The 60,948-nt window shown below is 43.6% G+C and overlaps 1 protein-coding gene and 1 non-coding gene across 2 annotated transcripts; both read left to right on the forward strand.

Moving 5' to 3' along the window:
- The first annotated feature begins 20,518 nt into the window (after positions 1 to 20,518).
- On the forward strand, positions 20,519 to 55,416 carry LOC130045773 (intracellular hyaluronan-binding protein 4-like). The gene is made up of 8 exons (XM_056138630.1): positions 20,519 to 20,999; positions 26,823 to 26,985; positions 37,818 to 37,979; positions 38,170 to 38,238; positions 42,154 to 42,234; positions 49,308 to 49,476; positions 53,505 to 53,687; positions 55,246 to 55,416. The coding sequence occupies exons 1-8, from the start codon at positions 20,630 to 20,632 to the stop codon at positions 55,300 to 55,302; spliced, it is 1,254 nt and encodes a 417-aa protein (XP_055994605.1). The 5' UTR covers positions 20,519 to 20,629; the 3' UTR covers positions 55,303 to 55,416.
- On the forward strand, positions 40,247 to 40,349 carry LOC130045861 (U6 spliceosomal RNA). Its single transcript, XR_008795630.1, has one exon. It is a non-coding gene; the product is annotated as a U6 spliceosomal RNA (small nuclear RNA).
- Positions 55,417 to 60,948: the final 5,532 nt, after the last annotated feature.

The following is a 60,948-nucleotide window of genomic DNA, read 5'->3' on the forward strand; positions in this document are numbered from 1 at the left end:
CCCCGCCTACTGGAATTTGGAGGATCTGGGTGGAAGATGCTCGACTCCAATTCGAGTAGGCTTGGAGGTCTCGGCCCCGGAACCCGCGTGGCTTTGTCCCTCTGCCAGTACCTTCAGGTGTGCGGAGAGTGGTCTCAGCATGGTGGTGGCTGGTCCTGGAGGTCTCCGGCTGCCGTAGGCCTGGCCGGGGCGGGGAGGAAAGCTCAACCCGCTCCCCTCCAAGGGACTCCGGGAAGGAACACCCAGGCGCGGGGGCAGAGACTGCACTGTTCTCGTCCGGGTTCTGGATTTTAAAGTCTCTGAGTCTTGGCCGCTGATGGGATTACACGGCGCCAGGGGGCCAGGTGGTGGGTGTTACCCCCGCCTACTGGAATTTGGAGGATCTGGGTGGAAGATGCTCGACTCCAATTCGAGTAGGCTTGGAGGTCTCGGCCCCGGAACCCGCGTGGCTTTGTCCCTCTGCCAGTACCTTCAGGTGTGCGGAGAGTGGTCTCAGCATGGTGGTGGCTGGTCCTGGAGGTCTCCGGCTGCCGTAGCCCTGGCCGGGGCGGGGAGGAAAGCTCAACCCGCTCCCCTCCAAGGGACTCCGGGAAGGAACACCCAGGCGCGGGGGCAGAGACTGCACTGTTCTCGTCCGGGTTCTGGATTTTAAAGTCTCTGAGTCTTGGCCGCTGATGGGATTACACGGCGCCAGGGGGCCAGGTGGTGGGTGTTACCCCCGCCTACTGGAATTTGGAGGATCTGGGTGGAAGATGCTCGACTCCAATTCGAGTAGGCTTGGAGGTCTCGGCCCCGGAACCCGCGTGGCTTTGTCCCTCTGCCAGTACCTTCAGGTGTGCGGAGAGTGGTCTCAGCATGGTGGTGGCTGGTCCTGGAGGTCTCCGGCTGCCGTAGCCCTGGCCGGGGCGGGGAGGAAAGCTCAACCCGCTCCCCTCCAAGGGACTCCGGGAAGGAACACCCAGGCACGGGGGCAGAGACTGCACTGTTCTCGTCCGGGTTCTGGATTTTAAAGTCTCTGAGTCTTGGCCGCTGATGGGATTACACGGCGCCAGGGGGCCAGGTGGTGGGTGTTACCCCCGCCTACTGGAATTTGGAGGATCTGGGTGGAAGATGCTCGACTCCAATTCGAGTAGGCTTGGAGGTCTCGGCCCCGGAACCCGCGTGGCTTTGTCCCTCTGCCAGTACCTTCAGGTGTGCGGAGAGTGGTCTCAGCATGGTGGTGGCTGGTCCTGGAGGTCTCCGGCTGCCGTAGGCCTGGCCGGGGCGGGGAGGAAAGCTCAACCCGCTCCCCTCCAAGGGACTCCGGGAAGGAACACCCAGGCGCGGGGGCAGAGACTGCACTGTTCTCGTCCGGGTTCTGGATTTTAAAGTCTCTGAGTCTTGGCCGCTGATGGGATTACACGGCGCCAGGGGGCCAGGTGGTGGGTGTTACCCCCGCCTACTGGAATTTGGAGGATCTGGGTGGAAGATGCTCGACTCCAATTCGAGTAGGCTTGGAGGTCTCGGCCCCGGAACCCGCGTGGCTTTGTCCCTCTGCCAGTACCTTCAGGTGTGCGGAGAGTGGTCTCAGCATGGTGGTGGCTGGTCCTGGAGGTCTCCGGCTGCCGTAGCCCTGGCCGGGGCGGGGAGGAAAGCTCAACCCGCTCCCCTCCAAGGGACTCCGGGAAGGAACACCCAGGCGCGGGGGCAGAGACTGGCAGAGACTAATCATCAGGGAGAAGCAAATCAAAACAACAATGAGACATCACCTCACACCAAAGAGACTGTCACACATCAAAAAGAACAAGAACAACCAGTGCAGGCATGAATGCTGAAAGAAAGAGACGCTCATTCATTAGAATGTGAACTGGTCCAGTCTTTTTGGAAAACAATATGGTCATTCCTCAAAAAACTAGAAATTGAGCTACCATTTGACCCAGCAATAACACTCTTGGTAATATACACTAGGGGCCCAAACACAATGTAGAGAATCCATCTGCACTTCTATGTACATTGCAAATTTATTCACAATAGTCAGAATCTGGAAACAACCTGGATGCCTGAGAACATGTGATGGGATAAAGAAATTATGGTACATCCTGAAATAAAGGCAGAGCCGCAGACTAATGAACATATTTGAATATCCTTACACACACCCTCAAATATATGATTATCTAATCTTTGATAAGGGAGCAAGAAATGTTAAGTGGAGCTAGGAAAGCCTCTTTAACAAATGGTGATGGCAAAAATAGACAGCTACATACAAAAAATGGGCTCAGACCTCTACCTAACACCATGCACAAAAGTCAGATCAAAATGTATTAAAGCCCTCAACAGGGGCTGGAGCTATAGCACAGTGAGTAGGGCATTTGCCTTGCACGCGGCCGAACCAGTTTTGGTTCCCAGCAGCCCACATGGTCCCCTTAGCACCGCCAGGGGTAATTCCTGAGTGCAGAGCCAGGAGTAACCCCTGAGCATCGCCGGGTGTGACCCAAAAAGGTAAAAAAAAAAAAGCCCTCAACATCATACCAGAATCTATCAGGTACCTTGAAGACAAGGTTAGCAAAACCCTCCACGACATTGAAGCTAAAGGTATCTTCAAAGATGACATGCCACTGACCAACCTAGTGGAAACAGAGATAAACAAATGGTACTATCTTAAACTAAGAAGCTCGTGTACCTCAAAAGAAAGTCACCAACATACAAAGACAACCTACAGAATGGGAAAGGATATTCACTCAATACCAATCTGCTAAGAGGTTGATATCAAGGATATACAAGGCACTGGTTGAACTCTATAAGAAGAAAACATCCAACCCATCAGAAAATGGGGTGATGAAATGAACAAAAACTTTCTCAAAGAAGAAATCTGAACGGCCAAAATACACATGAAGAAATGCTACATGAAGAAATGCTCTTCATCACTAATCATCAGGGAGATGCAGATCAAAACAACAATGAGATATCATCTCACACCACAGAGACTGGCCCAAATCCAGAAGAACAAAAGCAATTGGTGTTGGCACAGTTGTGGGGATAAAAGAGACTCTCCGTCACTGCTAGCGGGAATGCTGACTGGTTCAGCCCTTTTGGAAAACAGTATGGACGTTTCTCAAAAAATTAGAAATTGAGCTCCCATTTGGCCCAGCAATACCACTTCTGGGAATATATCCCAGAGATAAAAAAAAAAAAGTATAGTAGGAATGACATCTGCACTTGTATATTCATTGCAGGACTGTTTGCAGTAGCCAGAATCTGGAAAAAACCCGAGTGCCCGAGAACAGATGGTTGGTTAAAGAAACTTTGGTACATCTACACAATGGAATACTACGCAGCTGTTAGAAAGGATGAAGTCATGAAATTTGCATATAAGTGGCTCAACATGGAGAGTATCATGTTAAGTGAAATGAATCAGAAAGAGGGACAGACATAGAAGGACTGCACTCATTTGTGGAATATAAAGTAACAGAATGGGAGACTAACACCCAAGCATAGTAGAGAAAAGTAGCAGGAGGTTTGCTCCACAGCTTGGAAGCCACTCTCACTTGCTGGGGGGAAATAGAGCTCAGATAGAGAAGGGACTACCAAGTAAAGGGTGTTTAGAGGGCCCGCTCGGGATGGGAGATGCGTGCTGAAAGTGTACTATAGACCAAACATGATAGCCATTCAATACTTGCATTGCAGACAGAGAAGGGACCACCATGACAACGATAGCTAGAAATGATCGCTCTGGACAAGAACTGAGTGCTGGAAGGAGGTAAAGGGTACCTGAAAACCTTTCAGTGCCTGAACTGCAAACTTGGTGTGGCAAGAAGAAAACTGAGGACATTGATGTTGGTTAATGGACACTGGTTTAGGGTCTGGTATTGGAACATTTTATGACTGAAATCCAACCATGAACAACTTTATAACTGTGTCTCTCATGGCAATTCAATAACTTTTTAAAAATACTATGGCCAATAGAAGTTTTTAAAAAATTTAATTAAAGATATCAATAGAAATTGACATAACACAACATTACGCTCAAAATATATAAAAATACATACGACTATGGCATCTCACACCCCATTAATGGGCAGGTTGATCTGGCTGATCTACCTGCTAGGCTGTGTCACCTGTCTCCCTCACTGTTCCCCGTATATCCCTTCCAAAGCTGCACAGTGGGTCAAAAAGAATGATCTTCCCCAAATAGAGATGGACCATTCTTCAGTTGAGCATATATGAGTTGCTGGGCTCCATGGCTGGAACCTCCAAACAATCTCTCAAGGTTCTGCCTACCTTAATCATCAGAAAACTATAAATCATAAAGGTAGACAGAAAAAAAGGGAATGGCCATTATCTAAGTTTATCTAGCAAGACCGAGTTCAAACAAATAACAAAAGGTAATAAGATACAGAGATGGACATTATAGATTGATTGAAATATTTTAATATCAAGAGACTTGACTTTTAGATATATGTATATATGACCCAGGCCCCATGCCTGCATCCCAGGTGGGGAGCCGAACCCAAACTCGTCCCAGCATCCCGAGGGCCATGCATCCTGCCCCCACTGACCGCCCTCCGCCTCCACCTTCCTCTCCCAGAGATTGGGGAATACCAATAGTGAACTGGAAGGTCCCACCTCCATACTACCACCACAACATGAAGAAACAGCACAAATTCCCACCAGGTGGAGAGGATGGAAAAAAAAGAGTCCAGAAGCCTCACAGGGGTTACCCACAAATATAATCTCTCCGATAAAGAGTTCAGAGATGAAATGTTGAAGGTGTTCAATGAACTCAAAGAAACGGTGGAACAGGCATCCAGTAAATTAAAGGAGGACATGAAAGAAACAGTGGGACAGCCAGTCAATAAAATACAGGAAGAAATGAGAGCAGAAATCAGAAAGCTACACATAGAAGTGTCATGAATAAGGGACCCAGTAGATGAAATGAAAAAATCAGTAGGTGCCTTCAACAGTAGAATAACTACAGCCGAAGACAGACTCAGCAAGCTTGAAGATAAACTGCAGGAAGCTTACAGGCAAAAACAAACAATGGGGAAAGACCTCAAAATAGCTCTAAGGCTAACAGAGACCTAGGGGATGAATCTAAGAGGAATAACATAAGAAACCTCGAGTACCAGAAGGACAGGGAGGCAACCCCAATGAAAAAGCCACAGTTAAAGATATCATTGCTGAGAACATACAAAGGAGCACCCTTTAGATTTACAGCAGACCTATCAGAGAAAACCCTCCAAGCTCGAAGACAATGGTGGGATATAGTGAAAAAAAAATACTCAATGAAATGAATGCCTCACCAAGAATACTTTACCCGGCTAAACTCTCATTCAAACTTGAAGGAACAATACACTATTTTGTAGATAAATAACAGCTCGGGAACTTCATAGATTCAAAATCAAACTTAAAAGAAGGACTAAAGGGGCTACTGTAAGCCAAGAAAAATCCCTACAAACACAATAAACCCCTACAGGAAGATGGCACAAAACCCCATAACAATAATCTCTCTCAATGTCAATGGTCTAAATGCGCTGATTAAGAGACACAGAGTGACAAAATGGATTCAGAAACTGAACCCAACATTCTTGTGCCTACAAGAAACACATCTGAACAGTCAGAGCAAACACAGACTCAAAGTCAAAGGATGAAAAACAATCCTGGAAGCAAACAACTCCCTCAGAAAAGCCAGGGTAGCCTTACTAGTATCCAACAACATAGATTTCAGGTTCAAAAAGATTAGAAGGGACAGAGAAGGCCACTTTTTATTAATCAAGGGATATGTACAGCAGGAAGAAATCACATTCCTAAACATATACGCACCCATGAGGGACCAGCTAAATACTTAAAACAACTGTAAACAGATTTTAAGGAGGACAATGGTAGCAACACAGTAGTAGTTGGAAACTTCAACACCACCTAATAACCTCTGGATAGATCAACAAGAATAAAACTTGGCAAAGAAACATTGGCTTTGAAGGAAGAAATAGAAGAAAGAGGACTAATAGATCAATACAAGGCTCTACATCCCAAAAGAAAAGAATACACATTTTTCCCCAGTGCACATGGAACATTTTCCAAAGTAGATCACGTGCTGGGTCACAAAACATACCTCAATAGAATCAGGAAGTTAGAAATTGTATCAATTATCTTTTCAGAACATGATGCAAACTGAATATAGTAGTTAATCACGCACAGATGCAGGAAAAAAATCAAACACCTGGATATTAAACAATTCAATGTTAAACAACGAGTGAGTCAGGGAGGAAATCAAAGAAGAAATCAAAAGATACCTGGAAACAAATTAGAATGAAGAAACAAGCTACCAGAATGTATGAAACACAGCTAAAGCTGTGTTAAGGGGAAAATTTATAGCTCTGCAAGCATTTCTCAGGAAGGAAGAAAGGGCCCACATATATAACCTGACTTCACAGCTCAAGATCTTAGCAAAGGACAAACAATAGGAGACCAAACCAGGAAGAAGAAAAGAGAGAATGTTGAGAATGACACATCCATCCTGCGCAATTTGGTATGTGGGCAGGTGGACATAGCTATCGAAGAGATCCGAGTAGAAGTCATGGATAATCCTCACCATTGCCCTTCTGAAAGATGTGATAGATCTATCAGGACATCAGAGGCAGTCATCTTGGTCTTATAGTTGGCAAAGGACAGGCAGGCATTGCAAATAGTTTTCCTGGCTTCTGCCTCATTGCCCAGAACTGCTGCTCTTTTCTCTCTGAGGTCTTCCTTTATCACTTCTCTGCACTGCTTTGCGAACTCGGACATTAGCTTTTGGTTGCCTGAGACTCACACCAAGCCACGTTGGCGAATGAACTCAAGAGTTTCTGAAGACAGGCGACTTTTTGTGGCTTTCTCTCTCTCAGTGTTCCTTGCACAATCATGGAGGTGCTTGAACCAGTTGATCGTATTCTTCATCGATGTCGTCAATAATGGCATCTTCCCATGTTGCTGCTATTGTGGCAAAGAGCTCCCAGTTGTTGGTAATTCTGGGAGTTCTCTTCTTAAACTTTGCAGCCCTTTCTCCCCACTCCATGAAGTAGAATTTTGCACTAAAGAGACAGTGGTCTGAGCCCATTTGGAGTTTTGGAACAAGAGCAACATTGGTCAGGCAAAACCATCGATTGAATATTATGTGGCCAATTTCGTTGTGGAACTGTACATTGGGAGACTCCCACATCCAACGTTTCGATTCGGCCTTCTGGAACTGTGAGTTACCATGGATGGTCTTGGTCAACATGATGAAATCAGACAATCTCTCACCCTGTTCGTTCCATTCTAGGCCATGTGTCCTGATGTGGAGTTATTCGGCTGATCTTCGAGGTCCTATCTTGGCATTAAAATCACCAACAGTTGGGCCTCACGGGATGGGGGTGGAGCCTGGCCTGTCTTCCCCACCCCCGTGGCCGTCATCCTCCAGAGGCCATTGGACAGGCAAGTCTGGGCCCACAATGACGAGACATTTTGGGCCTCACGGGATGGGGGTGGAGCCGAGCCTGTCTTCCCCACCCCAACGAGACCCCAAGTCATCGCCCACGAACGGCCTCTCTGGCTTCTGATCAAGCTGCTTAATGGCCATGATCCCAGAGACTCAGAAACAAATCTCGAAACCCAGTGCCTTTTGGCAGAAATGTGCCCGGACCCCACAGTATGTTACTGTCGCCGGGTTACCCCAGGGGGGAAAGAGTGTTGTCCCTCTGCCTGCTCCCCCTTGGTGGTTCGGTGGCCATCATCCTCCAGAGGCCATTGGACAGTCAGGTCTGGGCCCGCAGTGATGAAACTTGTTGGGCCTCACAGGATGGGGATGGAGCTGGGTCTCCCCGTCCCAACAAGACCCCAAGTCATCGCCTACGAATGGCCTCTCTGATCAAGCTGCTCAATGGCCATGATCCCAGAGAGTCAGGAGCAAATCTCGAAACCCAGTGGCTTTTGGCAGAAATCCCTCCAGATTTAAGTGTTAAAATTTTGGTATTTCAAAATCACATGGCCCTACTGCAGTCATGTGACATCATATGTTATTCATAACCAGCAACAGAACACAAATTGTCTACTGTTGCCTTTTCAGGAGATCTGAGTGTTGGGATAAAATCTCAAATAATAATGGTGGGTCTGGTGTCGAAATATTGAATGTGATCAAAGTAGAGAGAGAGTAATGTGGAAATCATCTGCCCCACAGGTAGGGGGAGGGTGTGGGATGGGGTTATACTGGGGTTTTTGGTGGTGGAGAATGGGCGCTGGTGAAGGTACAGGGTTTCATTGTATGACTGAGACTTAGACTCGAAAGCTTTGTAACTGCTCTCATGGTGATTCAATACATAAAATTATAAAAATTGAAAACAGTAAGGTGGAGTTCATGCCCAATTCAATCAGCTAATCAGTGGCTGAATAAATAGCAGTACTCCTACATAAAAAAATATAAAAAAAAAAAATCAGCAACAGTGATCTTGTAGAAGGTGTGGTCTTCTTTAGAGAATTTTTTCAGCACCATGTAGAATTTCTCAATTTCTTCTTTATCATAGTTGGATGTTGGTACGTAGATGACAAAGATAGAAACTGCCAGCAGTGAGCCACATCTATTCAAGTGTAAGTGTCTGATTCAGAATGTTAGGCATTCGAGTGAATCAATGCTCTTGGCCATGTTCGTGTTGACAAGGACACCGACACCACTGATGCTTCTTTTGTCGCATGTTCCAAGAAACAGTTCTTCTCCAGTGTCAAAAGTGGCGTGATGTGATTGATGCCTTCTTGTCTTGGTCAGACCAATGATGTCATACTTGGTCTTCTGCACTTGCACCATCAGGTCCTCGATGGATGCTTCCGATGCCAGCGTATGTGCGTTGAAAGTACAGACAATCATTTTAGTCCTTCTTTGTTTTGGCAGCCTAGTTTGGCCCTGAGATTTTATCAGCCTCTCATTGTTCATCCTTAACGTTGCCATACTGGGGGCTCTTTCAGATCAGGGGAATGAGGTCCATTGTTTTTGCAGTCTTTGGCATATCGAATATATATATATATATATATATATATATATATATATATATATAGCACTGTAGCACTATCCTCCCGTTGTTCATTGATTTGTTCGAGTGGGCACTAGTAACGTCTCCATTGTGAGACTTGTTAATGTTTTTGGCATACTGAATATGCCATGGGGAGCTTGCCAGGTTCTGCTATGTAGGCAGGATACTCTCGGTAACTTGCTGGGCTCTCTCTCTCTCTCTCTCTCTCTCTCCCCCCCCCTCTGGAATTATTCTTGACTCTGTTCTCAGGGATAATTCCAATATGATCTGAGCTATCATGTTCCGAGGAACAGTTCTTCTCCAGTGTCAAAAGTGGCATGATGTGGTTGATTCCTTCTCATCTCAGCAGAGCTCATAGGACCAGATGAGGTACCAGAGATGGAACCTGGGTTGGCTGCATGCAAAGCAAGTGTCCTACACGTTGTAAAATCTCTCTGGCCTCCCCAGGACATTTTCAAAAGACACAGGACAAAAAATGCTGTTGGAATTTATATGGAATAATAAAAGCTCCTGAATAGCCAAAGCAATTTCAGGCAAAAAATAAAATATGAGACTTTCCATACCACATAACTTCCTCCCGTAACTGTTTGGTAATCTGTGTTTTGAAACTCAAGATAAAGGTCTTGTCATCATTTGATACTGTTTAGTTTCTTATTTTGTTTCTCTATATACCATGTATGAGTGATATCATCTGGTATTTATTCTTCTCCTTCGAACTTACTTTACTTACTGTGTTGCCCTTAAGTTCCATCAATCTTGCAAGCTGCAAGATTCTGTGTTTTCTTATAGCTGAGCAGCATTACAATTCTCTGACTAGCAGATTTTGGGCCACCAGACTACACTGGCAGTGCTGGGATGGGGGTAGGGAGCATGCAACGCTGGCAATCAAACTCAGAGCTTACTTCCTTCTGGCATGTGCTCTACACTTGAGCCAGCTACCCACCCCCGCCTATTTTTGCTTTGAAAAGCAAGTATGGGGGAGAGGAGCAGAGAAATAGTATAGTGAGTAAGGTGCTTGCCTTGTATGGGGCCAACCTGGGTTTGATCTCCAGCATCTCATATGGTTTCCTGAGCACTGCCAGGAGTAATTCCTGAGTGCAGAGGCAGGAGTAATCCCTGAACATCGCCCAGTGTGGCCCTTTGAGTTTGACCAATTGGTTTTGACCAATAATAAAAACAAAAAGCAGTATTTCTCACTGTTGAAACTAGATAACATCATGCTGGGTGAAGTCAGTCAGAAGAAAGGGGACAGATACAGAATGATCTCTCATATGTGGGACTTAAAGACACACAGCAAGGGAGTACAAAGGGCAAAAGTAACACAATGGGATAGAGTGGTGTTTGATTTGTGGTGGGGGCGGGAGATATGGCTACACTGTGATGGGTGTGGTGTGGGAATTATGTGCATGAGAAACGATGTTAATAGTATTATAAACCATAAAGTCTCGATTACAAAATAAAATTTGAAAAAAGCAACATAGGCAAAAGAGGAAGGACCTAAAAGAAGCATACACAGAGGTATTGGTGTCTAGTTTGGAATTTGGAATTTGCAGACCAGTTATCCTTGTTGATCTAAATTAACAAGTCAATATATTCAATTGGGCAGTCTGGCCAGAGGCGTAGTGGAAGCGCTTGTGGTGTGAATGTGGCTCTTGGTGCTTTGGTAGAACTGGTGCTGGCCTGCCCCCTTGAGATCACCCTGGAGGTCTTAGCTAAGGTACTTGAGAAATTTTTGTGGCTAATTTATCTCTTTAGAGATTTATTTATGAGTCTCTGGAACAGCCAATAGGTGAAGTTACATTGCTGTGGTGATGAGATGTGGTGTGACTGCCGGGCTTCCAGAAGTACAGGGAGGTAGGGAGGTTGCCCATGCCAACTCCAAGAAAGTCTGGAGTTTTCAGAAAACAAACAAACAAACAAACCACAGTGTACCTCACATTTTCAGCAGGTTAGCACATCTGTGGAGCTCAGTCATGAGCAGTGGAGTCCAGTTGGAGCATGGCAGCAGCTGTTGGGGTGCTTTATATAATTGTTGCTGTCTTCTGATTGGACTCAGACTGATAAACGGAAGGGTATAGGATACGTGGGAGCAACTAAAAATCATAGACATGCTTATGAACATAGAACTATGTCTCTGACATTGTTAAGTAAAAATGTGTGGACATTATATGAATGCTTATATGCATTCACATAAGAACAACAACACTGGGTGGATTCTATAAAATGTGTACCAATGTGAATCATCCCATTGAGGAAATTATGGGCTGGAGTGATAGCACAGTTGGTTGGGCATTTGCCTTGCACTTGGCCGACCCGGGTTTGATTCCTCTGCCCCTCTCAGAGAGCCCGGCAAGCTACCAAGAGTATCCCACCCTCACGGCAGAGCCTGGCAAGCTAGCTGTGATGTATTCAATATGCCAAAAACAGTAACAAGTCTCAAAATGGAGACGTTACTGGTGCCCACTTGAGCCAATCAATGAACAGCAGGAGGACAAAGCTACAGGACAGTGCTATCATTCTGGAATCTTTTCCCACCTACTGGTATTTGAAATCTTATTTTTTTTGAATAGCCACCCCTCTCTACCCAGTCCATATATGCAAGGTTCTAACTTTACTACGACTCCAGCTTGTCCTCAATATCCTACACCTAGATGATTAGAAAATTAAACATCCTATACTAAAGTGTACAAAAAGGTCTGAAGGTGTACACATAATCCAAGACAGGCCAGTGATTCAGTTCTAGGATTTGTGTGCCAGTAAAATCCTCTTTTTTTTCTAGTCTTACAAATTTAAGTCATTAAACATGCAACCTGGGGACCATGTCGAAAGAGAACTGATAAAAAGGAACTTGATTCAGAAGAAAACCAGGGTAGCAGGGCTGAGAAAAAGATCCAATACAACAGTGATTTATCCCTGATCTAGATATTCCTTATTCACGTTGTTGTTTGTCATTGTTTATGTGATCACAGAACAGTGCTACTATAGAATCTGGTTCTTTTAGATTCCTGGTAAAAAAATATGACACACTGTCAGCCACTCAATTTCTATTCCGAGATTTTGATAAAATCTATCAATACAATTTTCTAACTTGTCACTTATCTTTCTAAAAAAAAACTTTTAGGGACTGGAGAGATAGCACAGCGGGAAGGGTGTTTGCCTTGCACGCAGCTGACCCGGGTTCGGTTCCCAGCATCCCATATGGTCCCCTGAGCACCACCAGGAGAAACTCCTGAGTGCAGACCCAGGAATAACCCCTGTGCATCGCCAGGAGTGACCCAAAAAGCAAAAAAAAAAAAAAAAAAAAAAAAAAAAAAAAAAAAAAACCTTTCAGTCACCATGAAATTACAAAGTTATTCATGATTGGGTCTCAGAAATACAATGTTTCAATACCAATCCCTTTATCAGTGTACATTTTCTTTCATCAATGTCCCCATCCAGGGGTTTACTTCCATAAACCAGTCTGCTTCTATGAGAGATGCTTTTTAAAAAGTCTTCACTGTGGTTTACAGTAGCACCGTAGCATTGTCCTCCCATTGTTCATCGATTTGCTGGAGCAGGCACCAGTAATGTTTCCATTGTGAGACTTGTTATTACTATTTTGGTGTATCTAATATGACTTGGGGAACTTGCCAGGCTCTGCCCTGAGGGCAGGGTACTCTCATTAGCTTGCGGGGCTCTCCAAGAGGGACAGAGGAATCAAACCTGGGTTGGCTGCGTGCAAGGCAAATGCCATACCTGCTGTGCTATCGCTCCAGCTCCAGATATTAAATTGCTATAATATCAGAATAAAACCTAGCATATTTAAAGGATTTTTTCCTCAAAGTTAAGCAAAGAAAATGGCTCCTTGCAGTGATTCTACATATCTTATGCCTTCAAAAAATGCATGAATATTATTAAGTGGCAGTGGGATTTATAATATTACATAAATGTAGATAATAAAGCAGTGCAAGGCTTGAAAGAATTAACTTCAATTTATAAAAAAAAGTTCTGTGGGCAGGAGACTCACAAATGAATCTTGGAATTGAGCAGCTCACTGCAGGGACCATGTACCAGGTTGATATCCCAGGGGCACCTCAGAAGGGAACAGGTGGCAGCAGACGAACCCTGGAAGCTGCAAACTTCCAGAACCCAATCCTTTCCGCCCTCATTGCTGATCTTCACAGGCTTATCCTGGGCTCCCCATGCAACAGACTAAAACTGCTGAAAAACTCAGATATGCAGGACCAGTGACTGAAAACACTAGGTCTTAAGGGATTGGGACTGGGCCATCCCTTCCCATCTTCCACTCCTCCCAGTGTCCTGGCTGTCATGCTCATGAATTGCTTCCAGATGCCATTTTAAGAGCATTAATGGCCATGATCCAGAGACTCACAAATGAATCGTGGAACTGAGCAGCTTGCTGCAGGGATGGCTCCGGATCCCAATTATTTAAATTTTTAGAATCCTAAGAGTACACGGCCACAAAAGCGGCTGCGCTGTATCTCATACTGTATCACTGTATTGATTGCCTCGAGCAGGCCCCAATAATGTCTCCTTCATCCTATCCCTGAGATTTTAAAAAGTGCCATATTTGAGGCTCTTTCAGGGTCAGGAGAATGTGACCCATAATTGTTACTGGTTTTTGGCTTATTGAATATGCCAAGGGGAGTTTGCCATACTCGGCCATGTAGGCAGGATACTCTAGGTAGCCTGCCAGGTTCTCCAGACTAAGAACTAGATAAGATGTTGTGTGGCCGCAAATGCAGCTGCACACTTCCAGGAGCAGGGTTTTATAGTCTCTGGGTCTTGGCCGTTGATGGGATTACACAGCGCCAGGGGCAGTTGGTGGGTGTAACGCCTATATACTGGAGGATGGGGGATCTGGGTGGAGGAGGCCCCAGTCCCAATCTGAACAGGCTTGGAGATCTATGTCCCAAGGCCCACACACCTGGGTTCCTCGGCCAGTTCCTTCATGCGTGAGGCTCGTGTGGAGAGTGGCCTTAAAGCATGGCTGTGGCTGGAACCGGAGGTCTTCAGCTGCCGGGACTCTGCTTGGGGTGGGGAGGGAAACTCAACCCACCCTCCTCCAAGGGGCCCTGATGAGGACAGCCAGTCATGGAGGCAGGAGACTGCGCTGTTCTCTTCCAGGAGCTGGGTTTTATAGTCTCTGGGTCTTGGCTCTTGATGGGATTAGACTACTTTTTCTTTTTTTTCTGTTGAATCACTGTGAGATAAACCCTTATGGACATCTTATGCTATTCATAACAAGCAATACAAAATAAATTATCTAGCATCAGCCTGTGGGGCAGACTTGAGTGGTGGTGGGGAACTTTGAAACAATGGTGGTGGGAAGGTGTAATGGTTGTGGGATTGGCGTTGAAATATTGAACGTAATCAATTATTATAGACAACTTTATGAAAACAAAATTTAAAAATTAAAAAAAGAAGTTCTGTAGGCAAAATGATACCAAATAACATTATTACTACAGAGAAATATTTTGTGAAAATGCATTGATGCAGCAAACTTCATTATTCATATGTTAAGAAATTGCCACAGATGGCCCAGCCTTCAGCAATGAAATCCGGACCAGTTAGCAGACAATGTCAAGACAAGATCCTCCACGTGTTGATTAGAACTAGTCAAATGTGGTAGCATGGTTTAGCAAAAATTCATTTTTTAAAGAGCCAGAAGGATAGTTCAGTGGGTAGGGCATTTGCTTGCACACGCTGACCTGGGTACAATCCCTGGAACCCCCATATGGCCCCTGAGCCCATCAGGAATGATCCCTCAGCACAGGAGGAGTAAGCCCTGAGCACTGCCGGGTGTGCCCTTCCCCCAAAACACTTTAGACTCTGGGCCGAGTGATAGTATAGTGGATAGTGCATTTGCTTTGTGCACTGCTGACCCAGGTTGGATCTCTGGCATCTTAAATGGTCCCCCGAGCACTGCCAGGAGTGATCCCTGAGTGTAGAGCTAAGAGTAACCCCTGAGTATCATCAGGTGTGGTCAAAAATCAAATAATTTTTAATTAAAGTATATATTTTAAAAACAATACTAGTGCGCAGATTACTAGTATGGTACAAACAAATTTTATATACACCAGGAAATAAAAATATGCACCTGACTTTATAGGGATATTGGCTTTATTATAGTGGTCTAAAGCTGAACCCACACTATCTCTGAGGTTTGCCTATATTTTAGTTTATTATTCCTAGAGGTATTCGGATACTATGTAGCTCAAGAGATTTATATTTTATATGCAGCTAAATTTTCATTATGTTTACATAGATGGCAATAAATAATTGTTATGGAAGGATTTGTTCCTTCCATATTCAGCAACCACACATCATTGCTTTTATTTATAGCGGTGTGTTTTATTTTCAATAATATATAATATGCATTGTTGTTATTGGGGTTTCTTGTTGTTGCTTACAATTACTAAAGATTGTTTCATATATCTTGGACTACTAGATCAGTCTGTTAAACGGTGACATTAAACACAATGTTGTAAATAATCCTTGCAATTTAAAGATGCAATCTCCCAGCAAATAAAAGTTCAAAGGGGAAAATGAGATTTCTTAATTAGCTACCATCAGTAAATTCTACAAATATTCTATTCTACAAATCAACAGCCTTACAAGACAGCTTGTTAATGCCATATAGAGACTACACTTTGACATTTAATTTACACATAGAGATTTCAGAGGCTCTAAAGGTTTTCTTAAGCCTAAAATAATCAGGATAGATATGCAGCCATTTTAGGTAGCTTTTACTTGGAATTTAGGATGGCATGCTCTTGAGTATGCTTTGAGAATTGAGAATTGGTCATAGTCATCTGTTCCTATGTTCATTGCCGCATTGTTCACAATAGCCAAAATCTGGAAACAAGCTAAGTGCCCGAGAACAGATGATTGGTTAAAGAAACTTTGGTACATCTACACGATGGAATACTATGCAGCTGTTAGGAGAGATAAAGTCATGAAATGTGTTTTCAAGTGAATAGACATGGAGAGTATCATGCTAAATGAAATGAGTCAGAAAGAGAGGGACAGATATAGAAGGACTGCACTCATTTGTGGAGTAAAAAATAACATAACATAACATGAGACCAACACCCAAGGACAGTAGATACGAGGGCCAGGGAGATTGACCCATGGTTGAAAGCCTGCCTCATGAGCAGAGGGGAGAAGGCAGCTGGGATAGAGAAGGGATCGCTAAGAAAAAGATGGTTGAAGGAATCGGTCGGGATGGGAGATGTGTGCTGAAAGTAGATAAAGGACCAAACATGATAACCTCTCAGTATCTGTATTACAAACCATAATGTCATAAAGTAGAGAGTATGGGGAATATTCTCTGCCATGTAGGCAGTGGGAAGGTGGAAAAGGGGTAGGGGGTGTACTGGGGATACTGGTGGTGGGGAATGTGCACTGGTGGAGAAAGAGTGTTTGATCATTGTGTGATTGTAATTCAAACATGAAAGCTTGTAACTCTATCTCACAGTGATTCAATAAAATAAAAAAATATTTTTTAAAAAAAGAGAGAAAGAATTGGTCATAGTTTGTTCCATTGGAAGAAAAAAATAATGCACGTAGTGTTCAGCACTGGGTCTAACAATATCTCCGGATATTCAGTAGAAAAAAAAAAAGCATAGGCCTTTCTCACAAATGCTAATGATTTTTTGTGCCATGGCTTGGTGACAGCAAGTCTAAAAACCCAAGAGACAAGTTTGGCTTAAGGTAGTTCTTAAAGTATGATTTCTGGTGCATGAAGTGAATCTGGTGCATGAAGAATCTTTGATATTTCATTCATCTCATAGCGATGAGATCTGGTTATGACTTTACTCTTAAACCCGATTCAAAATGCTGGTGATAAAGAAACTATTAATGTTGATAATTACTTTTTAAATGTCTTTTGTTAGACCCAGTGCTGAACACTACATGTATTATTTTGCCTAATCCTCACAATAACTTTTGGATGAAGGAACCATTATTCTCTCTATTTTATATATGAGAAAATTGAGGCAAAGAAACCTGGTTAAAAATTAATGACCAGCAGACCAGGATTCAGCTGATCTGAATTAGATCATGGTCTAAGTTCAAAATCAATACTTTAAAAACAGAGTGGTGGTCAAAATACACCTGATATTTTCTATTTTAACTATTTAAAACTGTAAAAATTCAGTGATACTTAGTACACTTAAATTTTGTGAGCCACTACCTACTTACAGAAAGGCTTTATCTCTAAAAGACAGCCTCCTGTTCATGAGGCAGTCCTTTCTATCCTCTTTCCCCTGGCAGCCACTAATCTGCTTTCTGCCTCGACCTATTTCCTATTTTGCATATTTCATATACATGGAATAATACAATATGTGATTTTTTAAATGTCTAGCATCTTCCACTTAGTATAATTTTTTTTTTTTACTCTTGGGTCACACCTGGCAATGCCCAGGGGTTACTCCTGGCTCTGCACTTAGGAGTTACTCCTGGAGGTGCTCAGGGGACCATATGGGATGCTGGGAATCAAACCTGTGTTGGCCGCACGCAAGACAAATGCCCTACCCGCTGTGCTATCTCTCCAGCCCCAGTATAATGTTTTTGATTCCTTTTGTAGCAGGTATCTATCTTCATTTCTTTTTATAGTCACCGCATTACATTTTTGTTATCCATTTATCAACTAGTGTACATTTAGTTATTTCTATCTCTTGATAATGTATGTTATGAACTGTCACTGTCCTCCCGTTGTTCATTGATTTGCTTGAGCGGGCCCAGTAACGTCTCCATTACGACAATTGTTACTGTGTTTGGCATATCAAATATGACACAGGTGGCTTGCCAGGCTTTGCCGTGTGGGCGAGATACTCTCAGTAGCTTGCTGGACTCTCCAAGAGGGGCGGAGGAATTGAACTCGGGTCGGCCATGTTGGCTGCATGCAAGGCAAATGCCCTACCCGCTGTGCTATTGCTCCAGCCCATGTTATGAACATTCAGGTACAAGTTTGGTTCTCTCTCTCTCTCTCTCTCATGTTCACAGTGCCAAGAATGGGAGGCATACACTGAACCATGAAGTCAAATCCCTGGCCTTACAAGCTTCTCTTTAAATATCTGTCCTCAATTCAATCTCCTGAACACTGTGAGGCGTGACCCCTGAGCACAGAGCCAGGAGTGAGTCCTCAGAATATCCACCTCATCTTCCCCCCATATATATATCATGGAACATATATATATGTATATGTATACATACATATACATATATACATATACATATACATATATATACATATACATATATACTTCTGAGGCCTGGAATGGGCTTAACTGTAAGAGTGCATGCTCCACATGCCTGAGGTCCAAGATTCACACTCTAGGACCATTAAACAAAAATTTGGGTGCATCCCCCCCTTAAACACATACACATTTTTTTCTTTTGATTTTTGGCCCATAGTAGGTGCTGCTTCTAGCTTACTCCTGGTTCTGCATTAAGGGATCACTCCTGGAGGGGCTCAGGAAGTCATATGTGGTGTCAAGGATTGAACCCAAGTTGCACCCTATCTGCTGTCCTATTGCTCAAGACCCCTTTCCACATATATGTTTTATCATTACTCTCTACTAACCCCAAGGAAATAACTCCATATTTTAAAGATCTTCAGTTACTTAACAAATACTTATGGAGAACCTACTATATGGCTCCCCAAAAGCACAGGGAATGTCAACTGGAATAAGAAAACAAGACACAGCCAGCCCTATTCGACTCATGAATGACAATCAGACAAGTAAAACACAAAACAAAGGGTTTCTTTTGTATTTTAAGAGTTCTTCACAAGCCATTAAAGCTGGGAATAACCCACCCAAATAAGACTCTGACAATGCTTTTAAATGAAAGAAATAAATATGAGTAGTGCAGATAATAATGGATTTGCTATCTAACAATAAATCTGAGGTAGAGAGTTTTCTGAGTGGGTCGTCAGCAGTTCAGTCTTAAGGATCTGTGACCCCAGTCTCTGCCTGCCATCCTTGTCATAACAAAGTGTAGTAACTATGTCCTCCGAAAAACAAGGATGGAAAAACAGGAAAAGAAGATGGCAAGTGCCTTTCTAATTCTTTCTAAAGTATAAGCTAAAATTTCTTAGAAATCCTCCCAAAGATTTCCCTTTGATGTGTCCTGCCAGAGTGTGGAAGTACAATGATTTAACATCTGAGATCAAGGGTGATTAAAGATCAATCAGGGGGCTGGAGCAATAGCACAGCGGGTAGGGCATTTGCCTTGCATGCAGCTCATGCAGGTTCCATTCCCAGCATCCCATATGATCCCCAAGCACCACCAGGAGTAATTCATGAGTGCATGAGTCAGGAGTAACCCCTGTGCAACTCCGGGTGTGACCCAAAAAGAAAACAAAAAAAAAAACATCAATCAAATTTCAGGCAAAGAGACAACAGATGTGCCAATGAAGCATCGGTTCTGGGGAAACATAAGAGGGAAAAGAAAGTCTGGGGGGAATTCAGGATTAGCACTGATGCTAGGGATAAAAAGCACACAGTGCTCTGTGAACTCAAGGTCTCACCTGAATTCTCTCAAAAGGAAAACACATCTCAACATGTATGAGAAATCTCATGATAGGCGACATCATATTTTTCTTGCTTTCTTCATCGCCCCATGTAAAGTATCGTCAAAGCCTGTAGATTAAATCTTTAAATTGGCTATTGAATCGAGTGTGTGGTCCGTTGCTGTCCTCATTCAAGCCACTAGCATCTACTCAGCTTGAATTCGGCTCGGTTTCCCCGCATCCACTCGGACTCCCCCTCAGTCCCGCACTTCCTACCCCGGAGCGATCTAGCAGCCGTTTCAAAAACAAATTTCAGCTTGAAATCTGTTTCTTACTACTCCTGGCACGAAACCCCAAACTAGACCTTCCCTGCTCTCCGCAATGGAGTTACAGACGTTTGAGTTGGAATGGGCTGCGCATCACGCCACCTAAACCCTTCCTCTGTTGCTTCTGGTCCTCTCATCCCGAAGGTTTCCGTTTAACCGTCACTGACCAGGGCAGGCAGGCCTTTTCATGCCTCCTAATTATTCAACTGCCTTTGCTGTGGACGGGTAGAGTGCTCTACTTTCCTCCCTGCTACTTCCCTAGTCGCCAGCCTAAATACACGAAGATGCGGAGCTAGCATCCTCCACGACACACCGCCAGCGACCAGTGCGTGCTCAACACAGAGCTGCTGAATGGGTGAGGAATGGGGAAACTCCAAGAAGAGTGGAGGAAAACGAAGGCGAACTGCACACCTGCCAGCACCGCGACCACCCGGGTGCACGCCGGAGCAGCCTGGACCACTCGACCCAGCTCCTCCCGTAGCTCCGCCCCTCCGAGTCCGAGGGCGGGGCCGAGAGTCGCGTGACGTGACAGAAGCGAGGCGCTGATTGGGCTTCCCGTCCAGCTGGCGCGAGGAGAAGGCGGGCCGAGCCGCGCTGATTGGCTGTCGGGCGGCGGCCGGCGGGCGGCGGCGGGCGTTGGGCGGGCGCCGGGCGGGCCGGGCGGGGCGGGCGAGGGAGGGCTGCGGCCGCGGCGGGATGGGTCCTCGCCGCGGGCCCCGCTGAGTCGCTCGCGTGGCTGCCCGCGGCGGGCCCGCAGTGGCCGCGGCGACATGAAGGGCGCTCTGGCGAGCCCCGTGGCCGCGGCTGCGGCCGGCGCCGCGATGCAGGAGAGCTTCGGCTGCGTCGTGGCCAACCGCTTCCACCAGCTCCTGGACGACGAGTCGGACCCGTTCGACATCCTGCGCGAGGCCGAGCGCCAGCGCCAGCAGCAGCTGCAGCGCCGGAGACGCGACGAGGCGGCGGCGGCGGCGGCGGCGGCGGCGGCCGGGCCCGGGCCCCGCGGCGGCAAGAGCCCGGCCGGGGCGTCGGGCCCCAGGGCTGGGCCGGGCGGCGGCCGGCGCGAGTCCCAGAAGGAGCGCAAGAGTCTCCCGGCCCCCGCGCCGCAGCCCGACAGCCCCGGGAGCGGCGCGCAGCCGCCCGGTACGCGCTCGGGGAGCGGGTCACTGGGGTCACCCCGGCGGCCGGCCGGGCGCGGGGTCGGGGCCCCCTTCGGCCGTCGGAGCGCGGGATCGGGGCCCCCTTCGGCCGTCGGAGCGCGGGGTCGAGGTCCCCTGGGCCGTCGGAGCGCGGGGTCGGGGGCGCCCTCGGCCGTCGGAGTGCGGGGTCGAGTCCCCTGGGCCGTCGGAGCGCGGGGTCGGGGGTGTCCTCGGCCGTCGGAGCGCGGAGTCGGGGCCCCCTCGGACGTCCGGCGGGCCAGAGCGCGGAGCTCACGGGCAGGTCCTGGTGCCACGCCCTGCCCCGCGCTGCTCCTAGGGGTGCAGTCTCCTGGGAGGAGTCCTCGAGCCCGGACACCCTGCCAAGTTGAAGGGTCTTGCTTGACTGGCGGAGGGACGGCGGGGACTCGGGCGGCCGCGTCGTGCCTCCCAAGCCCAGTCTGGTTGGGGTATCTGTGCCCGCCCAGGCCCCCCAGAACTAAGTCTGCGGAAGGAAGGAGGAGCGAGTGGGAGAAAGGAAGGGCCTGCGCCGTGGGGGCTCGGCAGCCTCTGCAGCTTTTAGGCTGGGGTCTCTGGGGAGCGCGCCCTGGACACACCCCTTCCCCCCCCCCCCCGCCCGGTTCGGCCACACCCTCCCGCGGGTCCTCCGCCCCGTGCCGAGACCCTGATGCGCAGGGCCGAGGGGGCCGCGGACTCCGTGGGTGATGCGGTTCACTGTGCCTGTGCACTGCGTGATGCGACTAGCCCCGCCCTGGCCGCGAGCGCACCACGCACCAGCGTTGGACTTAGATCCTTGCAAGTGGTTTCCCGCTGCCTGAGAAAGTCTCGGGCGAGAGTTGCACTCGAGAATTGGTAGATTAAGTCTTTCTAATAGCAATAGACGTTGAAAACGAAAATGCGGTTGACTATCTCCGGATTCCCTCGTTAGGCCAATAAGAATTGAGGAAAGCTAAGCGTTCCCTTTGCTTTCCTAATACACGAAAATACTTATTCTCGTGCGTTAGAACAGATTTTCTCAGCCTTTTTTCTTGTGATGTTGCTTTCTTCTTGTGACCCTCTCGGGCTATCCCGGAGCTGCACGTGGGACAACATGGGCACCTATTGAGAAACATTGCCTTAGAATATTATTGTACTTCATTTAGATCTATGTTCGATGTATTGTTTTTTAACCATTTGATTATTTAAAATGGAATAAATTTTCAGATTTAGAAATTAAAACATTTTGAGGTGGAGTGATAGTACAGAGGGTACATGGCCCACCCAGATTCGATTCCATATGGTCCCTTGAGCCCGTGTAGAGCCAGGCGTAACCCCTGAACACCGGAAGGTGTGGCCAGAAGTTTTTTTAAATTTCACAAAAATGAAAACGGAAATCTTAAAGTTGCCATTAACATGTTATATTTATATACATAAATGTGCAAAACTCTCTTCTCCCCCAAATTTAGATGCAAACCAGGTTACACCTTTTTGGTTTCACTTAACATTGTAACCCAATTAAAGGTTTAGCGTTTATCTCAATTGTTTACCATCGGCAATCTGCCTTTTAATGTTATCATTTTAGTTCTTTTTTCATGTATTTCAGGAACAAACCACTCATTGATTTTTACTTATGTCCTTTTTGAACTAAATTTATCTGTAATAGGTGTGAGAGTTCCTCTTTGAAGCTTTTTACAACTTGACAATTAAAATGTTTGCGTTTAAGGACAAGGACTCCTTAAACTCAAACATTTTAATTAGAATTAAAAATAAAGGCTTAGCATAGAGAAGTCAAAGGCATGTTTTTGATCATAGAAACAACTCAAAGTATATAGAAGTCATAGTATTTCCCATGGAAATGTAAGCTTTTAAAAAATATTTGTGTCCATTTTTAATTACCTTGAGTGAGCCTTTTTCTGGAACTTAATCCTGAAATCCTCAGAGGCTGTTTCACTTTTGCTTTTTCTATCTCTTCAGAGCTATATTTTTCAAGTACCCTCTGCCTGTTCTGTTGATGCTGCTGTAACCTGGACTGTGTATGTACTTGTTTGTGATGCTTTTGGATTGAACTCTAAGTTGTTCACACATGTGCCAACGCTGGCCACATTGTTTCAACATCTTTGTGTTGTGATGCTCACTGAAGTTATGCCCTTTAGTTTCAGTGCTTGCACAGAGCAGTCTTCAGTACAGACAGAAATCTCTTCCAGTCTCGGCTCACAGGTGCGATCAGATAGTTGCTGATAGTGCTTGGTACCATCATGCAGCAGCACGGGGGATTGAACTTGCTGCCTCAAGGTTGCAAAACTGCCTCCATGTCTCACTGGAGTTGCATTCTTTTATTAATGTTATTTTGGTTTGGGGGCCACACCAAGTGGTGTTCCAGGCTTCTCCTGACTGTTCAGAGTCCCTGGAAGGACTTGGGACCATCTGGGATGCCATGCGGGATCAAAACTAAATTGACCTCATACAAGGCAAGCTCCCTACCCATCCTATCTTTCCAGCCCCTGTGCTTGCATTCTTGAGCTCAGTAGTTAATTGTGGGAGAAAACTGGTACCCTTGTTTTGGGGTTTTGGTGGGGAAATAAATTGCAGCATATTAATATCTTGATAAGGAATTGGTTATATTTAATGGTTTTCCATTTTTACAGGGGAACTTTTAAAGAGGCTTTTTAAGATAAAGTATAATTTTAAGCATGCAGCAAATTTTATTTAAGTTTTGAATGGTGAATCCTAATTGATAACATTTAAGAAATAACCTTGAGGAAGCAGAAGGTGTGGTAAGTTCCTAAAATTTTATATAGTTAAGTGTAGATCCTAGGGTTTTTTATTTTTGTTTTTAAATTATAGGGTTGGATCAGAGAGATAATAACAGCAGGTAAGGCACTTGCCTTACACATGGCCGACTAGTTTTGATCCCTAGCACCATATATGATCCCTTCAGCATGACCAGGAGGAGTAAAGCCTGAGCACTGCTAGGGGTGGCAAAAAAAAAAAATTTTGAAAGTCATAGTAATTAAAATTATATGATGTAAATAGGCAATTTGAAATTGTAATTTAACATCTTACATTGAGGGAAAAGTATTGAAAATATTTTGACTGTTGGTAACTTTAACAATGACAGTTCTAGTTTTCAGCATGTGAGATAATTAACTTTTATACTAGCATTTTCTACCTTATACTTTAAATGCTGCTTTGATATTTGATCTCCATTAGTAATATATGTGCCCTTGAATCTGACATTGCATACTGAATAGGGCATGAGTATTAGTTTTGTTTCTCAATAAAAGCAAAGCACTCTAGGGGCTGGAGCAGTAATAGCACAGTGGGTAGGGCGTTTGCCTTGCACGCGGCCAACCCGGGTTCGATTCCCAGCATCCCATATGGCCCCCAGAGCACCGCCACCGGTAATTCTGGAGTGCAGAACCAGGATTAACCCCTGCGCATCGCTGGATGTGACCCCCCCAAAAAAGCAAAGCACTCTAATACTCTATGATAAAAAAATTTTTCTAGAGAGAGTTGCCCCCCACGAGTGGCTCTCTGTCACGGCCATGGCCCCAGAGGCACACAAACCAATCTCATAACTATACAGCTTTTGGCAGAAATCCCTCCAGACTTAATTAGTAAAATATCAGAAATCCAAAATCGCGTGGCCGCAATAGCAACCAAGACATCATATGGTCTTCATAACCAGCAATAGAAAACAAATTATTTCACAGTCCCTTTTCAGCAGGTCTGATTGTTGGGGGGGAAATTCCAAGTAATAATGGTGCATCTTTTGTCGAAATAATGTAATCAAAGTAGAGAGAGAGTTAAGTGGAAATCATCTGCCTCAGGCATCGGGAGAGGTGGGATGGGGGGTATATTGGGGTTCTTGGTGGTGGAAAATATGCACTGGTGAAAGGATGGGTGTTTGATCATTGTGTGACGGATACTTAAACCTGAAAACTTTGTAACTTTTCTCACAGTGATTCAATAAATAAATTAATTTTAAAAAAATAAAAGAAATAAAAAATAAAAATTCTCCTATATCCTTAACATGTCATGGGCTCAGATTGTGACCAGTACAAGATGCAGATTGTACATAAACAGTTCTAGGTTATAGGATATTAAGATAGTTCTTTTATATAAAGGTAAATGTAAAGGCCCTCCCGTTGATCATCGATTTGCTCGAGCGGGCCCAGTAACATCTCCATTGGAGACTTTGTTGTTACTGTGTTTGGCATATCGAATACGTCACGGGGAGCTTGCCAGTCATATTTAAAAATCACATTTTTGTGGGTTACATGAGAACCATGTTAATACTTATGGGTGAGCAGTTTATAAAGTTTATTTTAGAAAGTAAGAAGTAGGAAAATTAAAAAAAAACATATAAAAATATACTCAAGTCTTGTATCTAATGAGAGATTCAATAATTTTAAAAGATATATTTATTAATATTCACTTAATAATTTATAATCTTACAACCAACCAATGTAAAGGTTTATACCCAGAATTATTACAACCACTAAAATAGAAATTTTAAGATTATTTGAGATGAAATTCTTAAATATATGCTGAGAAATGATAAGACATTTTTGGAACATGTAAAAAAGAGACATTTTTTCACCTGATATTCACGAGATATTTCTGATATTTCTAGATGTGCCTGATATGCCTTCAGACGTTGACTTTGCTTAAATTTTAAAGCATTAAAACAAAGAAATTAATATAAGGTGACGAGAGAAAGAAAAGACTGAAGTGACCTGTATTTGTATACACCCCGTGCATGTGTCTGCTGAGTGCTCGCCCACTGCTGGGCAGGAGATGCCTCCTTCAAGCATTCATTGACTGACCCTAATACTAGTGCCAGTATCCCTTTAGCCTCATATGAAGCATGACCACAAATATATACATTTCATCAAAGAGCAGGAAGCCTTTTCCACTTGAAAAAGATACATCAATGCAAGCTTTTTAATGATAAAAACTCTAGTAGTCAAAAATATACCTCAGTCATTTTCATTTCATCATCCTGTTAATCGTCGATTGCCTCGAGCAGGCCCCAGTAACGTCTCTTTCATCCTAGCCCTGAGATTATATTCACGGCTCTTTAGGAGAATGAGACCCATCATTGTTACTGGTATTTGGCATATTTGGTACGCCATGGGGAGTTTGCCAGACTCTGCCCTGTGGGCAGGCTACATTCGATAGCCTGCAAGTTTGTCCTCAGTAGGTTTTCTAAAAAATACGATCTGAATAGAAAATGTATCCTCCTCTGGATGGAGTTTAGCTGCCATTTTTGATAAAGCTATTGTGAAATGTTGTTTAGCAAAAATATGTATATCCATATTTGCACAGTAATTTCGAGATCCTGTAATTAAAAGTCACTTATTCTTTTTAGGACATGAGGGAAAATGTGATTTTATAGTACTTAAAGGTTTATTAAAAAGTAATTGAGGGTCCTGAGAGATAGCATAGCAAGTAGGGCACTTGCTTTGCGTGCAGCTTTCCTGGGTTTGATCCCTGGCTCCACATATAGCTGCAGGAGATACTTGTGCTCAGGTACCACATGCAGCAACATAATGGGCTCAGGTAGCATGCACACACTTCCTTTCTTCAACCTGCCCCACAGGTCAGGACTGATCCCTGAATGCAAACCCAGGAGTAAGCCCAGGGCACAGCCAAGTGTGGCCTAAAAAGAAAGTAATTGACTGTGAGCAGTAGATGTATCAACTTTTTTCCCCTCTGAAACTGTCCCAGACTATGCATTTTTTATGACATTGGTGCTTAGAAAAATGAAATTTTAAAAGTAATGGACCCTGTGTTCTAACTTTCCCTTTTGACTTTTCCCTGACAGGCCAGAAGCGAACTCCTAGAAGAGGAGAGTCACAGGGATGGAATGACAGCCGGGGGACAGAGGTAGCTCTTGACAGAGCAGAGCGGAGATCATACAGAGAATATCGACCCTATGAAACTGAGAGGCAGGCAGACTTCACACCAGAGAAGTTTACAAATGAAAAGTATGTATGTATGGAAAGTTTCTGCTAGAAAGCATGGGAATCAGAGGCTTTTCAGTAATCTACTAGCCTTTTCAACTTTTTCATGGTACCATTCATAAGAACATGTCATCAATTTAAGTAGTAAATCAACCCTGGGTAAAGTGAGTGATCTGCCAGTTATCTTAGCAATAACCTTAAGTCTTCACTCAGGAAATGATTGACCAGTGAAAATGGAAGTATTTATTAATAACTATTGAAGACCATTCATAAAATAATTATATGTTTGACTGATTGTTTTTAAATTAGGGCTAGGAATATAATTTATGTTTTTTTTGGTTTGTTTTTCTGTTTTTTGGGTCACACCTGGCAATGCACAGGTGTTACTCCTGGCTCTGCACTCAGGAATTACTCCTGGCGGTGCTCAAGGGACCATATAGAATGCTGGGAATCGAACCCAGGTCGGCCGCATGCAAGGCAAATGCCCCATCCCCTGTGCTATTGCTCCAGCCCCATAATTTATGTTTTTTGATTTAGCACAACTTAGAGCATCAATACATTTGACTGCATTCCTAGTCTTATGGTAAATAGGCTGCCATAATGAGCTTTGAGTAAAAGATAATGTAGATTGTAACCAGTTTCTAGCTCCTGTACTTTCTCTAGAAAGTGCTGTCGCCTGGTAGATGTTCTCTAGTTGGTGCAGCCTGACATCACTTTCATGTGACAGCAGATTATGAGATGACCTTTCCATGTCCACCTACACATAGGAACAATTCTGTGTGGATTGTGTTTGGCAATAACAGGAATGATTTTACTGCCTAAAGTCATTGCCCAGTATATTGAACCTCCATGAACATCATACTGAATTTAAAAAATTTGTGATTCACATGTCAAGAAAAAAGTAAACATTTCTAAGGAAGACTAGAATAGTGTAGTAGTGTCAAGGGGCTCATTATTCCCCAAAGCTAAACTTCTTTGTTACTAATTCCATTTAGATCCTTGCTACAAGATTTTTATTTGTTTTTGTTTCACCAGTGCTGGGAATTGAACCTGGGGCCTCAGAACATGCAGGGTCAAGTGATCTACCACTGAGTCACATCCCTGGGCCCCTTGGCTACAAATTATTTTTGTTTTTGGAGTGTGCGGACAATAGACTGCCAAGCAGGGGCTACTATTATTAGTAGCTGTTATTAGGCCCAGCTCAGTTATCTGGAGTACTCAATCCCTGGGCGTGCAGATCTGGGGCTGTTACAGCAGGTAGGGCATTTGCCTTGCACACGGTCAACCTGGGTTTGATTCCCAGCATCCCATATGGTCCCCTGAGCACCACCCGGAGTAGTAATACCTGAGTGCATGAACCAGGAGCAACCCCTGTGTATCGCCGGGTATGACCCAAAAAGAAAAAAAAAAAAGATCTGGTGCTGTTAGGAATGGCAGTACTTGGGGGAAGGGATGTGGTACCAGAGAAATCAGAACTTGCAAGTCAGCACTTTGAACTAGCTCTCCAGCTCCAGGCTACAAGTCTTAACCAAAAAACATGGCTTTGCTTTAGCTATTCGTGGGAGCTTATTGTTCCATACAAATTTTAGGAGTGTTTGCTCCATTTCTTTGAAGAATGTCATGGGTATCCTAATAGGGATCGCATTGAATTTGTACAGTGCTTTGGGAACTATTGCCATTTTGACAATGTTATTTCTCCCGATCCATGAACAGGGGATATTTTTCCATTTCCTCGAGTCCTCTTTTATTTCCTGAAGTAGCGTTTTGTAGTTTTCTTTGTACAGGTCCTTTACTTCCTTAGTTAAGCTGATTCCTAGGTACTTGATTTTCTGGGGCACAATTGTGAATGGGATTGTTTTCTTCATGACACTTTCTTTTCTTTCACTATTTGCATATAGGAAAGCCATGGACTTTTGGGTATTGATTTTATAGCCTGCAACTTTACTATACAAGTCTATTGTTTCTAGGAGTTTCTTGGTAGAGTTTTTAGGGTTCTTTAAGTATAGTATCATATCATCTGCCAATAGTGAGAACTTGATTTCTTCCTTTTCTACCTGGATGCCCTTAATAAATTTTTCTTCCCTAATCGCTATTACAAGCACTTCCAGTACTACATTAAACAGCAGTGGAGAGAGTGGACATCCTTGTCTCGTCCCTGATCTTAGGGGGAAGGCTCTCGTTTTTTCCCCATTGAGGATGATGCTTGCTGTAGGCTTGTGGTAGATGGCTTTAACTATATTGAGGAAAGTCCCCTCTATCCCCATTTTGGTGAGGGTTTTCATCATAAACGGGTGCTGGATCTTGTCAAATGCTTTCTCTGCATCTATTGATATGATCATATGATTTTTATCTTTTCTTTTGTTGATATGATGGATTATGTTGATTGATTTCCGAACGTTAAACCATCCTTGCATCCCCGGGATGAATCCCACTTGGTCATGGTGTATGATCTTTTTGATGAGTTGTTAAATTCTGTTTGCTAGTATTTTGTTGAGAATCTTCGCATCCGTGTTCATCAGGGATATAGGCCTGTAGTTTTCTTTTCTTGTGGTGTCTTCGTTTCCTTTTGGTATTAGAGAGATATGAGCTTCATAGAAACTGTTTGGGAGAGTTTCTGTTTTTTCAATTTCCTGGAAAAGCTTGAGAAGGACTGGCAGTAGGTCCTCTTTAAATGTTTGGAAAAATTCGCTAGTGAATCCATTTGGACCTGGGCTTTTGTTTTTGGGAAGACTTTTGATGGGAAAAAGAAAATGGGAGGAATCAACCTCCCTAACTTCAAACTCTACTATAAAGCAGTAATAATTAAAACAGCAAGGTACTGGAACAAAGGCAGAGCTGCAGACCAATGAAACATGGTCGAATATACTGACATCTCCCCCCAAACATATGATCATCTAATCTTCAATAAGGGGGCAAGAAATGTGAAGTGGAGCAAGGAAAGCCTCTTTAACAAATTGTGCTGGCAAAACCGGACAGCTACATGCAAAAAAGTGGGCTCAGATCTGTCCCTAACACCAAGTACAAAAGTAAGATCAAAATGGATTAAAGACCTCAACATCAGACCGGATGCCATAAGGTACATTGAAAGCAAAGTTGGCAACACCCTCTATGACATTGAAGCTAATGGTATCTTCAAAGATGTCACGCCACTGGCCAAGCAAGTGAAAACAGAGATAGACAAAGGGGACTATCTTAAACTAAGAAGCTTCTGCACCTCAAAAGAAACAGTGACCAAAATACAAAGAAAGTCTACAGAATGGGAAAGGATATTCTCTGAATACACATCCAACAAGGGGTTGATATCAAGGATATACAAAATACTGGTTGAACTCCACAAGAAGAAAACAACCAACCCCATCAAAAAACGGGGTGACAAAATGAACAGAAACTTTCTCAAAGAAGAAATTCGAATGGCTAAAAGGCACATGAGAAAATTCTCTACATAATTAATCATCAGGCAGATGCAAATCAAAACCATAATGAGATATCATTTCACACCACACAGACTGGCCCACATCCAAAAGACCAAAAGCAACCAGTGTTGGCGCGGATGTCGCGAGAAAGGGACTCTCCTTCACTGCTGGTAGGAATGCCAACTGATTCAGCCCTTTTGGAAAACAGTATGGACGATCCTCAAAAAATTAGGAATTGATCTCTCATTTGACCCAGCAATACCACTCCTGGGAATATATCCCAGAGAGGCAAAAATGTATAGTCGAAGTGATATCTGCACTTGTTTGTTCATTGTAGCACTCTTTACAATAGCTAGAATCTGGAAAAAAACCTGAGTGCCCGAGAACAGATGACTGGTTAAAGAAACTTTGGTACATCTACACAATGGAGTACTATGCAGCTGTTAGAAAAGATGAAGTCCTGAAATTCATATACAAGTGGTACTACAAGGAAAATATCATGCTAAGCGAAATGAGTCAGAAAGAAAGGGACATACATAGAAATATTGCATTCATCTGGAGAACATAAAAGTAACAAAATAAGAGACTAACACCCCCAAGAATAGCCAAGATAAGTACCAGGAGGATTACTCCATGGCTTTAAGGACAGCCGCACATGCTAGGGGGAAAGGGCAGCTCAGATAGAGAAGGGAGCACCAAATAAAGGGTGTTGGGAGGTTCCTCTCAGGATGGGAAATGCGTGATGTGAGTAGACTATAGACCCAACAAGATTGCTACTCAATGTCTCTTTTACAAACCACAGCACTCAAAAGGAGAGAGATAACAAAAGGGAATGCCCTGCCACAGAGGTAGGATGGGATGGGGGGATTGGGGGTGGGAGGGATACTGGAACTGGTGGTAGTGGAGAATGGGCACTGGTGGAGGGATGGGTATTCGATCATTGTATAACTGAAACCCAAGCACAAAAATTTGTAAGTGTACAACTACCTCATGGTGTTTCACTAATAAAATTTAGAAAAAAAAAAAAACAAAATCATGGCTTTGTAAATCAGTAATTCTAGAGTCTATTAAAATACCCTCCTCCCACCCCACACCCCCAAAATCATCTGAGAGAGTGGAGCAGGTGATGAGTGTGGCATTCTCATCCTAGAATGCATACATCCAAAACACTGAGATAGCATATCTGCCATATTGGAGGACAGAGATTTTAGAAAAGCTCCATTCTGCTTTATGTGTGCGATTGCTTCAACTTTTTTATAGCTGTCATTCTGCTTGCTTTACAGAAAGCCCTTCTGTCACAGAATTGCTTGTATCTTTAAGCATTTCTGTGAATATATTCAAGGATATATTCAATGGAAATTAGGGAATTTTATCTCAAAAGCAGATTTGTTACTTATTTTTAATATTGTCAGTCTTATAAAATAATAAAATAGGTCATTATATGTTCACTTGAAAAGAGGCTCATTAAAGATGCTAAAGTCTCATAAGTATGTATAGCTGGATACAGAATATGAGAGGATTTCCCTCCTCTATTTGTAGATTTTCAGAAAAGTTGGAAAATACAGAGAATTTCCATATACCCTAAATGTTAACATTTTTGAGCACATTTACTTTTTCAAACTCTTCCTTTCTCCCCCCATTCCTCCCTTTTCTTCTCTCTCCTACCACTTCTTTTCTCATCCTTTTTCATTCATTTGAGAGAAGAGTGCAGGAATGTCTTTTTTTTTTTTAATTGAGTCACTGAAATACCACCAATTTTCCCAATTTCCCTCCCTCCACTCCCCTCCATCCCAGTAGGCATTTTTGTCTGTCTGTCTCTTTCTAGAAATGTCTTTTTATTCCTAAAATTTTTAAAAACATCCCTAAAATTTTGGGCCCATTACCAGACTCATTAATATTGGTAAATGGTCTACAGACTACTCAATTAATTTTGTGCAAAAGGAAAATATTCTGGTTCTGTATGTAGTCTTTTGTGACATTTGTCACTTTTAATTTGGTTTAAGTTCCTTAGTCTTTGTCTTGTATGAAGTTTACATTCTTTTGAAAAGTATGGAACAGTCATTTTATAGCACAGCTTATGATTTTAGTTTGGTGTTTCCTCGTGGAAAGAGGTTTTGCGCTTTGCCCAGAATACTACAGAAGTAGTCTTGTGTCCTCATCAGTGTGTCATGTTAGAGATTTTCACGTTCACGTACATGAATTTTTTAAATAAATGTTGTGCTATTAAGAAAATATTTTTCTTGATTTCTTAAAAAATACTCTTCTGTTGATATTAAAATATCTTAAGTAAAAATAAGTTATAGGGGCTGGAAAGATAGTATGGTTCTTGTCAACCTGGGTTCAATCTCCAGCACCAAATATGTCTCCCCATGCCCCATCGGGCTTTCCTGAGGGTGGAGTCCAGAGTAAGCCCTGAGCACTAGTGGGTATGGACCCAAAACAAGCAAAAACAAAACAGTATACACATAAGTTATAATCACTTTAGACAATTTAGAAAATGCATAAAATTATAGAGAAAATTAGTACTAGCTGATTTTCTTTCATTATGCAGATATTCTTATATGCTAAGATGATAGTTTATATGCACCAAGTGCTTTATATTTCTTATTTTCTACTCAACAAGTTTTTCTCATCATTAAGAATGTTTCATAAGTATTTGTAATAGTTCTATCCTGATATTTTGTTTTGGATATATTATAACTATTGCCATGAGTGTTGGGCCTTTGTTCAGCTTTCAGTGGTTTTTTTTGTTTGTTGTGGCTAACAAATAAATAATACCCAGTGATAAGCCTTTTATATATGTTGTGACTTTCCTAGATGGAGTTTTAGAAATGGGAATCCCAATTAGTCAAAAGCAGTGGATTCTTAGCTAAATGTCTCGTATTCAAATTGAGATCCAGTCTGTGCTTGGGTGCAAGGTTGAGGATACATGTAGTATGAAAACCAAGTAAGGCCTCGAGGAGTGGCAGTGGGGCTGTGGGCCTAGATACATCATTATCCTTGTAACCTGTCAGTTTGCTCTATCTCTAGTAATCTCTGAAAGCATTTCTCGTAACACTTGTGCAGACTTGAATATAATAAAATTTGATATTAACAATGAAAAATGGTATCACTCTCCTGTTCTTTGATACCTAGACGTACTTTTTGGAGAGCACTATAGAATATTGTTTATCTTAAAAGATAATCTATTCCCTATCTTTCCAGCAAAGACCTTGTGTTTTAACCCTAAGTACTCTGGTCACAGCAGAGTACTTAGTTTGTTAAGGCAGAGTACACACATATTTTCATGTGGGATAAGGCCTGTTTTTCTGTGAAGGCTGATGTAGCTGTCAATATAAGTGCCACAGATCAGCTGGATCACCTGTTGCTTCTACTCTGGAAGCAAAGCCATGACTTTTAACTTAGAGTAGTTTTGTGGCCTCCAAATGATAAACTGAAGTGAACTCTTATAGCATGAACCAAGAGGAAATTAGTCACCTTCTGAATGGATTCATTATGGCTCTTAAAGTATAGTTTACTGCCCATCATATAAATTCAGTTCTAAAAATATCATTTACTTAGTTTAAATTTTTACTCTCATATAGAAGCATTTTTTATGTTTTTATTTGGGGCCACAACTGACTTGCTCAAGAGGTTATTCCTGGCTCTCTGCATAGGGATCATTTCCTGCATGTCACCTTTTTAAACATTAAATTAGGTATACCTCTCTGACCTTAAAACACTAAAGCCAATGGATTTAATAAGTATTTTATTGTTACTTTAAGTGGTTGTTTGAGAGAGTGTGTGTGTGTTTGTGTGAGTGTGTGAAGCAAGATAGTTTTTATCAAAAATTACTTAGATGTGAAAGGAGAGAAAGAGGAGAGAACTTAGCTTCTCCAAAGTGGAAAAGGCACAGAGATACAGACATAGACAGACGAGCAAGATATGAAAAAGTGGCTTGCATTTAAAGAGCAAGCTACTTTAAATGTTATCAAAAGTCTTCATAATTTAAATATATAACTTATTAAATGAGTGTTTAATCATAAAAATATATAATTCCACTGGAGTTTGATTCTAGTAGATGTGATGATAGTGATGATGATGAGAGAAATGGTTGTCAGGCCTAAAATTGTAGAGTATGTCCCCACAAATAGTAAAGCAATCATGGGAAAAATAAGATGGGACACATCACCTGCCCCAACTTCAAACTCTACGACAAAGCCGTAGTAATTGAAACAGCTTGGTATTGGGATAAAGATAGACCCTCAGATCTATGAAACAGAGTTGAATATCCTGACACCAATCCCCAAATATATGATCACCTAATCTTTGATAAAGGAGCATGAAATATGAAGTGGAACAAGGAACGCCTCTTTAACAAGTGGTGCTGGGAAAACTCCATGCAAAAAATGAACTCAGACCTCTTTCTAATGCCATGCACAAAAGTCATCAAAATGGATTAAAGACCTCAGTGTCAGACCTGAATCCATAAGGTACATGGAGGAAAATATGAGAAGAATTTCTCATGACATTGATGCTAAAGACATCTTCAAAGATGAAACACCACTGACCAAGCAAGTGGAAGCAAAGGTAAACAAAGGGGACTGCATTAAACTAAGAAGCTCCTGCACCTCAAAAGAAATGATGTGCCAAAATTCAAATATATCCCAGAAGCTTTCTCAAGGAAGAAATACAAATGGCCAAAAGGCACATAAAGAAATACTCCATATCACTAATTATCAGGGAGATGCAAATCAAAACAATAATGAGATATCATTTCATACCACAGAGACTGGCACACATCCGAAAGAACAAGGACAACCAGTGCTGGCATGGATTCAGGAAGAAAGACTCTCCTTCATTGTTGGTGGGAATGCTAACTAGTCCGCCTTTTTGGAAAACAATATTGTTATTCCTCAAAGACCTAGAAATTGAGCTTCCATGTGACTCAGCAATACCACTTCTGGGAATACACCCCAGGAGCCAAAAAACACACTGCAGAAAAGCCACCTGCTTTTCTCTGTTTATTGCAGCACTGTTCATAATAGCCAGAGTCTGGAAAAAAACTGAGTGCCTGAGAACAGGTGACTGGATAAAGAAACTATGGTATATCTACAAATGGAATAATAGTGCACAGCCACCAGGAAAAATGAAGTTATAAAATTCATGTATAAATGGATGGACATGAAGAGTATCATGCTGAGTGAAATGAGTCAGAGGAAGAAGGACAGACATACAATGATTGGACTCATTTGTGGAATATAAAAACACATAGTATGAGACTAATACTGAAGGATAGTAGAAATAAGAGCCAAGAGGAATGTTCCACAGTTGGAAGCTTGCCACAAGTGGTGGCTGGGGGAGGGCAGCTAAGATAGAGAAGGAACCGCTGTGACAAGGACAGTCGGAAATGATCACGCTGGGCAAGAACTGAGTGCTAAAGTAAAGGGGAAGCAATAACTTTTCCATACCTGTATTGCAAACCATAATGCCAAGAAGAAAGGGAAGGAGAGAGAGAGACAGACAGAGAAGTGCCTGACAGAGGCAAGTTGTGGGAAGGGGAGGGCGGGAGGGAAATGGGGGACATTAGTGGTGAGAAATGTACACTGGTGAAGGCACGGGTAATGGAACATTGTATGACCCAATCATGAACAACTTTGTTACTGTGTTTCTCAGCGTGATTCAGTAAGGAAATAAAACAGTGTAAGAATGGGGCTGGGCCATAGTTGGGAGCGTGTCTTGTGAGCCGGGGGAGAAGGCAGCTGGAATAGAGAAGGGATCACTTAAGAAAGTGATAGTTGGAGGGATTGGTTGGGTTGGAAGATGTGTGCTGAAAGTAGATAAAGGACCAAATATGGAAACCTCTCAGTATCTGTATTGCAAACCATAATGCCCAAAAGTAGAGAGAGAGTATGGGGGAAATTGTCTGCCATGGAGGCAGGGGGAGGGTGGGAAAAAGTGGGTATACTGGTGACATTGGTGGTGGAGAATGTGCACTGGTGGAGGGATGGGTGTTTGATCATTGTTTGATTGAAACTCAAACATGAAAGCTTTGTAACTATCTCACGGTGATTCAATAAAAAAAAAGAAGAGAAGAAAAAAATACTGACATGCTAAGTTGTGATTAATAGAAATGCTATTGTGAGATCTCTGAAAAAATAACAATGTGATACAAAATATCTGTGATTTCTGTCAGTAATAAAGAGTGGGTACTGATAAAAAAAAAAACAATGGAGCTGGAGTGATAGTATAGCGGGTAGGGTGCTTCCCTTGTACACGGCCGACCTGGGTTTGATTCTCAGCATCCCGTATGGTCCCCCGAGCACTGCCAGGAGTAACCCCTATGCATTGCCGGGTGTGACCCAAAAAGAAGAAAAAAAAACAGTATAGGAAGCACAATGCAGATTTAAAAAAAAAATGTATCATGTTTGACTGGGAAAATCCACATCTTGACTAATGCACGTGGTTATGTATCTGCAAGACAGGATAAATGAAGATATCCACAAAAAGAAATAAGCCGGTCTTTTGACTTGGAATAAGAAAAATGAGAGAGGCAAGGTTTCTAATAGTATTAGTGTAGAGATGAGCTAGGACTGGGAAGTTGTACAGAGCCTCACAGTTCAGCTCAAATGGGTCTCTGGAACATTGGAGTCACTGTGTAAGTGCAGTGAAAATGTTCTGTGGAAAGGGCAAGGTGCTGTCTTTGCCCCTCTGTGTGATCTGGATGTGGTGACCAATTTTTTGACTGAGGGACAAGGAGAATACCTTATGGATTTTATATATGTTTGGGTGTTTTCTATTCAAAGATAACTTTTTCAGAACAGGCAGTGAAGAGAAACCAAAAAAGGTCTGAGGAAAATTAGCGGTGGGCAGTGTCAAATGACTAATCCAGATCAAATGACTGAGATGTAAAACGTACAAACAAAAATTTGACAGCCAAGAGGCTTTCTTCATCTGTCCCTGGAAGTTTATGTGGAGTAGTGGTGGTAGAAGTTGGAGTGACTTAGGTTAGTGTTTTCAGCCCTAAATGTGACTCTTTGTTGTTTGTTTGTAGACCGGGGTCATGGTTTGAAATGTAACCACTATGCCTATAGAAACATTGCACATTTAAATTCTAGTCTTTTTCTAATCTCATTTTGTAAAGTGCCACACATCACAGAGAAAGGGATAAATTAGCATAAGCCACTTAAGACCTGCTACTTAAGTCTATGAACTTAAGCAAGTTGTCTGCTTCTTTTATCCCTCACTGTCCTTGTCTTAGGCACAGACTTGTTCATGAGAATTAAATTACACTTTGTAAAGTAGTCATTGCTATGGGGAGGATGTGATAAAATTGACAGCTTGTTACTCAAGCTACTATTTTTCCAGTATACTATAGCCACAATATTCTCGAATTTTTTTTTCCTGAAAAAAATCTCAGCCCTTCAATCCCACTTACCACTTATTACATCCATCTATTCCTAGACCATTAGACAGGTTTGATCGAGAGAGACCACTGAGAGCACGTGGTGGCCTGAGAGGAGGCATTCGAAGCAGAGGAAGAGGGGGTCCTGGAAACAGAGCTTTTGATGCCTTCGACCAGAGAGGGAAACGAGAGTTCGAAAGATATGGTGGGAGTGATAAGACGTAAGTTTCTTTGCAAATACTGTTTTTACTTAATATCTTATAGTATGTTTATGAATCTTTTTATGTTCCAGTTGACTTTAGGTTAGTGGCTATTATTCCTGAGAAAGATGAGGCCAGGGCAGCTTTTATCATCAACTTTTCTTACTGGAGAGCAACTTCCAGTTCAAGGGTATATTCTTTCTTTCTCTAGAGTCAGCAGAACCGAAGACAACATGGGGGGATGTGGAGTTCGCACTTGGGGATTGGGTAAAGAAACCAGGTATTGTATAAACATGTGCTCTCTTATAAATTACAGTTATATTTGTGCTGCTTTTAAAATTCTACAGTTTCTACCATAAAGAGTTGTGACAAATGATTGTATATTTTTAATGCCTGCGTATTTTCATGTGCCTCAGAATGCTTTTTAAATTCCTAGATGTTGCATATTTTCTGTGACTTTTCAAAGTGTTTGTATACATTATATCTTGGTTTTATGAAATCAAAATTATAGCTCAGTGAAAAATTTCACCTGAGGCTTATCTGAGATACCATAAAGCCTTTATGCGGTCCAAACTAGTTGTTTATTTCTTTTTCCCGCTTTTTGGGTCACACCCAGCGATGTACAGAGGTTACTCCTGGCTCTGCACTCAGGAATCACCCCTGGAAGTGCTCAGGGGACCATATAGGATGCTGGGAATCAAACCCGGGTTGACCACGTGCAAGGCAAATGCCCTACCCGCCGTGCTATTGCTCCAACCCTGGTCCAAACTAGTTTTAATACTTAGAAGAGATACTTGGTTCTGCTGAATGTCATTGTATGGCTGCAGAGGCAATATCTTCTTGGTGTCTGCAAAGAAATAAGTAGAAATAAGCAGGGAATGCAGGCAAGAAGTGGATCCCCCTCAATGAAGTGTCATAGGGCAAGTATTTCACAAGTTGGAAAACCCGAAAGGGATGCAGACTTCTGACTTTACTTTGAAGAATAAACTTTGTTTTTGTTTTTAAGATATATGTTCAAAAAATAAATTAAATATACTAATATTGCACAGCTGTGCTGTTATTGAAAGGAAATGTGTTGAAATTTCCTAAATCCTAGGACACACAACACACACTTCCCCTTCTGAATAATCTAATTTACTCTATTATCTAGACCACTCCATTGTCTTTCGATTTTTAACCTAAAATCAATTTGGATCTAGTTTACTACATACCCTAAGGGGAGGTCAGTTTACTGTACTATCTCTCCAGCCTCAATAATTGAAATTTCTAAATTAAATCTTTTCAGTTTTAATTGAACTTTTTTTTTTCTTTTTGGATGACACCAAGCAATGCTCAGGGGTTACTCCTCCTGGTGGTGCTTGGGGGACCATATGGGATGCCGGGGATTGAACTCAGGTTGGCTGCATGAAAGGCAAACGCCCTATCCACTTTGCTATCATTCTGGCCCCTAATTGAACTTTCAGTAGCATGAAAACTGTATAGTGCAGTGGAATTATGTGCCAGCCTGGATAAATGAGAGTAGAGGTGAGTCAAACACAGGGTGTTGTGCATCTGTCCGCTGAGGCTCAGTGCCCCACACTATGTTGAAGGTGCAAAGAATTTGCTGCAGTTTAGTTTTCCTTCTTGAAGATGTTGATAGTAAAGCCAACAATGAACCAAACAATGAAAGTGGTGTGACTGAACTATTTCACACACTGTTAGAGTTTTTTTCAGTTTGACGGTGTCTGCTGAAAATAGAATTTCTCCCTCTGCAATAATGAAAAAGTATATCAGATAAATCTGTTACCATTTTGAATACTCACAAAAGGAATTTTCAATACCATCTCCTTCCAATATTCATTGTGAAGAGGAAGATATTTGATGTAGAAATCAGGTAATATTTGGTTAAAATATGTTCATTATCAGAAATTTGGTTAAGTATGAAATCTTATCGAATTTGAACTAAAAATCCTTGAGATATTTAGTGTTATTTTGTGGGACATGATATGTTCAAAAAGATATTTTATACATTTAGTATAATTGAAGTCAGGAAATAGAAGCCATCAAATGATGTCTTTCTCCTAATCAATCCAATATTGATGATTTACTTTCTACAGAATTACAAAATTTGCCGAAATAAGTTGTTGATTTTGAAAATTATTTGGCATTTTGGTTATGTTGTTCTACATCAATTTAGAACATCAATTTTAGGTTTAATCTATAAGCATAAAATTCTGTACAGGCAGGATATCTGTGATATTTTCTTTAAAAATTGGTTGTACTGAAAAGTAAATGCTAGATGATCTTGTGTTTGCTTTGACAACACAGACTAAAATTGGAACATTACATAGAAGGTTAGTATGGACTCTGTGCAAGGATGATGTACATTTTTGAAGCATTCAGTATATTTTTTTAAGGTGCTAGATGATAGTGCTAATAAACCTGGTTTTTGTTTTGTTTTGTTTTGTTTTTTTGGTTACACCCAGTGATGCTCAGGCTATATCTGGCTCTGCACTCAGGAAAGACCCCCTGGCGGTGCTTGGGACCATTTGGGATTTTGGGGATCGAACCCAGACAGCCACATGTAAGGCAAATGCCTTCCCTGCTGAACTGTCACTCCAGCCCCAAGTAAACCTGTTTTTCCATCCCCTTGGTTTATTTTGTAGCTAACAGAATACAGTGAAGGTTGGACCAATTCAGTGCTGTTTTAGATGCTAGACTTGGGGTTCCTTGTTGCTAAAAATTGTTGTGACCCCCTCCATAGGGGCCTGTGTGCTCTGCCCACAGTGGTCTCTCAATCACAGCATGTGGTCACTTGATTTAGGATCTCTTATAAAAGCAAAATATCCAGATTTTATGCTGAAAACTGCATTTAAACAATTGGTTATAGACCTGAGAAATAGTACCACAGATCGTGCACTTATCTTGCATGCAGTTGACCCAGATTTAATCCCTGCCACTATATACAGTTCTGCAAGCCAGCTGTGACCCCCCAAACCCATAAAATTAAAATTAATAATTGGTTACAGTAAGTTTTAGTTGAAAATTTAAAAACTTATTGTAAATAATCTGTTTCATAGTTCAACTTACATTTGCTTTTTATTAAAATGGTGAGGGCCAAAGCAATAATACAGCAGGTAGGGCATTTGCTTTGCATGCAGCTAGCCGGGTATGCATGGTTTGATCTCTGATATCGCATATGGTTCACCAAGCACCACCCCAGGAGTAATTCCTGATAGCAGAGCCAGAAGTAACCCCTGAGCATTACCAGGTGTTACCCAAAAAGCAGAAAAGAAAAAAAAACAGTTGATATTTTTTGAGTAGCTATATTTATACTAATTTTAGCATTTTTTGCACTTATTTCATTTTTTGTATTATCTTCTTTTTAACACCATTTCCTAAGTTTGATATGATGTCTATTCTATAGTAAATATAATATATATCAGGTACTATACTATATATACTATGTTAAATATGTAACATGTAATGTTACACATACTATTTATATACTGTATAACAAACTATGTTATATCTGCTATGCTATAATTTAACATAGAGATGGCAAATTTGTATGGCCCTATTTATATTTGGATTTCCCTAGAATATTAAGAGTTTTGAATATTATCTGGTCCTTTACCCAGAGCGGGCCCAGTAACGTCTCCATTGGAGACTTTGTTGTTACTGTGTCTGGCATATCGAATACTCTTGGTAGCTTGCCGGGCTCTCCGAGAGGGGCGGAGGAATCGAACTCGGGTCGGCCATGTTGGCCGCTTGTAAGGCGAATGCCCTACCCAAGCAGGTAGGGCGTCTGCCTTGCACGCAGTCAACATGGCCGACCCGAGTTCGATTCCTCCGCCCCTCTCGGAGAGCCCGGCAAGCTACCGAGAGTATTCGATATGCCAGACACAGTAACAACAAAGTCTCCAATGGAGACGTTACTGGGCCCGCTCGAGCAAATCGACGATCAACGGGAGGGCCTTTACTTACTTTACCTTTACCCAGAGAACTTTGTATAATTTTTGGAAATAATTTACATAGGTTGACAGCTAAGAGCATATTTCTCTTTTTCATTTGGATGTGGTTACCTGTATATGTATATAATTCCTTGAGGATGTTGAAAGAAAAAGGGTGTTGAAAGTATTTGCTTTTATTCTGAACGAGTGAAGGCGCTGGTATGAATACACTTGCATGACTCAGATTGTTCTCTGCCTTTCAGCGATGCAGAGCCCCTGGTGCCAATGGAAGAGGCTACAGTGACAGAGACCGCAGGCTCTCCAGAGCAGGAGTCTCCAGCCAAGTGCGTGTTTCTTCTTTTTCCCCCTGAACTTTATTTACACTGTGGTTTACAAAGTCATTCCTGATGATTCGTTACAGGCATTCAGTGTTCCAGCACCAGTCCCAGCACCACCACGTCACTGCCCCACCACCATCGCTTCCTTTTTGCCTAGCACCTCTCAAGCCTGCCCCTCATGGCAGGCCCACAGTAATTTATTTTATATTTCTTGTTACCCATAAATGGCTAACAATGATCAAAAAGTATCTCCTTAGACTTGGGGCTGGAGCGATAGCACGGCGGGGAGGGTGTTTGCCTTGCATGCGGCCGACCGGGTTGATTCCCAGCATCTCATATGGTCCCCCGAGCACCGCCAGGAGTAATTCCTGAGTGCAGAGCCAGGGGTAACCCCTGTGTATCACTGGACATGACCCAAAAAGCAAAAACAAACAAACAAAAAAACAAAATTTTCTTAGAAGAAAATTTGTGAAAATTGTTGTAGCTCACTATGTGGATATTAAGTTGGTTCATGGGCCTGAGTGTTTCATTTTTTTCTATTGGGTTGTTACTTGTTTTCTTCAGGATTTCTCAGATCAGGAAGTCCAATCTTTGCCATAGCACAGAACGTGAATTTTCTTAATTTACTAATGAGTAATAAACTAATAGTTCAAGTAATCTATAAATGATAATAGTTATTGAGCCCAACCATGTATTCAGTTCTATGCCCACACATTTTCCTGTCACCAGCCTGTCCTGTAACTTGGATCTCCTCAGGATCTAGTCTCTGCTCCATTTAGTCCGTCCTCCCTCCTTTATTCAGGGAGCACTTGAAGCATCAAGCACGTCTATCAAGGCTTAAGTACCCTCCCTTTTGACCTCGTGTTGTATTCTGCTAGCACCACCCACATGTAAGACCCACAGGCCGAGCATTGCAATAAATTCTTAATAACCAGCATTCTGGAATGAACCCTTAGCACCTCCCATCAACCCTGATTTTTCAGACTCCATTTTTCCCACCCTCTGCATTAACTGGTTCAGTATTTTATTTTCTTTTTGGGTCACACCCAACTATGCACAGGGGTTACTCCTGACTCTGCACTCAGGAATTACTCCTGGCGGTGCTGGGGGACCATATGGGATGCTGGAAGTCGAACCCGGGTCAGCCGCATGTAAGGAAAACACCCTACCCGCTGTGCCATTGCTCCAGCCCTGACTGGTTCAGTCTTGCTTCTCACCTAAACGTGGTCGCTGCCTGCCACTTCACCCTTTTCTAGCCTTTATCCACTCCTGCATCCCACTTGGCGTTTTGGGTTTTTGTCCTCTACGTCAGAGAGGAGAGAGGAGCCGTCATATTTGACTCTGTGCAGCAGAGTTGGATGCAGAAACCAAGACAGGTGCAGTAGCTGGCCTCGACAGCCCCATGTAGTAGGTGGCCTTGCCTTTTATTAATAACAGCCTTCATTTCCCTTCTCCCTCCCATAACGTGCACCATTCCCCATGAGTTCATAACGAGAACAAAGGATGAACTGTCGGTGCAGCTGTGGGCATTGGGAGGGGGACAGTGAATAAGCAGTGGTCTTGAGACTTGGGAAGGCCATGTGCTCTTCTGTTTTTTTGTTTTGGTGGGCTGGGGGCACACCCAATGGTACTCAGGGCTTACTTCTGGCTCTGCACTCAAGGATAATTCCTAGTGAGGCTTACCGGACCATATGGAGTGCCAGGAATTGAATTCAGGTCTCCCGTGTGCAAGGCAAAAGTTCTACCTGCTACACTATCACTTCAGCCCCAGCACTGCTCTTGGCAAGACTCTCCCTGCCAGGCTGTGCTGCAACCCCCATGAGTAAGTCTGTACTTTCCTTAGCAGGATGTTTCCTGCTTAAGTCTGAGCTCTCCCTGGCAGGACATAAATTTGCGTAAACCTCAACTTTTCTTAGCAGAACATTTCTTGCTAGGCTACACATTTGCAGCTCTTTTGTCCTTGACCTATGTTTGGCTTACCCAGGATATTTCCCAAATCTTAGGGCCTGCATGTACAGGGCAATTTCCCACACATCATCATCTTCTACTACCAAAGGTGACCCTACTGTGCCCACCTCTTACCTCTTGTAGGAAATTGGAGGCACTGTTTTCCCTTCACTGCTACAGAGTTTGCTAATTTCACAGGAGCCTGATGCGTGGTGCTTTCCCTTTAGGTATGTTCACCTCCTTCCCCCCAACTCATGTTTTCCAATCAGTACTAAACATCTTATGCCTGTGTGAACCACTGTGGCTTAAATAACACAAAAGAATAAGCCAGCATCTCTCACTGCTTTCCCTCATACCTCCCTCCTCCCACCCACCATTCCCAGAGCCCTTTTCAGACTTGTGCACACTCCCCCCTTCCTCCCCTTTCTTCAGCGTCACTCCACATCTGCCTCTGCCCTTTGTGTCCTTCTGAAGTGTCCACCCTATGGCTGCAGGTGTTTCTGTCTGTGTCTTTGTTGACCTCTTGGAGTCTATGCCTCGGCACTCAGGTGCCCCTGGGGCCGTTCCTGCAGACACTCAGCCAGCAGAGTCAGATGGGCTCTGACTCCCAACTGGACCACTGATCCCTGAGCTCTTTCTCCAGCCTCACATTTGACTTAGTTGATTATTTTTCTATTGTATAGAGAAGGAAGGTGGGGGAGAGAGGGAGAAGATGAAGAGAGAGAGAAGAATTCACATTCTCTTGGACATTCTGAAAACTCCCCATGCTCAGGAGGTTAAGGACTAGGGTTCACAAGCCCTCAGGTCTCATTCAGTTTCCGTCTTGTGGGATAGCTTTACTTCCATCTTGTTGCCAAGTCAGAAACCGAGGTGTCAGCCTTGAGACTTTATTCTTTATCCCCTCTCTTTCCGGTCCCTTTTCTGACCCTTTTTTGGGCCTACGTGGCCCTGAGGATCTCGCCCCTGCTCCCAGTCCTTCTCGGGATCCAGCATGTTTGAATTTACAAACATACTTTCCTCTTACTTGCCACAGAGCTTTTACAAGTGCTATTTCCTTGCATCTCTATCCCTCTCCTTCAACTCCCCTCACCTTGGGTCTACTTACTCATCCAATTCTGCCAATAAGCAGGGTATTGTTAAGAGCACAATCTTTGGAGTGCGTTGTAGTGGGTTCAAATCTCAGCTCCCACTTACTAGCTTGGGTGGGTTAACTGACATCTGTGGCTCACTTTTTTAATCTGTAAAATGGGAGCATCAGAAGTTGGCGTATATAATAAGATTTATTGTGTCTGTCTCATACAATGGCTTATGTGGTTAGTGCTCTATGATTGTTGCTGTTACTTTACTTTGCGCATTAATGCTATAAAGATTGTAAAAGCTGTTAATTACTACTCAAAATTAAGAAATGTATTTAACAGTTAATATGAATATTTAGGTAGTGAATTAACTGATAAAATAGATTAGTAGTATATGTGAATGTTGAGAAAGTGAATTAACTAGAAAACTTCAGGGAGAACTTTGTGAGCTAATGAATATATAATTCAGGTTGAATAATAGGAAATTACAGCAAAATTCCAAGGAATAAAATTGACTTTGGTATAGTCGAGTATCCATCCTATTTGACAAATTAATCTGTTACTGTGAACAACAAAATAGTGATTTATGGTGATCTCACAATTCCCAGCACCCCAGCTGAGCTGGCCAGCCCACCCTCGCGTCTGCAGACAGTGGGCAGGACAGCAGGGAGCTGCCCAGGGGATGGCCACAGGGGAGGGCTCATGGTCAGCCATACTGAGTTGTTGTTCCCACACTGCTTTACCAAACTTTAAATTTACTAAACTAGTAGTAGGATAGTTATTTTGTATCATTTCAAAATCAGTTTTGTATCTGAGTGCTGCACTTGAGGATGGTGTCAGATACTCACACACTTGGCACTGCACCTGTTGGTGTGGAACACTGTGGTGAGTCACATTGGTCTGTCCCTACGGAGCTCCACAGCACATACACCTTCAGCCGGGACATGCAGTCTGTGCTTTCTTTTTTCCATCCTTCATCTATCCTCCTGCCCTCTCTCCTCCTTTTCACCGTCATTAGGCAGGCAGTCACTCTCATTCCCTTTTCTCCCAGTAGTCTGCTTTGTTTCTCTGAATTTCCCCTTTCTGTATATGGGAACATAGTTAGATTCATATGTAAACTTCATATGCCGTTTATTTTGCTTAACATATATTTAACTCATTTTTTAAGTAAAAAATGTTTTAGTTGTGATTCCCTCATGTCCTCCGTATTTCAGTGATCGGGTGGGTGTGGGGGTTTCGTGTGCCTGGACTTGGTGCTTGCGCATTTCTAACTGTTGTTTTCACTCTGGCTTGCACAGTGGTTGTGGTCAGATACCCATGACCACACTGCTCACCACAGCGGCCATTCCTTTGTGATGCTTACCCTGACGCTTGTTTGGGACCTCATTCTGCCTGAGGCGTAGTTATGGCTGTCATTCTCCTCCCAGCTTGCAACAGGGCTCACACGTGTGCTTCTGGACTCTGCGCTTTTAGCAGCTGCATCCACATGCCCTGAGTGTAGAGCATCCTGCAGATTCAGAAGCATAGATGGTAACTTTACTTGGGCATGTGCCAAGAGTGAAGTGACTAGATCAGACGGTAACAGTTTGCTTTTATTCCCTCTCTGCTTCTGGAGCTCAAACCCAGGGCCTCACATGTAACAGGTTTCTGTGCTGTCCAAAATGTTTGAATTCCTGAGGGCCTCTGCCAAACTTTTTGCATTCTCTTCAACAGTGTATTTTTTTATTCTTTTTTAAAAGGATATTACATTAAATTTTATTTTATACTTGGATCTCATGGTAATAGTCATCTTACCTGTCAATAAAACTTTAAAACAATTCTTTATTAATGCTTGAGCGGGCACGAGGAATGTCTCCATTGTGAGACTTGTTACTGTTTTTGGCATATCGAATACGTCATGGGGAGCTTTCCAGGCTTTGCCATGTGATCGAGATACTCGGTAGCTCCCAGAGGGGTGAAGGAATTGAACCCGGGTTGGCCCAGGTCGGCTGCGTGCAAGGCAAACGCCCTACCCGCTTGGAATTTGCGTGGAATAGGTAAGGCTTATAAATGTAAATTTCCCCCCTACACTTTATATAAACTCTGTATGTACCTTATGGTGTTTCACTAATTAAAATTTAAAAAAAAACCCTCTGTGGTTTGCAAGTTGTTGATGTTTGCAAGTTGTTGATGATGATTTGTTACAAGCATTCAGTATTTCAACACCAATTCCATTACCGTAACATCTTCCCTCCACCATTGTCTCCAATTTCCCCAACCATCCCTTAAGCCTGCCCCATAGCAGACCCTCAATAATTTATATTGTTTATCAATAATTTTGCTAGCAGAATGATCAAAAAATGTTTCCTTAGACGAAAACTAGTGTAAATTGTTGCGTCTCATCATGGAGACACGAAGTGAGATTATTAACATGTTGTAGTAACATTAAGGCTCTGTATTCATGTTTTGTTAATCGAGATTGATTGCCTTCTGCGTTACATCCTATCCAATCTGGTGTGCTACTACTGATTTATCAGTGTTGTAGAGATTGAAATGTTGCCTGGTTGCATTTGCATCCATGTGCTCCAAGAAGTCCAAAACTTTTAAGGGGGTGGTACAAGTGGAGTTAAATTTTTAACTGGGGGATGGATTTGGAGTATGGCCAAGACTTCCTGGGCTTCTGGAACTACTGAGAGTTGTGGGATGATAGCCAATCCTGACTCTGAGAAAAGCCTGAAGATCTCAGTCACAAAACCCACATACATGAATTTTTCAGCAGATTAATTTTCTGGGTGAAGCCCAGTCTGGAGACCGTGGAGTCTGGCCAGGGGCATGGTGGTGATTTTGTGGAGTGTGGGAGCAAGTGGCTGCAAGACTCTGTTTGGGTGGACACTGGACTGATCTGCCCTGATGCCCTGGATGTCTCAGCCATACACAAGTGTCTGGAGAAATTTTTCTGGCTTGTTTATCAATTTCAAGATTTGTCTTTTATTCTAACTATCCTAGTGAGTGTTGTAACTCATTGTAATGTTAATTTGCATTTTCCTCAAGGCTGATGATATTGACCATTTTATTGCATGTTTCCTTGCTTTGGCAGAGTGTTTATTCAGAGCCTTTCCTATTTTTTTTTTTTTTTTTGCTTTTTGGGTCACACCCGGCGATGCTCAGGGGTTACTCCTGGCTCATGCACTCAGGAATTGCCCCTGGCGGTGCTCAGGGGACCATATGGGGTGCTGGGAATTGAACCTGTGTCGGTCATGTTGGCTGCGTGCAAGGCAAACGCCCTACCCGCTGTGCTATTGCTCCAGCCCCGCCTTTCCTATTTTTTATTTGGGTCATTTATTTATGGTTATAATGGAACTGTCATTCTAGATATAAATTCCTTATCATACATCTGATTTATAAATATTTTCAGCCCTTTTATGGGGTATCTTTTTTGCAGCACAAAATTCTCCAATTTAAAGGATGTTCATAAAAGTACGTATTTGTGAACCAGGGTCATGTAACCTCTGTTCATGCTTTTCTAGATTTGGTTTGTCTCAGGAGCTCCTCCAGTTTCCTCTATGACCATCTCATTTTGTGCCTGAGACCGTCTGGAATGGGTGCCTGGAAATGTCATGGGAGGATGATGGTCCCATTTTTAGAAACTGCTTTGAGCATAGGAACTATCTTCACTTAATAATGATAATATAAAATGTGAAAACAAAATAAAGAAGATTTTGGCTCAAAGATTTTCTTCATGTTCTTAATGGGGCCACTCCCAGCAGTTCTCTGTGGCCCTAGGACCATTCCTGATGTAGTGCTCAGCCTAGACTTGTAGGCTTGACAGTTCCGTTCTTGGGCCTGGCTGTGTTTAGGGCTATGCCCAGCCATGCTCAGGAAGCCATCTAAGTGGCGGGAGCAAGCTCACTGGCTAAATGTTTAGCCTCTCATCCTAGTCCCTCAAATAGTTCCTTGCTCTTATTAGATTTGAGATTCAGCGCCATGAAAATATGTTAAGCTGACGGATGTGGCTTTTACTTGAAAATGCAGGTATTTCGAACCCATTCATAAATGAGTCTTTATACTTCTTTATAGAGTTCCTGAATTGGAAGTAGAAGAAACTCAAGTTCAAGAGATGACCTTAGATGAATGGAAAAATCTTCAAGAACAGACCAGACCAAAGCCTGAGTTTAACATTCGGAAACCTGAGTCCACCGTCCCTTCCAAAGCAGTGGTGATACACAAGTCCAAATACAGAGATGATGTGAGTATGATATTTTGAATCTAGAGGTACCCTTTGATGTCACCTTATTAGAATTGAAATGGGTATTTCTATTTCTGTTTTGAAAATAGAACATCAGTAGTTGGCATTCTAGTTCCTACCTAAGAGTAATCCAAGGTGACATTTGCTAGTTTTTACTGTGAAATTTTTCATTAAGAAAAGGGATTGAAACTTGACCTGTTGATAATTAAATATAAGGTAGTTGTAGTAACAGTACATTTGCTGAGACAGTTAAAATACTGCATGTTAATTGTACTTTATTTTTTGTCTTTAAAATGAGGTGCAGGGGCTGGAGAAATAGTACAGCAGGTAGGACATGTGGCTGACCCCCAGTTAAATCCTGAGCATCCCATGTGGTTCCCTGAGCACCACCAGGAGTAATGCCTGAGAGCAGAGCCAGGAATAACTCCTGAGCATCAACGGGTGTAACCCCAAAACAAAACAAAACAGACCAAAAATCAGAATATTTCCACAACAATGCCATTTCAAAGGAAAACTGCTCTGCATTTGAGTTTTGAGACATGATAAGATTTCCTTCTGCTCTAATTCTTAGTAAGAGCATGCTATACTGTGTGGGGTTCTGCTCTCACGGCAGCAATTCCATGTACTCTGCCTTATCATCAAACTCAGAAGGCACAGCACAAGCGAACCTGGCAGTGTGACTGGGTTCTGCTCCAGTCACCAACTGTCCTGTCGAACTGTTCTCAGCCTCACTCTTGTGAGGGCCTGATGTTCAGCTCTTTGTTGCAGACCTCAGCTTTGAACGTAGCAGTCAGCATATATTGATAATCAGAAAATGCAGATTGTGATTAAATGATACGTTTATCTTTAAGGGTACACTGAAATATTCTAATTTTCAAATTTTAAATGTGCAGCATGAGATAACAGATATTTCTCTCTAGGATGCCAATTTGTTTGTTGTTGGTAATGAGCAATTTTTTTCCCTCTGATATTATTGATTTTCCATTTCAAATCCAGGAATTTTATATCACATAGATTTGTTTGTGTTCCCATTGATACTTGTATTGTATTTGAGTGAATACTTTTGGTGGTGGACTTTGGGCCACACCTGATATGCTTGGGGGTTACTTCCAAAGTTGCTTGGGAGAAGCTTGCAATGCTGGAGATTGAATCCAGGTCTCCTCAATGCAAAACCTGTCCTCTAGTTCAACAAGTAATTTCATTTAAGAATTATTTATGTCAAAGGATCCTCTTTTCTTTTCACCATCCCAAGCTCTTAGAACCCTTAACTAGTAAGTTTTAAACTATTTTTGTCATTTGTTCTCTAAGAAACTATTTTTTGGGGCCAAACCTAGGGGTCTCAGGGCTTTCACCTGGCTCTCATCTCAGGGATCACTTCTTGTAGTGCTTTTCAGACCACAGGGGTGCCAGGGATCAAACCTGGGTCAGCCACATAGCAAGGCAAGAGCTCCCTGCTCAGTGGACTGTCTCACTGGCCTGTGTTTGCCAAGAAATTCCTGTGAGGTATTTTCACAAGCCCATTAGCTGTTTCCTATCTACTTTCATTTTGTTCTGGGGTATTAAAAATAAAGCTTTGCCTAAAACATAGGCAGCATTTGCATGTGAAACATACTTCTGACATTTTTGGTAAAAATAGAAGCCATTCTTCCTCTGTCAACACCAAATCCATACCCCTATCTCCCGAGAGGCTTCCTGGAATATTTGAATCAGCTGGGTTAATTGAGTCATCAAGTTTGGTGTCAGTGAACCACACAGCGTTAGTTCCTGTTAATCTTATCACACTGAAGATTTTAGTCAGAAATTTTTCTTAGAACAGCAAAAGCCAAATTATGCATTCACTGATTTACTTTTCTCAGGGTGCCCTAAGAGGCAAAAGTGTTCTTTACATCCAAAGGCAAACAATCACGTTTATTTGAGAAGTTCAGACCCGACTTGGTGAAATGTGCTGTGCTCTTTGAACGCTCATTGCTCAGCGGAAATTTGACTGCACAAAGTGGGATGTGGCTGTTGCCTCCAGAGATGACATGCTGGGAGCCCATTCCTCCCTCCACACAGCGTAGTTCCCCATAACCAGTTCCAGTGTGCCCAAGTCCTGTCCTTCACCTCTCTAACTTGAATTCACTGAACTAAGACGTGTGTGTGTGTGTGTGTGTGTGTGTGTGTGTGTGTGTGTGTTGAACCCAGGCCTCATATATTCACTACCACTGAGTCATATCCCCAGTTTTTACACTTTATTTTAATCTGAAATTTTAAAGCAAGCACTAATGTTAAACTTGAAGCCTGTAATAAATATCTGGCCAGAAGAGGCTGATGTACAGATTTGGGGAATTCTTCATATTACATATATTATTCCGAGATCAATGGCATTGTTTCTGTAAGTCGCTTTCATTTAAAAGTGAAGGCTTAGTTTCATCCAATATTATGAAATAAAGCCAAATCTACTTGTTTAATAAATATTTAATAAATTATAGTGAAATGTCCTTAAACACTAGATGATTTTATTCATATGTGGAACACAGAAAACAAACATACAAACTTCAACGAAATAAATCAGAAATACATGTTTAGGCTTAGACTATAAATTTTTGTTTTCTTTTTTGGTTTTGATTCACACCAGGCTGTGCTTAGGGCTTACTCCTGGCTCTGTGCTCTGGGATCACTCCTAGTTGTGCTTGGAGGACTTGGAGGGGGCTGGGGATAGAACCTGAGTCAGCCATGTGCAGCAAAGCACCCTGTCTTCTGTACTGTTACTCTGACTCAGCTTAGGCTATGTTAAAAAATTGTTTTAAAGTAGCTTAAGTTATTTATGCAGCATTGGTAGCAACCCTCAGATAAACCATACTCAGTTTTTGTCATTTTTCTATATTTGGAGTCAGAATTGTAGCACTATAGCACTGTCCTCCCATTGTTCATCGATTTGCTCGAGCGGGCCCAGTAACATCTCCATTGTGAGACTTGTCGTTACTGTGTTTGGCATACGTCACGGCTTTGCCATGTGGGCGAGATACTCTCTGTAGCTTGCCAGACTCTCCAAGAGGGGCGGAGGAATCGAACCTGGCACGTCCGGGCTGGCTGCATGCAAGGCAAATGCCCTACCACTGTGTTATCGCTCCAGCCCGAGTTATTTATTGTAAATACCACACTTTTTAACCTTGTGGTATGTGTACAGTTAGCTTCCATGTGAAAGGAGTTTCTCCATGAAGTTCTACTCTAGGAAGATGATAATCCCTATTTATTAGAGTAGGATTTGTGACTAAAGACAGAATTAAAAGATTTACTCTCAGCAAAATACGCCTCTTATAATACAGTTCTATTGATTGCTGTTGGTTATATCCAAGCTTGTATACACTTCTATGCACATATATACATGCACACACACTTATGATTGCTGTGGGAGTCAAATCCATCAGGATTGTGGAGCCCACCCAGGCCTTATACATATATGGAAGATCATGCTTTGCCACCTGACCCACATTCTTGGCCAAAATCTTACATCTTGGCCTGCCTACCTCCTTTTTAGAAAAAAACAAAACAAAACACACTGGCCTCTGGAAATCCACCACCTTTGAGAGAACAAACAGTGTTCGCCCCCACCCCCCAGGGCCAGAGAGATAGCCTGGCTCATCCTGGCACTGCATGGTCCTCCAAACACTATTCGGAACAACCTCCACAACTTCCCCCAACCCTTTACCACTGGGTGTGGCTCCAAGACAGCAAAAAACAGAGAGAGGAGCCCCAGTTGCACTGGAACCTAGTGGCACACTCCATCCTTCCAGTGCCCTCCAGGGGTGGCACTGCCCACATCTTGCTCGCCTCTTTAACTGATAGACATTGGTCTTTCCTGAAACAATGTTAAAAAGTTAGTTTGGATTCAATGACTGCAGAATGCAGATACCCTCTTCCTAGGGCCTGCGAGGTGGCTCCAACATGACTTGTCACCTGCTTTGGCGATCAGCAGACTGCCACCCTGTTCTGCTGGCAGAGTGAGCTCATGGATGCGTGTATTTGATGCTGTGACTGTATTTCAGATGGTGAAGGAGGACTATGAGGATGAGGCCCATGTTTTCCGGAAAGCGGCGAATGACATCACCTCCCAACTGGAGATCAACTTTGGGAGCCTCCCACGTCCTGGACGCGGGGCCAGAGGCGGCTCCCGGGGAGGCCGGGGAAGGATCAGAAGGGCAGAGAACTATGTACCCAGGGCAGAAGTGGTGAGTGCTGGACTCCAGATTCTGGGTGGAGGGAGAGCATGAGAGCGTGCTGAACACTTCCACTGGACGTGAAGAGTCATTCCGTTCTGCCTTCAGCTCCTTCCCTGTTAGTGCTGTTGGCACGTTTGAAGTGGGGCCACTTCTTTAGTTGGCCTCCTGGAAATCAGCCGCGCAGACTCTCCTGTACCTGGGTCATCCTGGCGGTGTAGTCTGCAGTAACTGTGGCTCAGGATTGTGAAAACACTCTCTCATCAGACCTGCTTGCCAACTGGCTCAGCATTCATATGGGTTAGCAAGAATCCTAGGGCTTCACAGCTTCCTGTAGCCTTTCCAGCTTACCGCGCCTCAAACCATTTTCGCCCATTTCTCAGCCAACACCACTTTATTCCTGGTTTCTCAGTGAAATCTATTTTATTTTGAATTGGGGGCCACACCCACACCCGCCTGTACTCAGGGCTTACTCTTGGCTCTGTGCTTGGAGGAGGAGGGGCACAGACTTAGGGGACAAGATGGGTTCTGGGGATCAAACACAGGTCAGTGACATGCAAGGCAAGTGTTCTACCCACTGTACTGCAGTAACTGTGGCTCAGGATTGTGAAAACATCTTTCACCCCGAGATGGCACAGCCTGTTGCCATTTTTGCCATTTTACTTGACAGGACTTCTCCACCCTGGCCTATTTACCTGAGTAGATCCTCAGAGCTCTGATTCTTTCTCTTAGACCAAATCAGTCCCTGAAGCATTCTCTCCACTTACAATTTTTTTTTCTTTCTGGTGGGGTTAGCATCAGGGGAGTGATATCTTTAAGTAGACAACAGAGGCAAAACATTGGCCTATTCCAATTTTCCCAGTGTTTTCTTAGTACCATGTAGCATCACAGGCCCATCCTAAAAGCTCTCCAAGGAGATGCATGAGTGAATATCCCTGTTCCTGGGAGAGTTTCCCTGCGCCATTGTGGCCTGGCAGCCTTGTCGTGCTGGCTGCTCATGGAGACATTTCTCTGGCTGCCTAAGTCCCCTGCCCACACCCTAGTGTGAGCTCTTGCAAGGGCCTTGGTGTCAAACTTCACTTAAGCAAGGACCAAGCCAGTGGTGTATTTCTGGGTGTAATTGAGAGCAGGTTGGGAAGGATCCAAATCCATGCCTTTCCCATTGCAGAGAACACAGACTCTTCAAAACAACAGGCTGTGCCATCTCGGGGTGAGAGACATAGCTTTGGGATTACTTCGTCTCGGCACAGGCTTATGTCCAGTGCACAGTACCAGACCGGAATGTGGCACAACCTTTGACACCAAACTGTTAGATGCCGAGTCCCTCGGGAACTTCAGTGAAAGTTATGACACCTATCCGAAGGGCAGAAGTTGTCTTGGATCATCATTTCCTTATCAGTGTTCCACTGTAGAGAAAGCATTCTGCATTTTTACAGGAGGTGCCCAGATTGGGGAAAGGGAGGTGCTTCCCTGTGCACAGAATCCTCAGTGTCCTTTCCCTGTCCAGAGCAAGGCTTCATACCCCATAGAACTGGCTGAATGACAGTTGGTTTTCTCTTCTCTTTTTTAGATACAAGACATTGCTCCCAACCCAGATGACCCTGAGGACTTCCCCGCTCTGGCCTGAGAGAGCCCTCTTTCCCTGGCAAGGAAACAGCCCCAGTGCACCTGGAGAGAGACTTTCCTTGCTGTGAGGAAGAGAATCAGACTCTGAGAACAATAGATGTTGCTTTTTTCCCCAGGTGTAGTGTGAATTCATTGCACTTCTCTTGGCATGGGGGGTTTGGGAATCTGGTTTTCTCTAGACAAGCCTGGCACTTTTTCTAAGGAATCCCAAATGAAGTTCAAAAATTTAAAATATGTATACAGAGCTTGTATTGAATCCTCCACAAAATAGGGAGAGTTAGAGTTGTAAACTAGAATCTATTGTGACTGCCAGCAAGTTATATAGGTAGCCAAAGACAGTCCTTGAGTTACAGAGAAAATACATAAAACTGACCAGCAGTCATTAGCAGTTTTCAGAGAACAAGAAATTAAAATATGATTGTATTTATGTTTACTTGTAAATGTGATACTCTACTGAAATTTTGTGAGTTGTTTTTTATTTAATCAATAATTTTCAATAATTAATATTTCACCACTGGTCACCCACTCTGTGACAGAAAATTAAGGATTGATTTATTTTTTAAATGGTGACAAACTACCTCTTGGTTTCAGAGTGTTTGTGTGTGTGTGTGTGTGTGTGTGTGTGTACATGCGTGCGCACACGCACACACACCCCTCTACCTACTTACTGTAAATATGTATATTGAATGTTTGGTGGTTTCAGAGAAGGGTGATTATTATGGTCTTTAAAATCATGTAAACCTACTGGTCACATAAAAAGGGGTCCAAGTTAATATGATGCAGCTTATTGCCGTAACCTTTTCTCCCTTGAAATGAATGTCACAGAGTTCACTGACTGTGTCTTTATCATGGGCAAGGCTTGTAAATAATACTTAATGCATCAATATGCTGTGTTTTTCACTTGGTCCTGACACCAATTCAAATTCCTAGCCTTTACTGAGGAACTGGAGTTGCTCCCTCATCCAGCAGAAGAGCTGAGCCTGTAGGGCACAGTCAGGGAAGGGGCGTTATGGGGACAGTGCTCAGAGCTCCCCCACTTCATTGAGGAAACTAGGGGTGCCTTTCATCCCTGGCTGGGTCTGTGCTGCTCCCTGCTTTGGGAACTTGGACCCACAAAGAAATAATGGTTGGTATTCCCTCTTGGTACTGTAGAAAACCAAATCCTTTGGTAGATAGGAATGTGAGAAAGGGATAGTGTAGAGGGCCCATATTTTGTCAATCAAAAATAAAACCTTAGCCATGATAGTCATTCTAGAATATCTGCTGTGGTGTCAGCCTACTTTTGGTCTGTTATTAAATTAATAACAAGGTACTGAGCTGTATTAACTGTTTTCTTTCCTTTTCCTGGAAAAGATGAGATGCGTCCCCGATCCAAGTCTTGTGAGAGTGAATCACTGGTATGCATGACACTGTTCCATTTCTCAGTGGGTCAATCATTTTATGTAGACCAGCATAGTCATTTCGCTTTGCTTCATCTTTGAAGAGACAGAGTACAGTGCTTGCCTTACCTTTGGCCAACCTGGGTTCAATCACATACAGTCCTCTGCGCACTGCCCGAAGTAATTCCCGAGCACAGACCTAGGACTAACCCCTGAACATTGCTGGGTGTGGCACCAAAACTAAAAACGAACAAAAAAGAGATCCCTTTCAAACAAGGGATTTTTCAGACAAAAAAGGAGAATATTCCACTTAGTGTTTAGAACAACACTTTTGAAAGTCCTTAAAGCTGGATTTACTGTTGTTTGCAAATAACATTTTTGAAATGGTAAAGGTTCCTGTCCTGGGAAGCATGCTTGGATACTGTGGCTGGAAAGAGTGGGGGATCAAACTATGGAGGGCTTTACTCATCAGTGGGAAAGGTGGACAGGGAACTTCCTTGGTGTGATTGTCTACAGTCTAGTGCCCAGAGAGGCAGAGCAGAAGCAAAAGGCAGAGAACTACCTACTGGGCTGGGAGAAACAGGAGGTGGAGAATTACTTGGACTGGTGTACCAGGCAAGTCTTCCAGATCCAGGTTCCACAGCCAGGTTTCTCTGCAGAATGACTCTGGCACCGGGCAGTGGTCTTACACAGAACCAAGCCGAATGAGGCTGGGTAGGAAGATCAATTGTTTTGGAAATTGGTCAGGCCTATCTGGACTACAAGGGTAGGTATCATCCCTGGGCCATTCTCCATGACAGAATTTCTGGCTCTCAGGGCAGCAGTGTTAGACCTAGCAGAGAGTCATGAAGAGGATGACGTGAGTCCAGGGCCAGCCACTCTTCTGGTTAAAGGTTTGGGAAGAGGCGGATTCCCTGAAGCAGCTGTGCTACCTGTGAGGAGCGCCTTTATCTAAAGTGATCCTGTGTTTGGTGTCTCCACCCCACCCTCAGTGCCGGAGTGCCAGTGTGTTCCTCTGCTCAGTGCAGCACCATCGTCTAGACTGAGGGTGATTTCTCTGTGGTTTCTCAAGGGTTCTGGAGCATGCAGAGAGAAAGGCTGCAGGTTAGATTCAGGATCACCAGTAAAGCACGGGTGGAGACAGGAACCCAAGTTTGTCTCTGGGGGGAGGGGGGTTCACATGGAGCTTAAGGTCCACAACTTCCAGGTCCTGTATTCAAGCCTCAGCTGCATCTGCCAAATGCCTGGGCTATGGGCAAGTTGCCTCCTTGCTCACAAAGTTGTCCATAACTAAAGGCAACAAGAATTTCCCTAGCCCATCTGTGAAGGTGCTCAAGCATGGGCAGAGCAGGGCAACCGCAGAAGCAGTTGCCTTCTATGTGTGACTCCCTTGTGGAAGCGTGTCTGACGAGATGGGCTTGAGAACAATGTCACCGGACAGGGAGAGGGGCATCCACTTGCCCTGGAGCCTTGGGCGACGAGTCCTGAGTTGTCAGATACCGAGTTTGGCACCCACATCTCTGCGAGAAGCATGCATCCCCACCTCTAGAGGCCATACCTGGACACCCTGTGTGCCACTGTCTTGTCAGTACTGGTCTGCCTGTGTCCCTGCTGCTGAGCTTGCATGGGAGCAGCAAGGAGCAGCAGAGTTTTCAGACAGATGCAAACTGGACATGTGTCTCAGATGGTGAGGGAAGCAGGGCTGGAGAGCTGAGCAGAGGGGAAGTGCAGGACATGCAGAGGCTACTTGTCCAGTGAGGAGTAGGGTGTCCTGCCCCAATTCATCTAGGGACACACCCAGAGAGGATGTCAACTGCCAACAGATCTTCACTACCAATCTGGGGGCTGGTCAGCCTTATGAGGTCACAGCATCATGTGGTGTGGCCCTGGTATGTGACAGGACAGTTGTGTCTGCCTTTATGGTGTAGCCCATGAGTGATGCTACAAATGTCCAAATCACAAACTACCCTTTGCAGAAAAAAGGTTCCCTGCCCATCGGAAGAACAACAGAATCTTGGGGTGATTGGGGAATAGTGCCTTTAAGATAAGCCTCAAGGACAGCCACCAGAATTAGTCAGTGCGCAGTCATTGAGACCATGGGAGCCTGAGAATTTCTGCATGAACTTCTCTGGGAAGACAGACACAAGGGCTCCAGCTGTTGCCAGACAGGCACGGTGCTTCAAGAGTTGTGGCCCAGGACCAGGGCCTCGGGACTCTGCCAGGTGGGGCACAGTCCCTGCTCTTACCCAGCCACCTGTCATCCACAGTACCAGGGGAAGAACAAGGCAAACACTCGTTCTGAGTAGCTGAGGCCCAGGCCTGAGGAGACAGGCTTGGATGGCAGCTGGAGAGGGTTTCTGCTGGCCACCACATCCTGGAGCGCTGCTGGCCACTGGAGTCTAGTCCCTGCGAATCCCGAGCCAGATGAAGAGCCGGTCTAGAAAGGAGATGGCACGGGAGAGCCATCCGTCTCTGGAAACGGAGGAGACAGTAAGATGTGCTCACGACACCGGGACCTGGAGGGCCACTGCATGGAGCAAGCACTGGCTCAGCGTGAGCTGTGTAAAAGGCCCCGAGGTTCAGGGCAGATTGGGTGCTGGCATGGTAGAGCGGGTCTGGGTAAGCCCATTGCACCCCACCCCATCCTGTCCTGCAGGTGCCTGGTATCCACCAACTCTGTCAACAAAAGCTCTACTCTCGGCAACTAAGAAATGTGTACAGACAGCCTCTTGGTGAAAGCCAGGCCAGGCGGGCCAGGGCTCCATCTTCCTCTAGCAGCCCTGACTCAAGCAAGCCTCAGGCCCTGTTCCAGCCTGACAGGGAAACTTGCCTCTGCCCTTGAGGGCCCAGGGAAGGGAGGACAGGGCCAGGGAAGGATAATTCACTTCACTTGGTTCTCCCAGGAGACTGTCATTCTCATGAGGTGGCCCAAGCAAGCAGTATTGGAGGAGAGCAATTCCCCCATCTGCTGAGGGGTCTAGAGCGGTGGGGTGAGGGTCAAACTTTGCACTGACTGGGGACATCTCTGGCATTCTACATAGTCCTACGCAAGGAAGAACTGGGATGCCTGAAAAGCGATGCTGTTTTGCAGAGAGACACCCATAATAAGAAGCGGCCATTGTTTCCCTCCAAGTAAAACAATGCACAATCCATCTTTTCCCCTACCAAAGCCTAGCCCCATTTACAAATGACATTTGAGGGGTCTATAATGCAGAGCTAGGCACAAAACTCGTGCCTTGAATGTGTGAAACTCTGGGTTTGAGCCTTAGCACCTAAAGGAAAAAATGACATCTGACCCAGGGAGGAACTAGAGGGGTCCAGCCCAGTGGGCCCAGATGTGATGTTGACCTGGAGTCTGGCACTGCTGGGTGGGGTCTCCTTACCTGGGCATCTCAGTGCGGCTGGAGTACCCGTCATCGAGAAACATGTCAAGGCCATGCAGACTTGCTAGCAGAGACATGAGACACAGTTAGAGTCCAAGAAACACAGCTAAGGTGCCACCAACATTCCCTGTGAGCTGTCTGGCAGGGTTCTGGTGGGTGTTTCCCAGAAAGATCCAATGATTGTCCCAGTAGGCAGAGAAAAACAATGGAGGCATACTGTTAATGACCAATTAGAGGACAAAATACCTCCATTAGGAATCATCAGGAGGGCTAAGATAGAGGATTCCCCACACAGGGCCCAGGAGCAGGCAGAGCCCAGAGAACTCTCTTGTCAGTCCTTGGGAAGGCTATAAAGGCAATACTGTTATTAATAATTTTACGATACAATATTTGTGGTTCTTAGTATATGCCATGTGCTTGTTCTAAACCAAATCCTCATCATCCCGGCCCAAATCCCGTAGCTAATACGTAGCAGAGCCGATCTGCACCCCAGGTTTGGGTAAGATCCCATGTGCTGGACAAATACACTAAGCTGTTTTGGGTGCAGTGTACATCAGACACTTTTAAGTGTGGCATAGCTTAAAATGCCGGTTGTGAGAATTTGATCCTAAAGAAATAGCCAGCCTCAGGAACAGCTAACACTGAGGAATGTAGTGTTTCAACAGCAGGAAGTTGGAGACTCTCCCACAGGAGTCTATGAGGTGTTCTGAGCTCTGGTTACGTCTGGCAACATCAGCTGTTGGTAAAACAGTCCCACCATGCTGCTTCAAGGCAGCCATATCTCACTGGCTACGGGGGCAAAGGAAATGAAAGCAGCAGACAGTGATACCCCCAGGCTAGTACCACACCAGGCCATAAGCCCATAACTGGATCTATTTTATCTTT

The sequence above is a fragment of the Sorex fumeus genome, unplaced genomic scaffold, assembly GCF_029834395.1.
Source record: "Sorex fumeus unplaced genomic scaffold, SorFum_2.1 ptg000129l, whole genome shotgun sequence".
NCBI classification, from domain to species: Eukaryota; Metazoa; Chordata; class Mammalia; order Eulipotyphla; family Soricidae; genus Sorex; species Sorex fumeus.

Coding starts and splice junctions, on each gene's coding strand:
- LOC130045773 (XM_056138630.1), top strand. CDS start 20,630: ATGAAGGGCGCTCTGGCGAGCCCCGTGGCCGCGGCTGCGGCCGGCGCC. Junction 21,000..26,822: donor GAGCGGCGCGCAGCCGCCCG/GTACGCGCTCGG, acceptor TTTCCCTGACAG/GCCAGAAGCGAACTCCTAGA. Junction 42,235..49,307: donor GAGCAGGAGTCTCCAGCCAA/GTGCGTGTTTCT, acceptor ACTTCTTTATAG/AGTTCCTGAATTGGAAGTAG.